Below are 70,991 nucleotides of genomic sequence, written 5' to 3'. Positions count from 1 at the left end.
GAGGTACCTGACGGGATCCGCAGCTTTTCGGGTGATGGTCGAGGATGCCTGCTAGGGATGGGTCCTAGCAGAAGGGCCATGGGGACTGAGGGGCCTTTCTGCTCTTACCCCTGGCTGCGGGGCTCCCTGGAGGCCATGTGCCTTCAGGAGGTAGAGAGATTCCATTCCCACAAGAGCCCTGTGGCTGAGAAAAGCCCCAGAAGCCCCAAGCAGAGGCAAAAATGGAGCTTGGCCACGTGAAGAATTCCTGGGAGGGAAGTGGAGCTCAGAATAAGCCATGTTGTTCTAGCAAAGAATAGGGAGATACCTGAGACAGGGGACAATGGAAGGATTCTAGAGTGACAGGTTCCACCTCCAGTCTGCCCAGCCAGACTTTGGATACTGCTGGCCTCCTGGGGGTTGCAGAGGGGTTGGGGTGCTTAGGCGTTAACTGCTTTACCACCTGAGGTGTGTCACCACCACTAGCCCAGGTAGAGAGAAGTTTCTAAGTGAGCTCTCCATGTCCCCATGGGTCCCCATGCCTCTTGTATATATTCAGGCACTCTCACTGGTAGGAATTCTTCTGTAGGTCTGACTTAATTCATATTTGCTATAACCAAAGCCTGTTACCTCGAGAGGTTAATCCCGGAAACTAGACAAAGGAGCAGCTTCCATCTGTGACCATGGCTCTGAGGCATTTGACAGGATTGATCATAAACTCTTGCTTAAACCCCAGAATTCTGAGGCTGAAGGCTCTGGAGCCAGGCAATCCTGGATTAAAATACTGGCTGTGCTCTTTCTGGCTGGGTGCCCTCAGACAAGTTACACAACCTCTCTGAGCTTTAGTGTCTGGTACACCAACGCTTCAAAGACAAAGATTAGTATTATTTTATTTTAATCATTTATAAAACGTGCTTAGCACATAGTAAACACTATAGCGTTGTATGTTAAATAAAATATTAGGGAAGGAAGGATTGGAATAAAAGAAGAAGAATAGGAGTGAGTCATGTTTTATGCTTTTAAAGATCCCCAAGGAAGAATTCTAAAACCTTCCTTGGACACCTCTTGCAGCAAATCACCATCTCGGTGGTAGTGTTCTCTACTGTCTAGCCTGATTCCCTCCTGCTGCAGCTGAGCCCTAAGTTTGCCCATCTCAATCCTGCCCTCTACCCTGGCCCCTGGGCTCGCTCCCATCACATACCCTTCCCATCCAGCCCCCAAGGGGGAAAGCTCCACTTACTGCTTGGGTCCACGGTCCTGTTCACAGCGCCCATCCCAGGGGCAGGCAGAGAAGTCAGTGCCTGCCACGTGCCACCTGCCCCCGTCCTCTGCCAGGGCTAGCAGGGCCACCCCGGGGCGGGGGCTGTGTTGCCGCAGCTGGCCAGGTGCTCCACCTCGCAACGGGTGGGCTTCAGGGAGAAGCGGGAGGGCCACGTCAAAGCCGGGCCGAAAGGTGTCCACTGTGGGACTGGCCTCGGCCACCATCGCCTGTCCCAGCTGGAAGGTCCGGGGGCAAGGGGCTGGGTGGAGACTGAGGACCAGGTGGTTCCTGCCCCCATCCCACTGCGGGGGCACCGGGTCGCGCTCTCCAGTGGAGGTGTCCGGGCTGAGGAGGAGGAGGAGGCAGGCCTCAGCAGCGCTGAGCGTGTGGTAGCGGGAGCCCTCGACGGAAGCCAGGATCCTGCGGCGAGTCTCAGAGACGGGTCCAGCCGCTGGGTACACGAATACCTTGAGGCCACCACCTCTGCATTTCGAGGTGTCAAAGCAAGCTCCCCAGTTGCAGCTGCCACCACGGAGGGCTTGAGGAGGTCGAGGGCCATCTTCCAGGAGCTCCCCAGGCTTGGCGAAACTCTGCAGGAGCTCTGCGTCCAGCCAGCGGGGCCAGCCTTGGGGGGCTCCTGCCCGGGGGCTGGTGGGCACCGCCAGGCGGAGAAGGGGGAAGAGTCCCAGCAGGACGAGGAGCCAGGAGGCCAACAGTGCCAGCCAGAGGGACTTCCGTCTCCACGACTGCATGTGGCCACCCACAGCCAGGGCTGCAGGAAGCAGGAGGAGCAGGGGCCTGAGTGTAGGCCTCTGGGACTGGGATCCACCTTCTAGGTCAGCACGCTCATCATACAGATGGGAAGACTGCGGCCCATCGAGGGCAGGCCGCCTGTGTAAGATCAAACAGCAAGTCACAGGCCAGGCACCGGGAGGCCAGGTAGGACCCAGCTCTCTGGCCCTGCCTTCCTGCGGTCAGGACTCTGCTTCCTCGGCCTTTGGACAACCAAGCCAGCCTTTGCCCTCCCAGCAGGGCCCCCTTCCCCTGGCGCTGCTCAGGCTGATGCAAGCCCTGTCCAGACTGCAAGGCAGTGTCCTTCTGCCCTCCTGGCTGCACCCCCTGACCTTGGCCTCAACGGAGAGGAGGGCCGTCTGCCAGGCCATGGGGGACCCATGAGGGTTCCCACAGGAGGCGGCTTGGCCGGGGTGCAGGGCTGGGTGGAAGCAGGGCTGGTCTCCCCTATCCTCCCCCTGCCTGAGCAGCCCCTGAGCAGCCTGGCCACACCTGTGTCCACTGGCAGGCACTCCTGGGCTGTGGGCCCTGCAGCTGGTGCTTAAATTAGACCCTGCATCCCATGTGGGCTCTCAGAGTCAGCTGAGGTCAAGGCCTGAGTGCAGCCAGTGGCCCCTACCTGGGGGACTGGGAGGGCTCTGGGTCCTGGTCCTCTCCCACCCTCCCACTGTCCTGGCTCAGGCGGCTCGTCCCCTCCTCCCTCCAACGCTAGTAGCTGGTCCTGCACCCTCTGGCTTGGAGCTATCAGGGTGCAGAGGCCAGGGACCCCGTGCCAAGCCCCTGCCCCATGGTCCCCAAGCCCCGCTGGTGTCTTGCGTCCCCTCTCAGGGCAGCATCTGGCCAGTCTAGATCTCTTTCCTAGCGGCAGCCTGGCTCCTCCCCTGCCAGCCCTGATTCGCTCCTGGCTGGGAGGCAAGGTCTCCACTTAACCCCTTCCAAACCCGTTTTCTGGATTGCTATTAATAATAACCCCCAGGGCCCACACCCCACAGTTGGCCTTGAGCTCTCACAACCTCTGTCTCTGAATTCTCACATCAACCTTCCAAGGCCAAAGTTTATCACTGTTGTGTTTCCTATGGATGAGGAAAGTGAAGCTCAGAGAGGGGATGGTATCTTATAAGGTGACCCAGCTAAGGAGTGACAGGGTGGGGATTTGAACCCAGAGCTCCTGACCTGAGTCCTTAGAGCTTCCCACTGGTCACCACAGATGGGGGATTCGCTCCTGGCTGGTAGGCAGGCTCTCCATTTAACCCCTTCTATCAACAGATGAGATAAGTGAGGTGTCAAGGGGCTGGGGGGCTGGTACTGGGCAAGGTGCTCCCAGCTATTCCCAGGATTGGTCCCTCTTCCTTCAGCTGCCCCGCCCTCACCCTCCACCAGTCCTATCCAGCTCCAGCTCCAGCTTTTTCAGGCCCTTTCGTGGCACCTTACACTCAGGCACACAGGTCAGCCCTCGCCTGGAGCTTTGTGGGAAGGGTCTGTAGGACCGGATGCTTACTCCAGTTCATATGGGGAGTTCCTTCTGAGGGTGAACTGACTCTCCATTAGTCCACACCCCACTGAGGGTTCCCCCCCCCGCTCAGTTCTTGGGTCTGTGCTCTACGACGGAAGTCAGGAATGGGTGATGTCACCCACTGAGGAATCCCTGAAATGATGAGAGAGAGAGACTCTGCCTGCCAGAAGCCCCAGTCTGACGAGGGCAGCCACAGGGAGCCCGGCAGACCTGGAGTGGACTCTGCTTCCACCTCTTACTGGCTGGATGATGTTGGGCCTCTGCCCCCTCTTCTCTAGGAAGGCAATAATAATATCTGCCATGAGACAGTAGCCTGGTCAAAGCTAGGCCTACCCTGTGGGTGTCCCTCACCAAGTGGCAGCCTCCTGCCTTCTTGCCTTCCTCTGATCTCAGAGGGCCGCTGATCTGATGAGGGAGCCACCATGGGAATGTTATTCTCTCAGTGGGCAGCCAGTCTGGGGTGGGGCACAGTTCATACACCCAAGAAAGTCCTAAAAATGGCCAACAGAGGGGGAATCTGACCTCCTTGCACTACAGGGTCAGTCACTAGGTGAGGGGCTGACTTTCCTGCGCACATCGGGTTCTCTCCCGTGAAGAGGGGCCGTTGCACGTGCCGCTCCTGCCTTTCACCTTCCTCTGCTAACTCCTCCTCACCCTACGGGGATCAGCCAGGGCTCCCTTCCTGTAGGATGTTTCCCTAACTATCCTTCGGCTGGGTTACGGAGCTCCTCTAGGTTCTCATGCCGTTTCTTCATCCTCTGTGCCTGTACTCATTCATTCATTCATCCGGCAAATACTTAATGAGCACTAAATATGGGCCAGGTTTTGTGCCAGGCACTGTGGATGCAATATTGAAGAACAATAATAGCTAACCTTCATATTATACGTAGTATGTGCCACGCATGGCTCTGAGTGCCCGTGCATTAGCTTATTTAATCCTCTCTTGTGAGGGCTTTGAGGGAGATACTATTATTATCCCCATTTTCCAGATGAGGAAATGGAGGCCCAGGGAGCTTAGGTAACTTGATTCAATTCCCCCCACACCTCAGCCTGGATTTAGACCCAGGCCACCCGTTCCTTTAACTTCTGCACCATTCCACCTCCTGAGCTAGAGGCACGGCCCCACCCTCCCAGGCTCACTGTCCCAGGGAAAGAGAGACCAGTAACCAAGCAATTACAGGACGAGGGAAGGGGGACTGTGGGAGTGCTTAGAGGGGCTGCCTAACCCAGGGGGCCATAAAAGGCGTCTGAGGCAATGACATCACTGCAGCTGCCTGTGTGGGGACAGACAGGAAATGGCAGAAGTGGAGGCAGGGTCAGCTTTTCTACGGGTCACCCCACAAGTCACGCTTTCACTCATTCCACAGCTACTTAATGTGCCACTACTGTGGGCCAGCCGGGTCCTCAGGGAGTGATCTGGTGGCGCTTCCTTTCCTGAGAGAGAAAATCAGCAATAAACGTAACAGATAAGTAAAATATCTCACTTGATATTTGGCAATGATACTCCGGAGAAGGGGAGGGCCTGCAATGTTAAATGCAACGTTAACTGTTAGAGGCAGGCCTCCCTGAAAAGCTGACCTTTGAGGTGAGGGAGTGAGCGGAGGATGTTTCTAGGGGAAGGTCATTCCGCCAGGGCACAGGTTCTGGGTGGGGAGTCTGCCTGCCCTGTGCAAAGCCTGATCTAACCTTGTTTCCATAGCACCGCTCTGACTCCAGCTGAGAGGCTGACACAGCAGCAGAGACGGAAGCAGAGAGCCCCATTGGACCAGGTGAGTCATGCAGGTGAGCCCTGATGGTGGTTTGGACCATGGGTGAAAGGGGTGAGAAATAGTTATTTTCTGCATATATTTTGAGTCAGGGAAAAACAACAGATTTGCTGACGGATTGGATGTGAGGTTGGGCGTGAGCCACAGGCAAGATGGAGCTCCCGTCAACTGAGATGAACTGAGCGGGAAGCCAATTTTGGGAGGAAGGTCAGGAATTTGGTTCTGAGGCTAGGAGTTGTGTTCCATTCATCTTTTCCTTTTTAAAAATTAATTAATTAATTTTTGGCTGCATTGGGTCTTCGTTACTGCACACGGGCTTTCTCTAGTTGCGGCGAGCAGGGGTTACTCTTTGCTGCGGTGCGCGGCTTCTCACTGTGGTGGCTTCTTGTTGCGGAGCACAGGCTCTAGGCACGCGGGCTTCAGTAGGTGTGGCTCGCGGGCTCTAGAGTGCAGGCTCAGTAGTTGTGGCACACGGGCTTAGTTGCTCTGTGTCATGTGGGATCTTCGCGGACCAGGGCTTGAACCTGTGTCCCCTGCATTGGCAGGCGAATTCTTAACCACTGTGCCACCAGGGAAGCCCCCATTCATACTTTTAATTCCAGCATTCGTATAATAAATGGCCAACAAATGCTTGTTGAATGAGTGAATAAATGGATGATGGACAAAGTTGGGAGGGTAGGAGGCCAAGGCCAGCTGGTGAGGGGCTTGCGAGGACCCTGATACTGTTCCAGCTCTCCCACTGCTGGCCCTGAACACCCTGGCTGGCTCGTGCGCACACCCACACTTGCATCTCTACACAAGGCCTCTCCTACTTTCATGTCTGCAGGGGGCCAGCCGGGGCCTAGGCTTGTCCAAAAGCGAGTCACAGAGTTGCCCTGGGCCTTGGATGGAGGAAGAGGAGGCAGGGCATCCTGGCAGGCAGGACTGCACTGGCCTTATCCTAAAAGTACGTCTCTGGGCTCTGCCAAGGGCTCCAGGGCCTCCATCGGACTCTTTAGGGCTCATCAAAGCCTCCAGGAGTTCCCGTCCCATACTTGGGCTCTGATCAATGGGACAGAAGCCAACACTTTGGGGAGAGGGGAGCGGGAAGGGCAGGAAGGAGAGGACAGCAGTGAATAGGAGGAGGAGGAAGAGAAGGCCTGGCGCCTGATGCAGAGGCTTCTGGGGTGAGGCCGAAGCTTTGCTTCCTGCAGGGCAAGGTTGAAGAAGGCCTTTATGTGGATTTGAGGATAAGGAGGTGCTCTGGACGGCATCCCGGAGCTCTGAGCACTACGGTGTTTGTTTCCTTGCCATGGTGGCGTCACGCTGCCTGAGCGTGGGGTTTCTTCCTGCCTGAAGTGCCAGGTGTCATGCAGGCCAAGGTGCCCAGGTAGAAAATGGGCGCTAGCATCACTGTTTGATCTGAAGTGCTCCCTCTTTTTTTTTTTTTTTTTTTTTTTCGGTACGCGGGCCTCTCACGGTTGTGGCCTCTCCCGTTGCGGAGCACAGGCTCCGGACGCGCAGGCTCAGCGGCCATGGCTCACGGGCGCCGCCGCTCCGCGGCATGTGGGATCTTCCCGGACCGGGGCACGAACCCGTGTCCCCTGCATCGGCAGGCGGACTCTCAACCACTGCGCCACCAGGGAAGCCCCTGAAGTGCTCCCTCTTTGCACCCTGAGTCTGCCTCCCTCCTGGCCTTCCTCCTCTGGGTTGGGCCTGAAATCTCCAGAAGGACTATATCTAGTCTCCCAGGAGGAAGGGGCCTGGAGCCCTGTATAGTGCTGTGGTTAAGAGCACTTAGCAAGCTTGGGTTCCCGTGCAAGCGACTTTACCTCTCTGTGCTTCTGCTTCTTCATCTGTAAATGGTGCTAATAGCTCCTTCCTCAAAGGTTCGCTGGGAAGAGGATTACGTGAGATCGTGAATGTTTGGCATTCAAAACACCATGCCTGGGGGGCTTCCCTGGTGGCGCAGTGGTTGAGAATCCGCCTGCCAATGCAGGGGACATGCGTTCGAGCCCTGGTCCAGGAAGATCCCACATGCCGTGGAGCAACTAAGCCCCTGTGTCACAGCTACTGAGCCAGCATGCCTAGAGCCCGCGAGCCACAACTACTGAAGCCCGCGTGCCTAGAGCCCGTGCTCCGCAACAAGAGAAGCCACCGCAATGAGAAGCCCGTGCACCTCAACGAAGAGTAGCTCCTGCTCGCTGCAACTAGAGGAAGCCTGTGCACAGCAATGAAGACCCAGTGCAGCCAAAAATAAATAAGATAAATTAAAAAACACAATAACAAACAAAAAACACCATGCCTGACCCTCAGGCACCTAACAAATGATGTCCTCTCTCCCACCTCAGGCCCCAGGGCAGTGAGATGACTTGCACAAGGGGCATCAAGCTGTCCATCTGGGTAGATTGGGACCAGGACTTGGGTTTTCCTTCCTGTGCCTGTGTTCTTCCTGCTGCATCCCCATCTCTGTTCTGGAAGAAAGAAGACACTCGGAGCTCCAGGACGCAATCACCGTGGAAACCCATCTGCTTCGTCTTATCTGCTGCTGTTTTTTTCCTCCCTCTCTGAGCCATCTGGGTGTCTCACTACAGAATTAGCAAGAGCGGGGGCTGGAGGCTGCGGGAGACTCTGGGGTTTCAGCTCTCACTTGCTGGAGCACAGATAACTCCAAACTGTGGTGAATCCCCACAGGGCCCTGCAATATCGGTCCAGCTCCAGCTAAAGTGAGTCTGCCCCTCTAGGCACCACCAGCATGCAGAGTGGACAGATGCAGGATGCAGTTGTCTGCCCACAGCGCCAACTCACACCTGGACCCCACCTGGGGGAGGGCCAGAGGAGCAGCCCAGGGGACCCGGGGAGGGGAGTTGGGGAAAGCAGGTCTGGCCTCTGCTTCTCCCCCAGGCACAGCTTGTGACCTTGGACAAGTCACATCCTTTTTTCTGGGCCTTCCATTTCTCACTCTCAGCCTAACATGGTAGCAGGACTAGGCTTTCCAGAGCAAAAAGGTCTGGAATTCTTACTCAGAAGTAATCCTGATATAGGTTGCAGGTCAATCCTTCCCTTTCCCATCCTGTCAAGACTTGACTTTGTCAAGGAAAAGTATACGAACTTGGAAGTGAGGCAATGGGGCGACTGCTTGACCTTCGTCTGTCCATTGGGGCATCTTCTAGCAAGCCCCCGGGGGTCATGTGACTCCCTATGTATTAGGATCCAGGTAGGTGCTAACTTGTAGAAAACAGATAAGATACAAAGGATTTTTGTCCAATAGTGATACAAACGATTTCTGACCAGTAGAGATCACCCGAAGATTACAGTCAGGCACTATAGGGCGTTTGCCAATTGGGAATCTGACTAGCAATCTTATTTCAGCCTTCTCTGTGCTTTGCTGACTATTATCAATGAGTCCTCTGAACCAGCTTTGTCATCCTGAGAGCTTCCTCATGAATGAGTGAAATACAACTTTGACAGGTGCTCACTACGCATTTGTAGAATAATTTTTTTTTTTTAATATTTAGAAGACTAAGAGTTGACAGGTCACTGGGCCTCATTTTCCTCTTCTGTACAATGAGGAATTCGAGGGAGCGGCTTACAGATTTGCTGACCACGTGCCAGGCACTGTTGAGCTCTTTATTTATTTATTTTTGGCTGCGTTGGGTCTTTGTTGCTGCGCGGGGGCTTTCTGTAGTTGCAGCAAACGGGGGCTACTCTTCCTTGCGGTGCGCAGGCTTCTCATTGCAGTAGCTTCTCTTGTTGCAGAGCATGGGCTCTAGGTGCGCGAGCTTCAGTAGTTGTGGCACATGGACTCAGTAGTTGTGGTGCATGGGTTTAGTTGCTCTGAGGCATGTGAGATCTTCCCGGACCAGGGATCGAACCCATGTCCCCTGCATTGGCAGGTGGATTCTTAACCACTGTGCCACCAGGGAAGTCCCTGTTGAGCTCTTTATATCCATGATTTCATTTAAGCCTCACAGCAAAACTGCCAGGGCAGCTATTCACCCCCTGTGAGGTTAATGAGGTTCAGAGAGGTGAAGTGATTGCTCCAAGCCTTCACAGCCAGGGAGTAACAGAACCTGGATTTGAACCAACGCATCACAGGTTGGAGGGGCCCGCTATTTCCTGCTTCACAGGTTTATTGTAGAGCTCCTTGAATGAGACAACACGTGGGAAAGTGCTTGGCAAACTCTACAGGTATGCACACATGTGAATAATTATAGTCAGCCCTAGGCTATCTTCTAACCAGCCACACCTAGACCTGGCCCAGGGGCTGGTCTCACCTCCCCTGGGAAGCAGGCCTCTGCTTCCCGCAGGGTGGGTTTCTGTTATCTGGAGAAAGTCAGAGGAGACTGAGGTGAGCAGGCATCTCTGGTCCAGCCCCTCACAAACAGGACACCTGCCGGAAACCACAGGCCGAGCTCTGAGCTCTGGCTGTTCCTTTGGGGCCTGTATTCCTGGGCCAAGGGTCCAGGGTAGGGGCTAGGGGACAGCAGATTTGGACAGGCCAAGTAAGTCGATTTCTAACCCTAGTTCTGAAGTCATTCTGTGCCATCCTTCTGAATATTTCACCTGAATTAGACCCTCTCTGAAGGCTCCAGAAGCCATGCCCAGTCTCCCCTAGTTTCTGGAGCCTCCCAGAGCTGCCCATACCTGGACACGTCCACCTCAGCCCTGGGTGCCAAGTGGTTAATCATTGGGGCCAGCTTGGCAAATGTTTACCTAGCAGGCAGGCTGCTTGGAACCCCAGGTAATTGACAGCCTGTTTTCCAAAGCCAAGGCAGGAAGATTTATTTGTCCTCTCCTTCCTCCCCAGGGATGCTGCTTGGCGGAGTAAACAGCTTTCAGCTGGCTTTTTTAGGCGATGCTCAGCAGAGGGGTGGGAGCTGGGGGCAGGGATCAGGCCCAGAGGTGGGCCCCGAGGAGGCGCTGAAGGGGCCTCAGACCCATTTTTCTGGAGTCTGGGCCCCACCTCGGGAGCCTGGCTTAGACTGGCATTCCATAGTATGTGATAATTATTGCTGTAATTGATGGAGCCCCTGACATACATCGCCTCATTTAATTCTTACAAGCACCAGAAGAGTGAGGGACTCTTATCTCTGCTTCCAGACTAGGGAAGGGGGATGCAGAGGTGAAATCACTTGTCTAGGGCCACCCAGCTAGTGAGCGATAGAGCTGGGACCAAACTGCAGTCTGTTTGACATCAGATCTGCTGGGCTTTCTACTTTCCCTCAAGGAAGAAAAGGCTATCAATTTGTTGAGGACTTATTATGTGCCAGGCACTATGTTGGACACTTTGTTTCAATCTCTAATCCAGAAGTATCTCCTAGAATCCCTTTACTGTGCCATTAACATCAAAAGAGTGAGATAATACAGTTCATAACTGGGGAAGGAAACACAGGCGTGAACCCCAGAAATAAAATCAGGATGGGCTACGATTGCCCCTTGTAACCTAAAGGCATCCTCATTGGATGTCTATCAGATCCTGCAGCCCTGCCTCCATACAGACCCTGATGTTAGCGGGCTCCCACTCCCCTGCACCCTCCAAAGTCCAGGCCACCATCATTTTGCACCTGGGTCATTGCATTGGCCTCTGGTCTCTGCTTTCCTCTTGTCTCACTAAAACACTGTCCCCTCACAGCAGCCAGAGGATCTGTTAAAATGTAAACCCCATCTCCCCTTGGCTGTAACTCTGTATTAGCCACGTCTTTTTAGTTTCTGTGTTTTGATGTTTCGCACCAGGGCCTTGCTGACCCTGGAGGGACTGCCCCTCCCAGGGTAGCCAATTCCTATAGATAGTAAACAACTCACCCTTGAGCTTGCCTTTCAAATGCAAACTACCCAATCCAGAGCCTATACCCCATCACCTCCTCTACTGGGCTCTCACTCTCAGGGCCACTGCTCCCCTGACTTATGCATCATAGGGTCAGGTACCAGGCAACTGGAGACAGCCTCATGCCCAGAGCCCACTGAAATTATTCATCCAGCCAATTCTAAGACTGCTTGTGGCCTCACGCACTCCTCCCGTGGAAACCACAATCAAGACCCTTGCCTGTGTTTTCCCCTCCCTCCCTCTGCCTCCTGACCAACCCTGGTGCTTCCCCATGTGCCCCCACCCCCACTGCCCCGCCTCAGTGGCATGGTGTGCCTCCTCCTCTTGGGTTCTGTGAGTATAATGAACTGTCTTTCCAATGGCAGTTGTCTCCTGGTCTGTTGGCCTCACTGTACCTAAATAATAATAAAACCTATATTTTGAAACAAACTCCCCCAGTGGCTTCCATCACACAAGAACAAAATCCAGGCTTCTTTGCACAGCTTAGAAGGCCCTCCAAGATCTGGGCCCTGCCTGCCTTCAAGACATTGTCTCCTGCCCCCCTCCCCAGACACTGTGCTCCAGACCCAGCAAAGCCATTTCCACCTTAGGACCTTTCACCTGGCTGTCCCCTCTGCCTGGACCGTTCTTCTCTCAGAGCTCATCATGGGTGGCTCCTTATCGACATGCAGGGCTCAGTTTCCATGCCACCTCCTCAGGGAGGCCTTTTCTGAGCACTCACCATCAGGGAATAGTGATAGCTACTTCTTGGGTGTTTCCTATGTGCCAGGCACCATTTTATGTCCTTTTCATGTATTCACTCTTTGAATCCTCACAACAACCCTATACGGTAGGTATTATTATTATTTCCATTTTGCAAGTGAGGAAACTGAAGCTCAGAGAGTTCAGGGACATGACCAAAGTCTCACAGCTAACAGGCAGGAGAGCTGGGATTCAGATCCAGCAGCCCATTTCCAGAGCCTATACTCTGAACCACTGCACCTTATCTCCTGCTGCAGAGTAAGTTTACAATAACTATTATTATTTCTGTTGTTTTGAATAGAGGCCAGGTTTTACCCACCTGTGTTCTTTAATCAAATTTGAATTCCTTTGGGCGAGCCAATCACTGTCCAGTTTGCCACAGTCCCTCCTGCTCCCTACTGTCTTACACCAATTTACCTGACTTGCTTGGACCCTGAAAGCATTCATGTTTGCAGCCTCTGGGTGCCTCTTATTCGCTCATTCTTTTAACCAACACCCACTGTGGCAGATGCTGTGCTAGGCCCACAGTGATGAATAAGATGGCATCCATGCCCTCAAGGAGCCATGGTCCTGTTCAGAGGAGATGGGCACACAGGTCACTTCACTGCATTATTATGTGTGCTGTTACGGGGATGCCAGTGACTGTTAGGGAAGCGCAGGGGGATTCAGCCAGGAAGGATTTCCCAAAGAAAGTGACATCTCTGCTGGGTTTGAAAGATCAGACAGAGAGCAGACCAGCAAGACGCAGCACAAGCAAAATGGAAAAAGCACAAACAAATGCGTGGAGGTGGCTGAGTGCGTGGCTGTCCAGGGACGAGCTTGTCACCTTGGATGAGAAGGAGGCGTGACTCTGACAGGCTGAAGGAAGTTGGTCCAGACCTTGCAGGTCTTCTGCACTTCTGGAAGGACTGCAGCTTTTGTTGTGGAGCCTGACAGCAGTCCGAGGAGGATTTTAAGCAGGGAATGACATGGCATTGTTGATAAGGGTTCCACCCCACCACACCCCCATTTTCCCCAACCTCCCTTGAGAACTTGGTACCCACCTAGCCAGCTTGTGTTCTGCAGGCTGGTGGGCCTTTACCAGGCATTTGATGGGCTTGTTGATAACAAGACTGAGGGCCTGGAAGAGAAGATTAAGAGTGGGAATTCAGGCCTCCCTTGGCTTCTTGGTGTCCCAGAACTGGCCTAGCCTCCGAGAATCATTTTTGATGAGAGATTCTGAGAAGCAGGCCATTGCCAAGGCCAAGTAAACTCCCAAAGCCATGGAAGGAGCCAGAAAATAGAAAGAGTAATGCCTTCACCAGTTTTCCCCTCCCAGGGGCGGGGGGGCAGAATGTCCAGCCTCTTTGTTTGTAGGAAGCCCCCTCAGCCTGGCCTCCTTCCTCTGTGCTCCATAGTCTCCACCCCTCCCAGCTGAGGCTCTGGTGACTACCTCGGGGTTGGGGTTGGGGGGCATCCCTCAGCTGTTTATTTAGGCCCCTCTCTGAGAGGGGAAATGCTGGAACAACTCTAGAGACCCCGATTCCTATCCTTTCTCTCCAGCCAAGGGTTAAGGCAGTAGAATAGGTAGATCTGCATTTTGGTCCTGGATTTTAAATTTTTGTTTGTTAATTTTTTGGCCATGCTGCGTGGCTTGTGGGATCCTAGCTCCCCAGCCAGGGATCGAACCTGTGCCCCCTGCAGTGGAAGCACGGAGTCCTAACCACTTGACTTCCATGGAATTCCCTTTGTCCTGGCTTTGCCAGTTTTTAACTGTAAAACTTGGGTAGGTCTCCTGGTCTCTGTGAATCTGTTTCCTGACCTGCAAATCAGGAATGGTACTCCCGATGTCTCAGAATCTCTGTGTCAGCTGAACGAGATACGGTTTGCCAAGCACTTGGCACAGACATGATTCTTCCCAGTGCTGGACACTAGCAGCTGGAGGGTGGCAGGGATGGAGTGTCACGGACATTGGATGGACCACAACGGATTCAACACATATTTCGGCAGAGGAGACAGCACTTGCAAAGGCATAGAGGGTGACAGGGCGTGGCACAGTTCGAGAATGTTATGTCCCCAAGCACTTTTCTGTGCTTGGAGCAAGGGGGTGGCTTGAGTTCCCCCAAAAGCAGACCCTGAGACTTGGGTGCTCGTAGTCTATTTGGGAGGTGATTTCAAGAAGCAGAAGTTAGAGCATGGAGAAGACACAGGGAGGGGAGCATTAATGTGCATCTTGCTGCTGTGAGCAGCTGGGTTCAGCTCCCCATGGAAACTCAAGAGACGGTGTGAAATGCACCTCAGAATCATCCTATCTAAGGATGGGGAGTCATCAACTTCCATCATGGCCGAAGGTTGCCCTTGGGGTGGGTAGCACATGCCTCTCCCTTCCTGGTTCATAGATGCCTAAAACAGCCCTCGGGCAAGGAAGCAGACACAAGTGAGACTTTGAGTGCAGAGGCTCTCAGCTGCTGGAAACCACCACACCGGGGGCTCAGAGAAGGGATGAGGGGCTATGAGGCTGGTATCCACATTGTCTGCTACTACCTCTTTGAGCCTCTGTTTTCTTGTCTGAAAAATAGAAAGAATATGACATACTTCCAGGAGGACTAAATGAGGTAAAGGATTTGGAAGTTCCTAATGACATGTCTGATACATAGTAGATAATCAAGAAATGGGAGGTATTAGGGCAGCTGAGCCCTGTGGTAGGTTGGGCTCATCTCAGATGCCAGCTCCTCAGAGAATCCTTCCCTGGCCATCCTACTGAGAGTAGCTCACTCCTTTTATTCTCCATCAAAGCATCTTATTTCCTTTAGAGCACTTAACGGTGTGCAATTATCTTGGTTATATGCTCGCTTATTATCTGTCTCCCCTCAATAGAATGAAAGCACCATGCGGGTAGGGAATCAATCTCTCTATTCACTGCTTGGTTTCCAGTGCTTATTACTGTTATTATAGTAACAATAATAGAGTAGGGCAGTTATCGTTCTTGATCTTTATTAAGCATATACACTCTACCTGCTAGCAGGATGTTAAAAGAGGATTCACCCAGACTCCAACTGGGTCCCAGTGAGATGATAGGAAACAAAAAACAGTGCCTCCCTCTGGGGGGATGAGTGATCGAAAACAGAGAAGAGGCATGAGACAAACTTTTGGGGAGCATTGGAAATGTTCTACATTTCAAACTAGGTGGTGGCTATATCAAATTTTTTTTTTTTTTAAAGGTTGAGCTGGACAGTTAGTGTACTTCACACACTTTGTTGTATGCATATTATAGTGTGATTTTAAAAAGTGTCGTCCACCAACTTCAGCATGTAGTGGGGAGAAAAGGAAATCCAAAGCTGGTCACTCATATGCCAACTTAAAGTAACTTAGCAACAAGGTAAAGGCTGGAGTGGGATGGTAGCCAACCAGAAGAGATCCTTGAACTGTTGGAGGATGGGATCTATAATGAAAGCCTGGAAAATCAACCACTTGCTGAAAACTTAAAGCGTTTGGGTTGTTTATCCCCCAAAAGACTAGATTGGAATGCAATGCAATTGAACTCAAGTATTTTATTTTGCAACAGGAGTCTGGGCCCAAGGTAGATCTTCCTAACAGTGACAAAGGAGGTAAAGGAGGCTGTGACATCCCTGTCCCTGGGAAGTTTAAAACTTAGCTGGCCAGCAAACGTCCCCAGTATGGCCTAGTCTGGGAGTAGGAGACAGAGAAACAAACTCCAGCTGTCCCTCTCAGGACCAGGGACTCTAGTTAGTCCTGGGTAATCTGGGCCAGCTGCAGAGCACTGATTAATTAGCCAGAGAACCATCTCTGATCTGCACTAAGCTTTTTATGTTCTGCCGTCACCACCACCAACCACAGCTTTAATTAAATCTGGGGCTTGATTACCACACGCGGTGCTGCCATCACTCTCTCCTGATGACTTTATCTTGGTTCCTGGAAGGATGGTGGTGGTGACAGTGTCAGGAGGAGAGGAGAGTCTAAAGAAGCCTGAATTATGGGCTTCCCTGGTGGCGCAGTGGTTGAGGTCCGTCTGCTGATGCAGGGGATACGGGTTCGTGCCCCGGTCTGGGAGGATCCCACATGCCGCGGAGCGGCTGGGCCCGTGAGCCATGGCCGCTGAGCCTGTGCGTCCGGAGCCTGTGCTCCGCAACGGGAGAGGCCACGGCAGTGAGAAGCCCCCGTACCGCAAAAAAAAAAAAAAAAAAAAGTGTGGAGGTAACAATGAGAACCTGCTACATCTTGAGACTGGTGAGGAGGTGACCGTAGCTGGGGGCGGGGCAGGGCCGAAGAAAGGCGATTCCCGTCAGAGGACGCCAGGAGCAACACTTCAGAGCACGTCGTGGTGATGGGTGGGGGGGGTGCAGTTTGGGGAGGACCTTGAATGCCAAGCTGAGAAGTTGGGACCTTATTCAGCAGGTAGTAGGAAGCCTTTGAAAGTTTTTTTTTTTTTTTTGCGGTACGCGGGCCTCTCACTGTCGTGGCCTCTCCCGTTGCGGAGCACAGGCTCCGGACGCGCAGGCTCAGCGGCCATGGCTCACGGGCCCAGCCGCTCCGCGGCATGTGGGATCCTCCCAGACAGGGGCACGAACCCGTGGCCCCTGCATCGGCAGGTGGACTGTCAACTGCTGTGCCACCAGCGAAGCCCTTTTGAAAGTTTTTGAGCTGCCAGGATGATCCAGTTTTCTTATGGAAGTTTACAAGACTCCTGAGGATGTGGTCCTGCCTCCCTCCTCAGGTGTGCCTCTCTATCCCATCCTTCACACTCTGTGCTTCAGCCAGAGTGTAAAACATTCTTCATACTCCCCGTACTCCTGGCTAAGTCCTATTCCTTCAGTTCTCATTTTTAACATTTCTCTAAGATCTCCAAGAAACCTTGAAGACACCATCCCATTTCTCCCAAGCCTGGGCAGGTGCTGCCTTTCAAGAAGGCTCCTATAACCCCTCGCGTCTTCCCCATTAGACCTCGTATCACCGTGTAATTCTTCATTTCTCGGACTCCTCCGCTGGATTGTGAATTCTTTCAAGGTTAGCGACAGTAACTTGTTCACCAGTGTGTCCCTAAGAATCAGCATAGTGTCAGCAAAGTGAGGATGGATGGAGCGGCTGGGGCCGGAGGGGCGGGGAGGAATCTCTCAGGTTCCTCTCAGTTCTTGGCCATGAGTTTCTGAAGAAGGACAATGGAATACCACAAGTGTGAACAGGTAAGGTTGGTGGGAAATGCGCCCTTAATTTGAATGATCAGTCTTATACTCTCACTGGAAGCACAATGTGGAGAACACAAAACAAGCTCACGGGCTTCCCTGGTGGCGGAGTGGTTGAGAGTCCGTCTGCTGATGCAGGGAACACGGGTTCGTGCCCTGGTCCGGGAAGATCCCAGAAGATCCCACATGCTGCGGAACGGCTGGGCCCGTGAGCCATGGGCGCTGAGCCTGCGCGGCCGGAGGCTCTGCTCCGCAACGGGAGAGGCCACAACAGTGAGAGACCCGCGTACCGCAAAACAAAAAAACCCAAACAAGCTCAGACCTCCTCCTCACGGCCCTGAGAATAAAGCCAAGTCCAGGTTATCTCCAGGCACGCCCAAGAATTATTTGAGGAACGGTGAGGCGGAGGGTTACTAACCGGGACTATAAGCAGTAACCCTCCGCTCGGGCTTTGTAATCGTGGTGGCGGCTCCTCGACCACCAGGGGGAGTAATCACACCGCATTCCGGGACTTGGGCGGTTTCACACCAAGACGAGGGGCCGTGTAGACCTCTGGGAATCGTAGTCCTGGGGGGCGGGTCGTAATGTGCAATCTTGCGCGGTGCACCTCGGAAGTTATAGTTCCGGACAGAGAGGCGGGAAATGGTTTTAAGCGCTAATTTCGAGTTCTGGAAACTACAACTACCAAAGGGCCACTGGCTCCTGGGCAGTTTCTCGTTTCCGTCGAGTTGACCATTTGGGTTGCTTCTGAGGGGTCAACTTGACTGGGTAAGTTTGATTGGAGAAAGCTTCTATTCTGGACTGAGGGGTCTAAAGACTTGCTCACATTCCAGGTCGGTTTGGGGGGCTTTCTCGTCTTAATCCCAGACTAATCCACATTAGTCCTTTATCTTTTCTGTTTCCTACTGAAACACCTCCAATATCCGCCCTCACCCTTTATTCTCCCACTATCATCTTGCTCTTTCACTCCCGGCGCCCCTGGAATCCCACGGTGAGCTCTCTCGTTCGGAGCCCACAGCCCCACCCCGAGCCCACGGCATCACCTCTCTGAAACGTGGCCTTCTTTGTGCTCCACACTTTTTATGTGCTTCACTCTTACCCTCAGTTTCCTGGTTTTCATACTAGTGCAAGAAGGGTCACCATTCCTTCTTTCACAATCCACGGAAGTGCCCAGGACTGGAAGTCAACCCATAATACGAAATGGAGATGACAGTTGCTCTCTCCGTCTTAGCTTGAGGCAGTGTTGTGGAGCCAATAAGCTAATACGTGTGAAAGTGTTTTATAAACTGTAAAGCCTCCACAAGCGAGAGATTATTTTTACTATAATTATTAATGCTCTGAAAAACTCTTTATCTTGGCTCCTTTTATAGCTCTGTCCCCTTGTTGCTCAAACCTGCCCCTTGAGCACTTGGTGTCTCCATTCTCTGAGAGCAGGATGTTAGTTCCTCACTTCCCCAGAGACCACAGACTAATGAGCTCTGAGACTCCAGAGAGCTTTGTCTGGAAGGAAGCCCCAGAGAAGTGCTTGTCTTGGACTCTGTCCTGAAATAGCCAGTGATGAAAAGTCCACACAGCTGGCAGAAGGGTGGTCCCTGAACACTGGAAACGGGGCCCCAGCGGGAGATGGACAGCTGCAGTGTAAGCCCTATCCGTTCCCTCTGGGCTCTTCTGGGCCTGTTTAGTAGATGCTGGTTTGGGGAGGGGTGTCTCAGACTCGAAAAGGCCAGGAGGAAAGAAACCATTTTGTCAAAGGGTTTAATCCAGAAAACCATAAAAATCCCGGAAAAAAAAAAAGCTTACCTGGGTATGAGGAAAGAGAGACATAGCATTGTTAATTAATTCCTAGCATTTTATGAGCACTTAAAATGTACCAGGTCCTAGGCAATATCACTTTTCTTATTAATTTTCACTTATGAAGTGTCCTCATTTTACTTATAGGGAGCTTAGGCTGAGAGAGGTCACGTAGTTTGTTATGGTTATAGTACCTTCTATATGTCAGGTGCTTTACGTACATTCATTTGATCCTCGTCAGCAGCTTCATGAGTGATTTATTATTTCTACCATGTGGAGAAGTTATCAGAGGCTTAGAATTGAAGGACCTTGCTTAAGGTCACACAGCCAGTTAAGTGATGGAGGTGGAGTTCAGACTGTCACCAAAGCCTTTTTTCCCCCCACTATACCATATAGCCTAATTTTTAGATCAAAAAGACAGAGATTAAAGAATTGAGAGGGTTTAAATCAAAGCCAAATAAAGGAAGCATTTTTGGGGTCCCTACTATGTGGAGAAAGCATGAGGATAGATGGTTTGGACTCTAAAGAAATGTAAAACACAGTCTACCTCTGTAGTATATCTGAAGAGGTAAGGCACACATGTGTAAAAAATTAAGTAGCGTTCATTGGATAAACTGACTGTTGAGACCAGTTATATGCAGGGCACTGCAGTAAGCCTAGTAACTGGCAGGAACATGCTTCTAGGTGGCCATGGGGATTAAACCAAGTGGTATCACAGTCATTATCATTTCATTAATATGAAAATGGTGGACTGGAATACCATATACACTCAGTAAATATTTGCTGCATGCACACGTCTGAATAAAAGAAAAATCCTGGGTACCATCTGGACCAGAGGTTCTTGAACCTTGGGGATCAGAAAGCTTGGGAAGCTTTATAAACTAATTGACCTCTGGCAATGGGGGCCCTAAAACCTATATTCCTGAAAAGTTTTCCAGTTGATTGTGATAATAGATTCAGGAACTTCTGATCTAGATTCTACGTGGACCACTTATTGGAGGCAAGTTACTGATTGAAAACTGCTAGAATACGTACTAATTCAAGAGCTGTCCTGAGGCAGCCTGTGATTGGTTATCAGGTGAGGGAGGCAGACAGTACTCAGAGTTGAGAGGAGGGAAGGTTGGAAGGACTTGGAAAGCTTCACAGAGGACCAGAGATTTCACTGGGCTTTGATGGTTGGGACAGGTTTGGGTGGGTAGAGAGGCCTTTAGGCAGGCACCACCGCAAATTGTTTAGATAAGGTGAGCCAAAGAAGGTAGAGACACCTGGGCTGATTTCCGTGGAGAATTCCATGGCATTTATTAGAAATAACTCTGGATGCTCGGTGTGGATGTTTCTTAGGCAAAATTTGCAAGTCAGATTGGATTTTCCCATCTTCCCATTCTACTTGTACGTCCGTCAGTATGAGCCCAGGGAATGCAGATTCATTTTCATGTTAGCCTCACGCTGGCCAATTAGCTTCTTTAGTTTTTATTTATTTCCAAGTTTAATTTAGTTGATGACCTTCCCAGAAACTTTCCAAGACTGCCAGGGAGTTGTGCTTCCCTTCTGTTTGGCTGTTCTCAAGTGCCCTCATCCTGATTCCTATCTCACATAGTGTTCTCTGTTCTGATTAAGACCAACATCTCTTCCTGTAAGAAGCTACTATCATTCTGGTCACGCAGTGTTGAAACCTGACTCATCTTTGGCTCTTCCCTCTCCCATAACTCCCCAGATCCACTTAGTTGCCAGATCCTGTTGTTTCTACTTTTCACACAATCAACAAATATTTCCTGGATACTTCCTAAGAGCCAGGTACTGCACTAGGTGCTTTAAATGCATTATTTCATTTTATCTCCATAGCAACCTTATGAGGATGGGTAGCATTCCCATTGTACAGATGGGGAATCGGGCTTAGAGTGATCAGGTAACTTGCCCAAGGTAAGAATGCTAGGCAGCGAAGGAGCTGGGCCTCAAACTTGGGTCTTTCAGACTTTAGATCTCCCATGTCCACGACCTCATTTCCAGAGTAGATTCCAGCTCCTTAGCCTAGCACTTGAGGGACTGCTACCCTCCAAATCTGGTCACATCGTCCTTTCTCACCTTGCATCCATCACGAACTTCTCGAGATTTCTCAAGTGTGCTTTCTCACCTCTGTGCCTTTGCTCACACATTCTTCTACTCAAAAGTCAATCTTCCCATCTTCCCCTGCCCTCCACTTCCAAGCTAAAGGAGCTCTCTTTCTTCTTGGAACTCCCACAGTATTTTGTCTGACCCACTTTTGAGGCAGTGAGAACTTGCCGCTGCTTCATTGTCACGTGGGTGCCGCGCCCTGTGCCCCCTCCCAACCCGCCGTGGGTCCTCTGTACATTTGCCCTCAAGCGGAAAAGGTCAGGGTCTGAGACTAAGCCGCACACGTTCAGCTTCCTTTTGGCTGAATAGTCCACTGACTGCCTCAGGGGCTTAGCTTCTTTTTAAAATGAATTAGGTTTATTTTTAAATTTGCTTCAGAGAAACAAAATGAAGAAGTCTGTAGTAGAAAGAATATCACTTATTATCTTCCAAAGTTAAATAGAATGACATTAGTATTATTGCTTGTCTGGGGTTTTCCATTAGATCAGACAATTGGAAGTTGGCAGTGAGGAGATCTATGTGTTATAATAGTTCTGGTGACTTTGAGCAGCTCTCATAACCTCTTAACCTTGATTTCTTTATCAGTAAAGCTCATTTATATACTGGGCTGAGGGTGGTGGTGGTGCAGAGGATGACTGTGAGGAGAAATGATCTCTAAGTTCTCTTCTTGCCCAGGCATGCTTTGACCTGAACTTTCTGATCCATCCCAGAGCATCTTAAAGAAAGCAGAATAATGTAATGACTGAAAATGTGGCTCAGGACTCAGTGTATCTGTTTAGGTGCTTTTGGTTCAAGCAATAGAATCTAAACCCAGTTGGTTTAAATAAAAAAGGGGATTTATTGGCTCTTGTAACTAGGAGGTCTAGGACTGGTTCAGGTTTCAGGTACAATCTAATCCAGAGATTCTTAAAGTCTTCACAAATATGACTGTATTTCTCTATGATTCTCTCAGCTCTGCCATCTTCCACAAGTAGCTTCATCCATAAGGTAGCAGAGTGGCTGCAACAGGCTTCATAGCCGCACATCACTCCAGCTCAAAACAAGAAAGAACTTTTCCACCCTCAACCATCAAACCAAAGTCCTGGGCTTTACTCTGGTTGGACCAACTTATGTCATGAGCCCACTCTTCATCCGGATACTGATGGGGATACCAAGGGATGATTGGCCCAACTCTAGAAGTTAGTGAGGTATCAGCCCCACCCAAATGACAAGGCTTCTGTGTAGGAGGGCAGGATAGAGTGGATATCAAGAAGTTTGATCACATTCTCCACTGTCACAGCCACACTGCCTGTCATCAAATTCTGGCTCTGCTAGCTATATGTTCTTGGGTAAATTACCTAACTTTATTAAGCATCAGTTTCCTTATCTGTAAGATGGGATAACAATACATATCCCAGAGGATAGTTGTAAGGATTTAATTAAATAATATATGTATGTAAAGCACTTGGTGTAGTTCCTGGCACAGAGTAAGCGTGATGCTGCTGTGATGATGTGATTGAAGAGGGACGGAGAGCAGTGGCATTAACCCCAATTTAAGAAGCAGCCAAGTTACAGGAATGTTTTCTAGTCAGAGCATGCACACCTGCCATGTTGAAGGCTCCCGTTTGATTTTCTGCCCACATTATACTCTTCCGTATCTCTACCCCTTTCTGCTCTTACATTGTGTCCTTTCTAGAAATGCTTTCCTTCTCTCCTGCCTCTAAAATCTTCCTTATATTTCAAGGCCTAGCATAAGTGCTTTTATAGTTTCGGTCAGTGATTTTGTATATATGTAACTGAGACTCCCCATGAACAGGGTCAGTGAGGGTTAGGAGCTCAGGTCTGGATTAGACAGACCCGAGTTTGCCACCTAGAAGCAGTGTGACTTGGGGAAGTTATTCAACCTCTTCATGCCTTAGTTTCCTCATCTGTAAAACAGGGTCTAACCCTCAGACAGTTATTGAGAGAATGAAATGACGCAATGTATGTAAAAAGCTTAGTTCAGTGCTGACACAGAGTAAATAATTGATGGTAGTAATTGTTATTCTTAGCTTCATGAGGACAAGGTCTGTGTTATAGTCTATGCAGCAGTTACTGCTGTGCTGGGCACATAATCGGATAAACACTTGTTAGTGGGTTTTGAAGAGTATGGAGGCTCTCTTTCCTTTTCATGACCATCTCCTTACCTCTCCACCACCAACAACAGAAAAAGCAGCCCCTAAACCTTAGTAAAGGCAGTGTAGCAGAGTGGATGATGTGGAAGATTGACTGAGTCACCGGCGGGAAGGAGGGGTGATAAGGAGGGGTGGATAGGGGTGGCAGATGACACGAATAAGCAACAGGAAGCTGAGAGGAAACCAGCAAGAAGCTGTTCTGTGTTCCACCCTCCAGCCCTCAAGTTCAGCCACGGCCCAAGTCGTTGTTCAGTTCAACTGGTGGTGAAATGGGGGTCAACCAGTCCGTGGGCTTTCCACCTGTCACGGGATCCCACCTCGTAGGCTGTGGGGATGTGATGGAGGGTCAGAGTCTCCAGGTAAGTGTCTCCAGCATGTCTCCGCTGCTTCTGTCTGCACGGGACTTATCGTTAGTGAGTCTGACGCTGCAGTTCCAGGTGGGGGGAAACTGAGTTAGAGCTGGTCTCGATTTGGTTGTAGAGCCCCCAGGTCTCTTTTCCCTGACCTTTTTCTTCCTCTTTCCAATTAGAAGCATCTCAATAGACAAGAGATTATGGGTTCTTTTTCTGGCTCAGAGGAAATGGGGCCTCTAGCTTCAAATGTAGCTCTCAAATGTCTTGAGAGCAGATGCCTGATCCTGGAAAGGTTTTGGATCTCATCTTAATCTGAGTGTATGAGAGGAAGAGCAGTGGACCATGTGCCATTGACCTTTGCCTCCCTGACCCGGGTAGGAAGACAGTCTCCTTTTTCTCCTCTCCTGCCTTCGTCTATTTCCCTCTGGTACTTTGGTTCGGGACTTTCCCTTCATCAGTTCCTAGGTTATTCTCTGCTGGCCCTTGAACTCCCCCCTCCCTTGTGAGAGGCACATACTTCCTGGTAACCTCTCACCTACTCCCATGTAAAATCAGTGTGCTGCTGTTGCTTCCCAGGGGAGGATTGTCCTGGGTGACACACCAATGCCACCCCATTCAGCATGAGGGCTAATCCCTCGCTCCTGGGACTCCTCCAGGCCTGGGCTCAGGGCCAGATTTAAATCTTTTGATATCTCAAGCATTGGGAATATTGTAGTACCCCTCAGATGTAATCCAAAATACAGTTGGCTGTTTGAAATGACATAAGCCTTACATGTATGCTAAACATAAAATTGCTTCTTTCTGGATTTTCTGAATACAAAATTCAGGTATATGAATTGAAGGTAAAGTTTCCCTGTTTTGGTGCTTTGCTGGTGCCCCAAGCACCTGCTGAATGTGTCTGTTGGGAAATCTAGCCGTGCTTGGGCTTCTTGCTCTGAGCTGCTGCTCTCTTTTCTTCCTTGCAGGGGAGCTTCTTTCGACTCTTCTACCCCTGCCAAGAGGCAGAAGAGACCACAGAGCAGCCCCTGTGGATTCCCCGCTATGAGTACTGCACTGGCCTGGCTGATTACCTGAAGTTTAATAAGCGCTGGGGAGGTTTGCTGTTCAACATGGTTGTGGGTAAGATTCTCTCCCAGCTGCTTGATTATGTTCCTAGGAGATCCCAAGGCAGACACAGTACATTACAGTTTGCATTGCCCAGCCCTTTTGTAGTGGGGCATCCATTAGCCAGTGTGGTATGGAGAGTTGGAGAGAATTATGTACATAAGAGCTTTGGTTATAGAGTTAGACTGTCTTGGATTCGAATCCAGACTTTATCATTTACTGTGGGGCTTGGGCAAGTTACTTAAAATGTGTCTACTTTTGCAGGGTTATAGTGTGGGACCTGTGTAAAACATGTACTCTAGTGCAGTGCTTGGGATATAGCATGTGTTCCATGGATGGTGGCTCTTACTCATTTATCCAGCACGTATTAATTCCACTCTGTGCCAGCTATAGTGTAGATCAAAGAAACATTCTTAACTGCCAAGGAGCATACTGTCTCCTACAGTTGCCTCTCTAGCTCCTCCCTCTTCTGGGTCAGATGACATTGAATCATCCCCTTTCCCCAAAGGCCCCACTGTTAGGAACTCTACCCACTGCCTTGGCATCTCAGGGACTTCCTCTGTAAGTTGTTCAGTACCTCCCCTTTGGATTTATCTGCCCATTTTCTGTTGTGTTTATGCTCCCTAGGGGAGAAAAGGGGAAAGAATAGGTGATTGATTGTCCTAGGCTGCTCGGGCAAAAGGTGGTTCTCCTGAGAGGAGGGCCACATGTCCTCATCACACCTGTGCCCAGGCTGCCCTTCGCATTCAGCCGGAGAGTCTATAGCCCTTGTCTCTGCTAGGATCTTGTCGCCTGCCTGTTAGCTGGAATGGCCCCTTTAAGACAAAGGACTCTGGATACCCCTTGATCATCTTCTCCCATGGCCTGGGAGCCTTCAGGTAAGAGCTGCTCTGCCCCAGACCTTGTCATATTCCTTGCCTGGTTACAGCTGCTGGGTCTCAGCTTATTCTCAAAGGGCAGGGCAACGCGTATATCCATTTGTCAGTTTTCTTACCTACCATGTGCTTCATCCCAAGGCACTGGGTCCACCTTCTCTTGAAGGCCTTCCCCCAGGCCCCTTTCACCCGGTGGAGCCTTTTATATCCTTGGCTTCTCATGTTCTGGCATTTATATAAATACTTGCTTTTAGCTTTCTTCCTCTATAACAGCCTAGAAGTACTAGAAGGGGCTTGAGCTTTATGGTCAGAGAGTCATTTATTCAACCTACACTGAGGGCACCTCGGCCTGGGGCACTGGCGTAGTGACGAGGAAGACAGACTCGTTCCTGCTCCCGTGGAGCTTGCAGCCTCAGCTGTAAATCTCAGCCGTACCACTGCACTCTGTGAGCTCGGGACTGTGGTAGAACTCTCTGAGCCTACATTTCCTCATCTGTCAAATGGAATGCTGCTCCCACAGTGTGGGTTATGAGGACTCAGACAGGCACCTAACAGGTGCACACGCCTGCCAGTTTTCCTCTCTGTCTCTCTACGTGGAGGATCGTGGGGTGATGAACTGTAAGGTCTCTTTCACCAGATTTCGGGAGACACTGATCCAAGTTTTACAAGTCAGTATCCGTTCAGAATTCTCCCCATGAATTCTGATTTTTACACCTTGGTGTGTTATATACGTAGCTTAATAACTGTAGTGCATGCGTTCTTATTTAAGCTTGTGAATATTCTCTCTGTAAGTTCATTCATCAACGTATAAGTCTAGTTTATGTCCCAGAGTGTTACACAAAGCCATCTATTTTTGCCTTTTCACACCTCCCACCCCCACCCAAACCATTGTCTACACTGTAGCCAGGCAGATCTATTATAAAACCAGATATGATCTTGTCATTCCAGCATCTAGAACAGTGCCTGGAATATTGTAGATGTGCGATAAATATTTGTTGAATGAATGTCACTTCCCTATCTAGATCTTTTTTTTTTTTAAATAAATTTATTTATTTATTTTTGGCTGCATTGGGTCTTCGTTGCTGCGCGCGGGCTTTCTCTAGTTGTGGTGAGCGGGGGCTACTCTTTGTTGTGGTGCATGGGCTTCTCGTTGCAGGGCTTCTCTTGTTGCACAGCACGGGCTCTAGGCACACGGGCTTCAGTAGTTGTGGCACGCGGGCTCAATAGTTGTGGCTCGCAGGCTCTAGAGCACAGGCTCTGTAGTTGTGGCACACGGGCTTAGTTGCTCCGCGGCATGTGGGATCTTCCCGGACCAGGGCTTGAACCTGTGTCCCCTGCATTGGCAGGCAGATTCTTAACGACTTCTGCCACCAGGGAAGTCCGCTATCTAGATTTTTTTGTTTGTTTGTTTTGTGATACGCGGGCCTCTCACTGTTCTGGCCTCTCCCGTTGTGGAGCACAGGCTCCGGACGCGCAGTCTCAGCAGCCATGGCTCACGGGCCCAGCCACTCTGCGGCATGTGGGATCTTCCTGGACCGGGGCATGAACCAGTGTCCGCTGCATCGGAAGGCGGACTCTCAACCACTGCGTCACCAGGGAAGACCCTATCTAGATCTTTTTAATGGCCCTTTGAACTTAATTCAACTCTTGTCATTGGCTTACCTGAATGCAGGTCCAGGACAAAGCTTCCAGCCTTGTTGCTTGCTACTTGCCCTACTCCAGCTCTCCAGACAAACATCCCTAAAGGCACCATGTTACTTTCTGCCTCAGGGATTTCATTTGTGCTGTGCTTTGTGGCTGTTCCCTTTGCCTGGAATACTTGCTGTTCTCCTTCTCTCTTCCTCTTCCTCCTTTTCGTCTTTTGCCTGGCTAATTCCAAATTACCTTCAGGGTCTTAGTTTGGGTGTCACTTTCTTGGGGACACCCATCCTGACCCCTATATTATATTAGGTTAAGTTTTCCCGTGGTGTGCTTTCATAAGTACCTCTCAGTACTTAACGTACTTGTAATGAATTAATTACTTATGTGATTATTCTTTAATGTCTGTCTTTTTAACTAGATTGTAAGCTCCACGAAGGCAGAGACCATGTCTGTCTTCTATCTTTCCCAGTTCCTAGGGCATTACCTGGAAAATAGTAGTTTCCCAATGAATATTTATGTTTTGCTAGGTTCCATACATTCAGCAGGTATCTGCTGAGCACCTGCTCTGTGCCAGCTCCTTGGCATGAAAAGAAGGTGGGACATATAGAGATAAACAAATCAAGGAATTTGCATCCACTAGAGGAGACTGAATATGGATTCACATAACTGTAGCACATGGCAGGAAGTGGAGAGCAGATGTGGAGATGAGGCTAGAAAGGCAGCAAGATGGTTTTCTTTTTTTTAATTAATTAATTTTTATTTTTGGCTGCGTTGGGTATTCATGGCTGCATGCGGGCTTTCTCTAATTGCGGCGAGCGGGCTTCTCATTGCGGTGGCCTCGCTTGTTGCGGAGCACGGGCTCTAGGTGCACGGGCTTCAGTAGTTGTGGCACATGGGCTCAGCAGTTGTGGCTTGCAGGCTCTAGAGCGCAGGCTCAGTAGTTGTGGCACACGGACTTAGTTGCTCCGTGGCATGTGGGATCTTCCCAGACCAGGGCTTGAACCCATGACCCCTGCCTTGGCAGGCAGATTCTTAACCACTGCACCACCAGGGAAGTCCAACATGGTTTTCAATGTTGATTTCTTATTCAGTAAATTTAGTACCTGCTGTGTGCTATGCTGGGGTTGGGTTTGCAGTAGTGAATAAAATAGAGATCCTGCTTTCAGATTGTAGTCTAGTGGGGAAAAGAAGCTAAGAAATATTATTTCCTAAGCTGACAGGTGTTTTATAGAGAGAGCAGGTGAACACATGACTTTAGAGTGGTCTTTTTGGTCTAAGAGTCTGTATTGAGGCTTCAGATCTCAATAAACTGGGGTGAATCAGTTATAAATACTCTTCATTAACCATAGTGAAATTCCAAGAAAAGGGGCAGGGAGGTAAAGGGACATGGTTTCCTCTTGTTGCATCTGCGGTTAATTCAGGACCTGAAATCCTTCTCATGAGTCACAGACCTCTGGCTTCCCATCCCAGGGAGGAGTATATATATTTAAACACTACCTAGCCATTTGTAATGTGCCTCTGTCTCCTTTGGTTCCCACACAGTCCTGTGAGGTACGCGGGGAGGGGGATGCATATTTTACAGATGAGCAAACAGGCTCTGAAAGGTAGACTTGTCCAAAGTTACAGTTTAAACTGGGAAGGGATCAGAAATCTCTGGCTCTCAAGTCCAGTTCTTTGCCTCCCTGAGAGAAGTGAGAAGGTGAAAAGAAACTTAAGACACTGACTTTCCGCATCAATTAGGATCTGAGTAAGTTGTATTTCACAGAAAAACCCCAAACAATAGTGACCTAAATAACATAAAATTTATTTTTTGCTCAGGTAAAGAGAAAGCTAGAGGTAGACAGAGCTGATATGATAGTTCTACAAAGCTGTCGGAAAACTAGACGTGTAGCTTCTATTTCTAAGGGTATCTCATGACCCAGGCTGCTTTAGGTCTAACCGTTACATCCGCAGTCTATGCAATAGGAAGGGAGAACCTCCTGAAAGTTCTATATAACACAACTGCTTACATCCCATTGACTAGAGCTGCTCTGTCCATTATCGGTAGCTTCTAACCACATGTGCATATTGAACATTTGAAATATGGCTGGTCCAAACTGAGATGTGCTATAAGTATAAAACACACATTGGATTGCAAAGACTTCACATGAAAAAAAAAGAGAATGTAATAAAATATTTCATTAATTTAAAAATTTTGATTATATGTTCAAATGATGATGTTTTGGCTATATTGGGTTAAATAATATATATTATTAAAATTAATTCTACCTCTTTCTTTTTACTTTTAAAAATATATCTACTAGAAAGTTTTAAATTACTTAGGAGGATAGCATTATATTTCTATTGCTGGGCTAGAACTTAATCACACAGACAAACCTGGCTGCAGAGAGGCTGGGAAATGTCATATTTTTTTGCATGACAATGTCTTCAGCTGAAAATTAGATTCTATTATTAAGGAGGAAGGGAAAAATAGGTGTTTGGAGTAGGCAATTAGCAGTGTCTGCCATATTTTTTCTGGAAAGTTGGAGGACAGACCAAAAAAACCCATGTGCTAAATCTCATATGCATATTTGCATATTAAAGAAATAGCCCGAGTCCCTGTCCTCAAGGAGCTTACCAACTAAGTTGGGAGACATACAATATATAGACAATAAGAATGCAATTGTTTGAAGTAGCCAAACTATTGGGGTTGGGGGTGGAGGAGATGCGTCAGTGTGTGGGGTTGAAAAACACGGTGGATTGACTTGCACATGCTTCCTGGAGGAGGACCCTGGAGCCTTGGTGAGAGCAGGGGTATGCTGGCTGGAAAAAGCTCCTGGGCCAGGGCTGCTGCAAATGAAGCTTCCTCCATTCCATCTTTTGAGATGGCTACTAGCAGAGCATGGTTGGACTAGGGGCTAAGGGTAGGCCTTTCTTTTGATCACTTCTCTCGGTTCCTTCCTGGATCTTTAGGACACTGTATTCAGCCTTCTGCATGGAGCTGGCCTCCCATGGCTTTGTGGTTGCTGTACCAGAGCACAGGTGAGGGATGACAGTCACAACGAACCATCATGGGTTGGGTGCCTGCAGTGGGCTAAGGTATAGGCTAGTTCCCTATAGATATATTATTTCTAGTCCTCACAGCACTATGCAAGGTAGGGGTTATATTCATTTTAAAGGTGAGGAAACCAAGGTTCAAAGATGTTGAATAACTTGCTGAAAGTGACATAGCTGAATTGGGGTTCAAACCCAGGTCAGTCTCCAAAATCCACATTTTTTTCTACTCTCCTATGTGTGCCCCCAATCTTCTTCCCTCTTAGCTAGAGGATAATCTAGAATGTCTTGGCTGAAATGGGAGGATTTGGTAAAGGGGAGAAATAAGTCCAAGTGTCTTCTGGTTTCTCTCTGGTGGCACATGTATTGCAGGGATGGGTCAGCTGCAGCCACCTGTTTCTGCAAGCGGCCCCCAGAGGCAAACCAGCCCAACAGCGAGTCACTGGAGGAGGAATGGATCCCCCACCGTCAAACTGAGGAAGGGGAGAAGGAATTCCATGTTCGGAATTGCCAGGTAGGCTTATGCCAGTGGGGAGGGAGAGTAACTAAGCCTGTCCTCCCTATAAAACACTCACTGAGAAGACTTTGAACTAACCTCTCTTGAAATCTTAGTCATAGAGGTTCTGAGCTTGTCACATCAGAGAAATGAGGTATTAATCAAGACTCTTACGATTGCAAGTGACAGAAACCCAACTTAAGCTTGTTAGGCAAAAAGGAGAATTGGTTGGCTTATGTAAGCAGACAAGGGAAGGGCAAGACTGCTAGTCCCAAATGCCATTGGGACTTGTTTTTCACTCTTATCTCTGTCCCTCTGCTGGTTGGTCTCATCTGCTGACTGGCTTACCTTATGAGGTTGCACATGTTTGCCCTCACCATCTGAGACAATAGGGCTGTTTTGGGGTTGTCCCCAACTTCTACCCCAAGGCGCAAGATGAAAAATCCTAGATAGAGACTCCGAGGCTGGGGAGAAGTACCAAAATACGAAGTTCCCATCCGAAATACATTGCTAAATTTTTGGGGGGAGGGGCAATCCTCAAAAGTCAGGGTTAACAAGAGAAGTAAGGGCAGGTGAGTACTAGGCAGACAAAAACAATAGACATGTGCTATAAGTGGGCAAGTGGAATCCAGTACTGGATTGGTGATAGGAACACCTTTGTGTCCTTTTGCTGTCAAAGTGCTTTCATATGGCACACTGTATACCCATATTATAGCCCTGTGTACCACGGGTAGGTAGGTAGAGTCTGAACAGCAGGGCTGACTTCGTTGTGCTCTTAGGTGGTGCTTACATGTGTGGCTGTGAGGGAGCTAAGCCTTTCTCAGGGTGTGGGGGCCACAGTGCTGGATGAGATGTGCGTGGGCACGTCATCTCTGCGTTCTTCCTCGGCTCTGTAGGGGAGCGAGATCCCCGCTGGATGGTTGTGCAGTATTCCAGCTCCCACTGGCACTGTCTATTGCAGGTGCATCAGAGGGTAAGCGAGTGCCTGAGGGTGTTAACTGTCCTGCAAGAGGCCGCTGCTGGGCAGACTGTCCTCAACACCGTGCCTGGCGGGTTGGATCTGATGACCTTGAAGGTATGGCAGCAGATGCTATGACCTGGAGCACATTTTATTCATCAAGACTTTCTTGCTTGCAAATAACAGAAGCCTAACTCACTAGCTTAAACCAAAAGAGAATTTATTGGCCCAACTAAGTAGGAAGACCAAAAGCAGATTGTCTTCAGGCCAGTATGGCCTGATCCAGGGTCTCAAACATTGTCCTCAAAGTTCTGGCACTCTCTCCCTTCTCCTGGCTCAACTCCACTCTGTGTATATGGGCCTCATTCTCACCAGACTCTCTCCATTAGGCAAGAAAGGTGGTTGCTGGCATATTCCAAGCCTGCATCTCAACTCAGCTCCAGACCTAAAAGGAAAAGAAACTCTGGTAGCTTTCAGCAATCTGGAAAGGCCATGGCCTGCTTGGGTCACATGCCCCTTCTGGGCCAGTCACTGTGCCAGAGGGATAGGGTATTCTGGTTGGCCTGCCTACGTTATACACCCACTTCCGGGTCAGGGGAACTTGAGCACCAGGACTGACAGCCCCATGGGGCCGCATGGGTGAGGGAGTGATGGTTTGTTCCGCAAAGGAAGAGCTATGGAGCCGCATACAACGCATGTTGTCTACTGCAGGCTCATTCCTGCCTTTAAAGGAATCCCAGGAATCCCCCAGGAGGAGAGAAACTGTCCCCCCCATGGAATTTGGTGCCCATGAAGGCACATTTTCCTCCCCTATCCAGTCCTTTCCTCTGTAATTTCAAAAGTAGCTCAGGCTTTATTTAGAGGACCAAGAAATCACACAAAAGCATGAAGGAAAAAGAAACGGAATTTTTGGATATTTTGATGTTTGTCCTTTCAGTTCTTTTAAGATGCATTTTTTAAAAAACAATAATGTTGGGCTTCCCTGGTGGCGCAGTGGTTGAGAGTCCGCCTGCCGATGCAGGGGACACGGGTTCGTGCCCCGGTCCGGGAAGATCCCACATGCCGCGGAGCGGCTGGGCCCGTGAGCCATGGCCGCTGAGCCTGTGTGTCTGGAGCCTGTGCTCCGCAACGGGAGAGGCCACAAAAGTGAGAGGCCCGCGTACCGCAAAAACAAAAAAACAATAATGTTACTATTTAATACAAGCTGTTTTGTGGCCCTATTCTTCATTTAGCAAAACAGTATGAATGTCACAGTATGAACGTCTTCTTATTCCTGTTAATATTTTTCTATGGCATGATTTTTTTTTTTGGGAGTTAATTAATTAATTTTTGCTGTGTCGGGTCTTCATTTCTGTGGGAGGGCTTTCTCTAGTTGTGGCAAGCGGGGGCCACTCTTCATCATGGTGCGCGGGGCTCTCACTATGGCGGCCTCTCTTGTTGTGGAGCACAGGCTCCAGACGCGCAGGCTCAGCAGGCTCATGGGCCTAGTTGCTCTGCGGCATCCTCCCAGACCAGGGCTCGAACCCGTGTCCCCTGCATTAGCAGGCAGATTCTCAACCACTGTGCCACCAGGGAAGCCCCTATGGCATGATTTTTAATAGCCATGTAATATTCCATTGTATGAGTGAGAATGGTATATACATATATATATATGTAAATATATAATAATTACTCCTTTATGAGGACTTCCTATGATGAGAGCTCTTTTCACAAACATATGCATTGTTATCTCTTTACATAGAAAGAAACCAAGGATCTAAGAGGGTAAGTATCTGCCCAAGGTTACACAGCTAAGCAAGTGGTAGAGTCAAACTTTAATTTGGGGCTTTTTGCCTATGCAGTGTGCCCCAAAGCTTCTTTAGAAAATATCTTTTAAAGGCTCTGGAAGAGTCTTCCAGGAAGAAGCATCAGCCTGAATGGCCAAGATGTAAGGCAGGACCTGAAATCTAGAGAGCTTTGCCCGCTATATGGTGTATGTCATCAGTCCCCACCAGATAGACAGGGCCAGGCACCACAGTTCAGGCCTGTGGGCCTGTGGGCCTGAGACAGACGTCGGGGGATGGCGGGCTATGTGTAGTTAGGTTAGTTAAGAGGCAGCCTTTTGGAGAAACACAGAATGAAAAAAGCTAAGTGAATTTTCATCTGTCAGATTGAGCAAGATCCAAAAATTGATTACTCACCCTGTCAGCAAAGCTGTGGGGAAGTAGCCTCTGCTCCGTTGCCAGTGTGGGTGCAGATTGCCCCATGCAGGGCAGTTTGGCAATAGCTCTCAACAGCACGAATGCACTAGTGTTTGACCCGGCAATGTCCAATTCCGGGAATTTATTTTACACATCCCTGCACACATGTAACATGATGTATGTACAAGGTTATTCATCCCAGTGGTGTTTGTAATAATGAAAGATTGATAGTATCCTAAATGTTCACCCATAAGTGACCACAGCTGGTTTAATAGATTATGGAACAATGGATGTATTATTTTGGATAATACTAATTGCTATAACACGTAAGCCCCAAATCTCAGGGGCTTAACAAAGAGAAATTTATTTCTCTCCCACATGATCCAGGCTCCCTTCTTCTAATCGCTCCACCCTCTTCCACCTGTGAAACCCAACTTCACCATGTACGTTAAGCCAGGAGTGGGAAAGAGCATGGAGGTTTGCATGCAAGAGTTTTTATAGACCATGCCTGTAAATGGAGATAATCACTTTCATATTCTATCGCAAGACCGCTATCGCTCACATCAAGTCACAAGGCCACATCTAACTGCTGGGAAATAGAGTCTAGCTGTGTGTCCAGGAAGAAGAACAGTTTTGGTGATCAGTAGCTGTCTGTACCATGGTGAAATCAAATGTAGCTGTAAAAAAGAATAAGGAAGCTCTTTATATACTAATATTATTATATAAAAAAAGTAAGTTACAGTATCACTTGTGTAAAAGGGGGGAAAGTATATATTCATGTTTACCTGTGTAGGCATAAGTAAGCTCTGTAAAGACGCAAGCAAATTACCTGTCTGGGTAGGGAGTGGGCAACTGTGTGGACAGGGAATAGGGTAGGTAGGAGACTTCTCTATATACTCCTGATTTTAGAGTTATGTAGATATATTAACTTATTAAAAAAGCTGAAGAAACCTTGACCAGTCCAAAGGTCCTGAGCAAAGAGGGGAGAATTTAGATACAAAAACTTGGGATAGAAGTTGGGAAGAGCAAAGGACAACATGGGTTCAGGGCAGAGGCTGGGCAGCAAATCCTGGAGAGACTTTTTTGAGCCCCTTAGGAGGCAGCTGCAGTGGTTTTTTTATATAACCATGTCCTGAAGGCTTCTGGGGACAACCAGAAATAGATGCTTGCAGAGCACGTTAGAGCGAGCAGGCTCACTTTGCTAGATAAAAGTCAGGACAGATGTCAGAGGAAGTAGAACCTGAATTGGTTTTGGTACAAGCAGTCCTTGCTTCAGAGCAAAGTGGAGGGGCAGTAGGAACGCCCCCATTCTGTACTTGACTTGGAGCACGTGTCATCCATCCCTCTGGTTGGATTGGTTATAAGGCAAGGATCTAAATAAAGTGAATTCTTATTCTTTTTTTTTTTTTGGCCGCACCGTGCGGCTTGCGGGATTTTAGTTTCCTGACCAGGAATCGAGCCCTGGCCGCCACAGTGAAAGCACTGAGTCCTGATCACTGAACCTCCAGGGAATTCCTGACAGTTCTTATTCTTAACGTGCTCTTATACTGATAGGTCACATAATTTCTGTTTATTCATAGATATTTGAATATCTACCTCGTCCAGATATTATAGGTGGCAAGATTATTAAAATAAAGATGAAAAATGTGGTTTTCAGAATTCGTGCCTACAGAAGGCTGTTCAGTCCAGGGATGGCCTGACCCGTTGCTCTCCAGTGGGCAAGAGGTGCTTAATACCGTGGTTTTGGAGGTCTCGCCCACTGTATTGTGTTTCTGCATCATTGTCTCACTGTTTCTTCCTCTTGCCCTTGAAGAGTTCCTAAAAATGCACCCCTGTGTTTCTGACCTTTCTCAGGGCAGCATTGACGTGAGCCGCGTGGCTGTAATGGGACATTCATTTGGAGGGGCCACAGCTATTCTGGCTTTGGCCAAGGAAACCCGATTTCGGTGAGTTTCCCAGTGATGCTGCTGTTAGCTCCACACACCATACATTCATTCAGCATGTATTTTGTGCTAGGTACTGTTTTGGGAGGTGGGGATTCAGTGGTGAAGAAGAAAGCAACGTCTCTGATTTCATGGAATTATGTGACTGTGGGAGGAGACTAGCAAACAAGTAATCAAATCCCTGGCACCCAAGTGCAACGAAGAAAGTAAAATAGGCTGATAAGCTGGAGTATGTGGACGCTTCCTGGAGAAAGTGACATAAGCTAGACTCAAAGGCAAAGAAGCCAGCCACATAAAGGTCTAGGAGAAGATCATTCTAGGCCGAGGGAACAGCTAAAGTCCCTGAGGTGGAAAGAAGCTTGCTGTTTCAGTGTGGGAGGACCATAGTGAGCAAGGGGGAAGCGATTCAAGGTGTGATCAGTGAGATAAACAGGGGCCCGGTCATGGGGCCTTCTGGCCAGAGTAAGGAAGTTAGATTTTATTCTGAGTATGACAGGAAACCACTGAAAGACTTTAAGTATAGAAAAATCTTATTTACATTTAAAAACCACTATGCGAAGAGTGGGTTGTAGCAGGATAAGACTGGAAACAAGGAGGCTAAGTAGAGGGAGGCTATTTCAGAGTCAAGGTGAGAGATGAGGGATTTGCTTTAGGATGGAGGTAGTGGGATGGAGAGAAGTGAAGGGAGTCAGGATGGGTTTTAGAATTTTCAGGACTTAGTGATGTTTGAGGTGAAGGAAAGAGAGGAATCAAGGTTTTTCATCTGTGTGCCCATCATTTGAGTGGAAGATCATTGTCCTTTATTGAGATGGAGGAGACTGGAGGAGCATTGGGGGTGGGGGATAGTAGGATGCTAATCTTAGGGCCTTGGTTTTGCCCTTGGTGACAGAGATTTCTGCTGGACAAACTGGCCATGACTTTGAGTTGTGGCAACAAGGAGGCTTTCCCTGACGTTCCTGCCACGTATGCTATGGGCTTACTTAGCAGCTTGTGCAATCGGGACACTAAATTGTATTTTGCTACCTTGTGTGGTTCTATCTCCACTGCTATTCTGGGAGCTCCAGGAGAGCAACAACTGTGTCATTTATCTCTAAATCCACAGCACAAGGCTAAGCACATAGTAGGTACTTGATGAGGTGAATGAATGAATGAGTAAATGAATGAAGTGCCATTCTGTGCGACTCAAGTCAGCTGCCTGAGAGTAGCTCCAAGAGAAGGAGGAGGTCTGATCCTTGTTTTCAGAGAGTTTAAAAATCTAGAGGATTTTTGGCGACAGGTAAAATGATCTCTATCCAAGATCCTAACTGAAGGGTATGGGCCCTGGTTCCCCTTCCTGGCTTTCTGAGCTTTTTACCCCACCGAAGGGAGAACTACCCTAATTATTTTTGCTTGAGTTTCTACGTGGCAGTTCCATGTGTCTGGTCCTGTTCCAGGTGTGCTGTGGCTCTGGATGCTTGGATGTTTCCTCTGGAACATGACTTTTACCCCACGGCCCGAGGCCCTATATTTTTCATCAATGCTGAGAAATTCCAGACAATGGAGAGTGTCAACTTGATGAAGAAGATTTGTGCCCAGCATGATCAGTCCAGGATCATCACTGTCCTGTGAGTAAACTCCAAGATCCTGATCCCCAGTGGCCTCTCCATTTTCTGCTCAGCTGTGGCTCCCGTAATTTCCTCTAAATTATCCAGAAGTTCTACCCATTGATAGAATACATAAATACCTCCTGAATTTCAAAATCTTAATTCCTTTGGAATTTCATATCTGTCCTTCTTTAACACTTAGCTCTACCTACAGTGATTTATTCACTAGCTTATATGACTTTATGACAGGGTGTTATGGGATTATGTGTTAGAGAGGAAGAGGTGTGGGTCTGGGTGGACTCCAGGAATCTCTAATCTCATCTGGGAATTTTATTGAGTCTTTTGAAGAGTATGGATATAGTAGACCTTTGACACTCACAAGATGGATTTTTAGAGACCTTCATGAATACCTAAATTCAGGTATCTTCCATGAACCATCTATTCTCTGCCTGAGAGAAACCATATTCTCTTCACTCCGTCATCAACACTATCAGATGGTTTGATTTTAGGAGGCATTTTTCACAGAGAGAAGATTTTGAGTGACTTTAAGAAATGAACTTTAGGGCTTCCCTGGTGGTGCAGTGGTTAAGAATCCACCTGCCAATGCAGGGGACACGGGTTCAAGCCCTGGTCCAGGAAGATCCCACATGCTGCGGAGCGACTAAGCCCGTGCACCACACCTACTGAGCCTGCACCTAGAGCCTGTGGGCCACAACTACTGAGCCCGTGTGCCACAACTACTGAAGCCCACACGCCTAGAGCCCGTGCTCCACAACAAAAGAAGCCACCGCAATGAGAAGCCTGCACACTGCAGCAAAGAGTAGCCCCTGTTGGCCACAACCAGAGAAAAGCCCACATACAGCAACGAAGACCCAACGCAGCCAAAAATAAAATAAATAAATTTATTAAAAAAAAGAATGAACTTTACATAGGAAGTGGCTTAGAGCTACAGATGCAGGACTAAAGTCTCACTGACAAGTCTCTGACTTGGTCCTGCCCTGTACTTGAGCCAAATAGCCCACATGATTCAAGGATCCCAGGTCCTATTTCAGCGAAATGACAAGTAAGTACATGTCATGGCCCTATGGGCTCATTCAGGTGGTTGAAATGCCAGATCCAAAGCCAGGACTGCTAGGGGTCTGCTCAGTAGGCCATGGCTTCTTCCCTTGCCCATCTTGGCCCAGGCTGTCTTCCTTGGGGCCAGCCCCTCTCCTTTCATGTTGATTTCATGACAGCAGCAGACTGCTTGACAGTTTCCCTAAGCCATTCAGATCCAGGATAACTGTGACCTCTGGAGGGGAGGGAGAGCATTTGGGAAGGGGTACACAAAAACTGCGGATTTAGCTCTGTTTTTTTTATTTTAATAAATTTATTTATTTATTTATGGCTGCGTTGAGTCTTCGTTGCTGCACGAGGGCTTTCTCTAGTTGTGGAGAGTGGGGACTACTCTTCGTTGCAGTGCACGTGCTTCGCATTGCGGTGGCTTCTCTTGTTGTGGAGCACAGGCTCTAGGCATGCGGACTTCAGTAGTTGTGGCACGTGGGCTCAGTAGTTATGGCTCACAGGCTCTGGAGCGCAGGGTCAGTAGTTGTGGCTCATGGGCTTAGTTGCTCCGCGGCATGTGGGATCTTCCCAGACCAGGGATCGAACCCATGTCCCCTGCATTGGCAGGTGGATTCTTAACCGCTGCGCCACCAGGGAAGTCCCTGGATTTAACTCATGGTGATATATTATTTCTTAAACTGAGTGCTGGATACTCAAGTATCCATTATATTTTTCTTTATACTTTCGCATGTACCTTAGATAATCCCTTTTAAAGTCAGTTTTTCTGCATGATATCAAATAGAGTTTAACATTTAAATCTTCCTTCCCTCATTGAATTGACTAGTAAATTTAGTTATGAGTAATTTAGCTAGAAATGAACCTAGTGAGAATTTCACCTTCAAATTAAGTGCATTTGATGTCAAAGGACTTAAATTCTGATCCAGAAACACTCTTTTACAAGCACTTGCCGTAACTTTTCTGATTACTTAAAGGCAAGTTATTTCTTTTTCCTGTTTACTTTGTGTACAGTTCTGAGCTAAAGATGGAGCTGATAAGTTTTGTGAATGCTCAGAAGTCACTGGGTAAAAGCCATGGGGTGATAGTTTATAATAACGTGGGAATGGCAGGTGCTGCAGACCTCGCCTCAATGCCCCATCCGCTCTCCAGCCGACTCCGCCTTTTCCCTGCATAGTCCGGCCTTATGGTCTAGGAGTTGAAGCAGCTTTGAAGCCAGGTATACCTCCTTTCAAATCCTAGCTCCATCCCTTACTAGCTGTGTGAACTTGGGCAGATCATTTCTCTCCTCTGGTCTGTCAAAGAGGAAAATATTTCCCTTGCAAGATTGTTGTGAAAATTAAGTGAGATAATGCATGTAAAGCACCTTGCACATTGTAGGTGCTTAAATATTTATGTGCCCTAGCCTCCAGAGCCCTACCAGTTACTTGTTTTTCTTTTCTTTTAGTGGTTCTGTTCATTGGAGTCAAACTGACTTTGCTTTTATGGCTGGTAACTGGATTGCTAAATTCTTCTCCACTCAAACCCATGGGAGCTTGGACCCCTATAAAGGTCAGGAGACTGTGGTGCAGGCCATGTTGGCCTTCCTGCAGAAGCACCTTGGTAAGGAGAGAACTGGGGCTCGTGGGACAGCTGGTGGGGGGGTCTCTTAGATTTCTCTGCACAGTGGTCTATACTGACATGTCTCGGATCAGGGAGATTTATGGCAAAATGTGAATGAAGGAGAGAGTTCCATAGAATTCTAGAAAGAACACTTAGCCGAAAGTTTGGAGATCCTGATTCTGTCTCTACCACCTGAATGACCTTGGCCTAGTCATTTAACTTTTCTGAGCCTTGGTTTCCTCATTGTAAATGGAACATTCACCTCTCTCTACTCCACTACCTTTGTTCTAACTCATTAGCACTCACCTTATCTGTGTTGTGGAGGAAGTGATGACGATAGAAGATGGGCTAAATTGTGGAAGTGCTATTTACAAAAAGAAAAAGCATAGAAGGATGATGACTAATGTCATAAATCACAGGCCAGCAAATGGCCAGACCTGTAGAGGTCTTTGGTCCAGCCTCCCACCCAGAGAAGACATCCTCTCACATCTTCCCTGCTGTGTGGTCACGCAGCCTGGAGAGTGCGCTGCTCTGAGGGTCAGCCCTCTCCGTCACAGGAAACTTCAATAGTTTTAAGAATTGATATTCTAGTTAGGCTTTTTTTGGTTACAAGGACTGGAGATCCACTAATTTACCTCAAGAAGGAAGGAGAGTTTGTTTATGACAGTACACCTGGCCAGGCAGGGAAGGGAAAAGTTACGGGAACCGAGGTAGCTTGTAAGACTGACTTCTCTCTGTCTCTCTCTTGGGCTCAGTCTCTCTGTCTCTTCCTCTCATGACATCTCTGTTTCTCTTTGCTCCGGTCTGCATTTTTCCTCTTTCCACTCTGTACTTTTACTCTTGCTGAGAGCATCTGCGTATTCACTGTTTCTGCTTCCTTATCACTTCGGTTGGCTTGAACCCCTTGCGGCTTGTCCTCTCCCCTCGTGGCATCCTTTCATCTTCCGCTCCCTCTGTTCACCGCCATACTTCTGGGATTTCTTAGACCACATTGCCAAGAGAAACAACTGGGTTGTACCAGCTCATCTTTACGGGCCAAAACACGTTGTAGGCCACTGCCCAACACGGGCCCAGAGCTCTCTTGATCAGAGGTCCCTTTCTGATCCAGTCAGAATGGAGTAGGCTACCATTATCTGTGCAAGGCTGATCCCTCAGCAGGTGCTAGGCAGTAAGGCAGCTTCCTTCAGAAAGGAAGTTAGGTTTGACCTAACTCTAACCTAAGACCAAGATCTGATTCTTTGTAACTCCTCCCCACTTGCCCTGGGTATCCCCTCAAGAGCTACCCCGAGAAGCCTCAGACCCCTGTACATGGCAGCTCTTTAGATATTTGAAGTCACCTATGGTGTCCTCTCTGAGTTTTCTGTTCGTTAAGCTAAATGTGCCTGGTACCTCCACCTGTTCTCTGTGCAGTTTCCCGTGGGGCCTTTATTTCCCCCTTTGGATGTGCTGTTTGTTGGTGTGCCTGTTAATGTGTGCTGCCCTGACTTGAACACGACATGCCAGATGCGGTGTGGCCAGTGCCTGGTACAGCAGGACTGTCACCTCTGAGCTCTGGACCCTAGACTTCTAGTTGGATGGCCTGAGTGTATTAACCTTTCCACCAAGTGCCAAACAAATCTGATTTGGATTGACTTTGCTTTTAAAATGTATCTGTCCTATTTCGAATGTATTGACTTTTTGAACCTAAATTTACATTTTAATATTTATGCCTATTCATTTCATCTTGCTCATTGTGAGCCATTGTGCCAGCATGGGTTTAGAGCCTTTAGGGTTAATAGAGACCTTACAGCATCATTCTTTTTTTTTTTTTTTTTGCGGTACGCGGGCCTCTCACTGCTGTGGCCTCTCCCATTGCGGTGCACAGGCTCCGGATGCGCAGGCTCAGCGGCCGTGGCTCACGGGCCCAGCCGCTCCACGGCATGTGGGATCTTCCCGGACCGGGGCGCGAACCCGTGTCCCCTGCATCGGCAGGCGGACTCTCAACCACTGCGCCGCCAGGGAGGCCCTAGAGCATCATTCTTATCACTTGGTAGGAGAGGAATGGATCCATGTCTCAAGACTTTAACAGGGCCTGATTACACGGTGCTCAGCCCACTTTCCCTGTTTCCTCTTAGGCATCATATCATTAGGGAAGAGCTAAAGATGAGAGGGGAGCCCACCATGGCATGATTGCTCTCCCCTGAGTAGCAATGTCCATTGAGCTAAGATACTCACTATTGGAGACCAGCAGAAGGTTAGGAGAGTCTTAGATTGTAGGAAGATTGTTGAGGACGTGCTTTATGCCAGGCCTTCTGCTAAGTACTTTAGTTACATTAGCATGTCTAATCCTGCAGATGGCCCTTTCTGATGGGTGCTTTTATTATTAACTCCATTTTACAGACGAGGATACTAAAGCTTAGAAAATTTAAGTAATTCATCCAAGGTTATCTGGTTAGTAAGTGGCAAAGCCCGAATGCCCCCTAGGCTGTCTGATTCGAAAGCCCAGGTGCTTCATTGCTGCACTGTTCTGGTAGTGGCTCTGCTGACCCAGGGATGCACTGAGTCTTCGGGAGACACAGAGGACAGGCCCTAACTCTGATGGAACGGAAAAGACAGCTAGGAAAGGAGGCTCCCTAGACAAAACGATGCTTGTCTTTAATGTTAGAGATGAGTAACGCTCACTAGGCAGGGAGGGGCCGAGGGTCTTCTAGACAGAGGCACAAAGACAGGTGTGGGCTTGGTCAGTTTTGAGAAGCTGTGTTTAGTGTATCTGGAGTTCAGGATAGTGAATTGTTGGAAGAGAAAGGTAGAGAAGTGGGCAGAAACCAGATCTAGAAGCCCATGTATTTGCTGAAATAAATTTGAATTTAAAAAAAAATTTATTTAATTTATTTTAAATTTATTTTTGGCTGCATTGGGTCTTTGTTGCTGCGTGTGGGCTTCCTCTAGTTGTGCCGAGCGGGAGCTACTCTTCGTTGCGGTGCACGTGCTTCTCATTGCGGTGGCTTTTCTTGTTGTGGAGCACGGGCTCTAGGTGCACAGGCTTCAGTAGTTGTGACTCACGGGCTCTAGAGCGCAGGCTCAGTAGTTGTGGTGCACAGGCTTAGTTGCTCCGCAGCATGTGGGACCTTCCCGGACCAGGGATCGAACCCATGTCCCTACATTGGCAGGCGGATTCTTAACCACTGAACCACCAGGGAAGTCCCATAAGTTTGAATTGGGCTGTGAGTGTCCTTGGTGGGTTCTAAGCAAGGGATTGTCATGATTAGACTTGTGTTTGTAGTCTGGGTGCATCACGGAGGATGGGTGAAATGGGGCAGGTTGAGAGCTGCCCAGCAAAGAGCCCAGCTAGGAGGCTCTTGCAGTATCCAAGTGATTAAGAGATAGGACAGTGAAAAAAGGCAAAGGCTCTCAGCTTGGGGTAATTAGTTTTGCTAAGAGAGAAAAGCTTTTTGGTGGCCATTTCCCACAGTACATTGTCACGTGGGAAACTAAAATAGGTTGTAGGTGGCTCAGGTGAACTTCTCACCACTTTTAGAAAATACCTGTGATCCTAAAAAATACCTCTGAGAGCACATGTTCCGCTGACACAGGGATTGTATTACCTTCTGTTAAGAATTGGTGTTTCTTTCATACGAACTACATGCAGCTCCTGTCTCCAGCTACTCATCCTCCCTCCCACTCTCCTGGAAGACATTTCACGCCTTCCTCTTTCTCTCCAAAGTTCTAACACCTCCCCCATCCTGTCAATCAGCTGCTTACCTTTGTCTCCCACTTCACTAAGAAAATGGAGGCAGTCAGTACCTCCTCAAATCCCAACGCTGCATCTACCTACCCTCTCGCACATACTCAGCTTTCCGTCTGGTTCCTAGGTTTCTGCTCCAGTCGCCTAACTGGGCCAAGCCCTCCCCCTGCACGGTGGATGTCACCCTCTCTGGTCTGCTCAGGATGATTGTGCCAGCAATTCTTTCCTCTTTACCTTAGATCATCAAATTTTCCCCTCTGCTGGTTTATTTCATGCTGAAATTCCTCTTGAAAAGAATCTGTCTTGACCCACACTTTGCCCCCCAGTTACCACTCTGTTTCCCTGTTCCTCATGATAGCGAACTCCTCACAAGAATGTCTTCACTTTCTCTGATTCTTCTCTTCCCATTCTCTTTTTTTAATAAATTTTGGCTTGGAGATTTTTTTTTTTTTTTAAGAAGATGTTTGGGGTAGGAGTTTATTAATTAATTAATTAATTTTTGCTGTGTTGGGTCTTCGTTTCTGTGCGAGGGCTTTCTCTAGTTGTGGCAGGCGGGGGCCACTCTTCATCGCGGTGCGCGGGCCTCTCACTGCCGCAGCCTCTCTTGTTGCGGAGCACAGGCTCCAGACGCACAGGCTCAGTGGTTGCGGCTTACTGGCCTAATTGCTCCGTGGCATGTGGAATCTTCCCAGACCAGGGCTCGAACCTGTGTCCCCTGCATTAGCAGGCAGATTCCCAACCACTGCGCCACCAGGGAAGATCCCTATTCTCTCTTGAACCTACTCTATTCAGCCTTTTGCATCCCAGTCCTCCATGAAAACTGCCTTTGTCAAGGTCACCGGTGACCTTCACAGCACTAAATCCAGCGATCACTTCTCCTCATTCCTCATCTCACTGGAACCTCAGCAGCTGCTGACAGAGTTGGTGACGCCCCTCCTCTGTGAAGCCCTGTCTTTACTTCCAAGACGTCCCCCTGTGACTTCCTCCCCTCTCAGTGTCTGCTCCTCCTCCATCTGCTTTGCTGCTTCCAGGACTCAGGGCTTGGACCGCTTCTCTACCTGTATCTCCTCATGTCATCTAGTCTCATGGCTTTAAATGCCATATCTGTGCTGACAACTCTCCAGTTTATGTCTCCAGTTTGATCTCGCCCATGAACATCAGATTTATATAACCCACTACTCAACATCTCGACTTCTTAGGGACATCACACACAAGAACGGCTTTCAACTGCAGTCTTTCCCTCCTCAGTTAATAGTAACTCCATCCTTCTAGTTACTCAAACCAAAGTCCCCATTCTTTTCTCTTACACCTCCCATCTAATCCCTCAGAGAATCCTATAGGCTCTGCCTTCAAAATACAAATGGAAAGTAATCACTTGGGGCTTTCCTGGTGGCACAGTGGTTAAGAATCCGCCTGCCAATGCAGGGGACATGGGTTCGAGCCCCGGTCCGCGAAGATCCCACATGCCGCAGAGCAACTAAGCCCGCACGCCACAACTACTGAGCCTGTGATCTAGAGCCCGTGAACCACAACTACTGAGCCTGTGCTCTTGCACCCACGAGCCACAGCTACTGAGCCCACATGCCACAACTACTGAAGCCTGCATGCTTCGCAACAAGAGAAGCCAGCGCACCACAACGAAGCGTAGCCCCCACTCGCCACAGCTAGAGAAAGCCCGTGCGCAGCAATGAAGACCCAATGCAGCCAAAAATAAATAAATGAATAAATAAATTTATTTTTAAAAAAAGAAAGTAATCACTGGTCACCACCCCAACTACCATTCTGTCCAACTCTTCTCTCACTTAAATCACTCTAAGAGTTTCCTAACTCATCTCCCTACCGCCACCCTACACAGTCCTTTCTCAATGAAGCAGCCAGAGTGATTGTTTCAGAAAGGAAGCCAGATCTTGTCACTCCGCTGTTCAGGATCCTCCAGTGGCTCCCATTTCTCTGAGAGACAAAGCCAACACCCAGCGTCCCTCCTGCGGCTGCTCCCCGGGCCTACTTCACTGTCGCTGCACAAGCCTCCACACCCCAGGCACACTCCCGCTTCACACCTTTGCACTGCTGTTCCTGCTGCCTCAAATGTTCTTCCCGTGTAGTCTCATGGCTCACTCCCACCTCCACATTTTGCTCAAAGCTCACCTTCCTAGTGAGACTCATGTTGACAACCCTCTTTAAAATATTGTACTGGGACTTCCCTGGTGGCGCAGTGGTTAATAATCTGCCTGCCAATGAAAGGGACACAGGTTCGAGCCCTGGTCCGGGAAGGTCCCACATGCCGCGGAGCAACTAAACCCGTGTGCCACAACTACTGAGCCCGCGTGCTGCAACTCCTGAAGCCCACACACCTAGAGCCCATGCTCTGCAACAAGAGAAGCCATTGCAATGAGAAGCCCACTCACCACAACGAAGAGTAGCCCCCGCTCGCCGCAACTAGAGAAAGCCCGTGCGCAGCAATGAAGACCCAACGCAGCCAAAAATAAATAAATAAATAAATTTATTAAAAAACACAAAAAACAACCCAAAAAACCATTGTACTGTCCCTTCCTCCTGTCACCCCCATCTCCCGGCCACCAGCACTGCTTCTGTCTGGCTTTCATTTTTGCCACAGCGCTGCTCACCTTTTCATATCCTATGTAGTTTGTTTTGTTTGTTGTTATCTCTGCCTCCTAGATTGTGAGCTCTGAGAGGATGAGGGTTTCTATTTGTCTGTGGCTGTATTTTTGGCACCAAGAACAAACCGTGGCACATAGTGGTGTGCTCGGTAATTTTTGTATTAATGAATATGTCGCTCTGTTTGCCGAGGACCTGTTCCATGCCAGGTTCTTGGCAGGGCCCTGGGGATCTGAAGCTGAAGGAGAGTGGTCGCTGCCTTCTGTCCCAGGTTTTTTGTTTGTTTTGAACAAAAACACCATTTGCCTGCTCAGCTGTGTCCTACTCCCTCAGCCTGCGGCCTTGGACCCTTTCTGACTGTTCTCGCCAAGTCATTAGATCCATCTGCCCGTGGTCCCAGGGCCCTCTGTTGAACTGTACCCGGTGTTCTGCTGCTTCATGATGTTGCTGTCCTATGCCCTTCACTGACGTGGCCCCGCTTCCACACTCACTGGTTGGCGTGTGAAGGATCTGTTCTTGCTCAGCAATATCCATGGGCTTGGAAGTGAGCTTTCCACTTTCTCACCCTTTCTGACCGGGGTTTGAATTCTGTCTCTACCACTCACCATCTGTAATGGCTTTGGACAAATCAGGTAGCTTCACCGAGGCTCAGTTTCCTCAACTGTGAAATAGGGCCAGTATGGTACTTAACACATAGGGATATTATGAAAATTAAATGAAACAATGCATGTTTAGCAAAGTTCCTGGAATGAGTTATCCTTCAATAAGTGCTACCTTCTGTTATTATTATCGTTACTGAGTTGTTATGGGTCAAGCAAGTCATTTATGAAGCACATGTATGAATAGTAGTTGTCATTATTTCTTCCACCATCACAGCCACCGTAACCAGTCCTTTTAGTATCCCAGGTGCTCCTCTCTCTAGTGTGACCCACTAAATCCATGGTAGCTACTCTTTGATCTAACCTTACAACCGTTTACCTAACCTGGATTTTTTCTCATTCAGACCTGAACGAGGACTATGACCAATGGAACAACCTCATTGAAGGCATCGGACCATCACTAACCCCAGGGGCCCCACACCATCTGTCCAGCCTGTAGGCACAACGGGTCATTTGTGAAAGGTCACTGAGCTGAGTTCCCATTGGGGGCCTGCCCAGGGACACCCATGTCCTCCTATCAGGAGGTGGTCATCGTGAGCCTTCTGCACAGATTGAGAGGATGTAATCACACTGCTGATTGGATAACCGGGTACTTGGATCTTGGACTTGTTGATCGTAAACTCATGTTGGGACTTGGGTCACTCACTGATTGGCAAACTGACTTTCTGGGGACTGAGCCCTGATGGTGTGGGGAGCAAGCAGTGGGACGGGGCAAGGGAGGATCCAAGCCCCAGGCTGAGCACTGTGAACGCTGTTAACCCAGCCAGCTGACTCCCTCATCTTGGGCCAGTGTGGCTTCTGCAGTGGAAGAAATGGAGCCAAAGGATGGAGGGAAAAGTCCCACTGCCTGGACCTCTAGCCCAACCTGCTGCTATTTCTTCCTCCCCCTCCCCCTTCTCCCTCCCCAGTGTTGCTTGGTGAGTTCTAAACACTTTAGGTAGCTTTCTAGGATATGGACCACCATCAGATTTTCTGTTTATTTTCAAGCCTTCTCACTGCATGAAACATAGTCTCAGGCATTTAGTCAGGATGAAGTTATACTTGTGAGCCCGTGGAAGGGGCACACAGCGTTGTCCTGATAGCATAAGGAGAGAGGCTGAAGGGCAACGGGTACCTCAGAAGCTCTGAATGTCTTAGAGTCTTGCTGAAAATGTAGCTTGACAGGAAACAACAGACGTAGGTTGGGGTGGAGAAGGGAGAATAGCATTGTTAAGTAGCCATTTGATCAGGCCCTCACCACGACGGTGAGGGAGTTTGGTCGGTTCGAATTCAGGAAGCCTTCCCTAGAGAGAAGTCTTAGGACTTGCCTCTTACCTCAGATATCGTGAGCCTCCAACTTGCGCAGAATCAGGGTGCTGTAGTTGTCTTCTGGCTCTGAGGCCTTAGTCTCAAATTTAAGTCAAGATATAGGTTGAATTTCCATTCTGTTCCATTTTTAATATGAATGATATTAATACTCATGTTTGCCTAATGATATGTTTGCCTAGAATATTTTCTGTATTTAAACTGCATTACAGCAAGATGGGGAGCCATCTGGAAGTAACTTTTCCTTCTGTCTTTCTTTGATTGCTTACCGCTTGTACCCATGTGGAAAAAAACTTTGAAAGGAAAGGAAGTCTTCCTAGTGATCTAGTTCAAAGCCGTCTGGGAACATCAACCTGAAACACCCCTCTCCACTACTCTAGACCTCTCACCTTGGTCCAAGTAGGGCACCCCAGAGGAAGCAAGAGGAAATGCGCCTCTATGCAACAGGGCCAAGGTCAGTGTCACCAAAGCAAGCTGGGACTGTCTCCCATCTCTCAACAGCTATTCTTTCTCAGAGGTGAAACACCAGATCCATTGAGGCTGTGGACCTACCTGGGGAGGATCTGTGGATTCCAGTGAGACACAGCATAAGGAGAATATCGTTAAAGCCCTGGCTCTAGAGTTCTATAGCGTGGTTTTGAGTCCAGGCTTCACCACTGCTAGCTGGGTAAATTTGAGCAAATTATGTTCTCTTTTTAGTCTCAGTTCCTGCATTTCTAAAATGAGGATCTGCATTCTGAATAGTTAGGAGGATTAAGTGAAAAGATGTATAACCCATGGATTATTTAAAAGTATGTTTCCTACTTTCCAAACATGTGAGATTTTCCTAGTTACCCAATGGCTGTTGTTTTCTAGCTTAACTGCTTTTGGTCAGAGAAAATGACCCACGTGGTTTTCATTCTGAGACTTGCTTGTTGCCTCGGTGTGAGGTCAATTTTGTAAATGTTCCATGTATACGTAATAAGGCTGTACATTCTCAAGTTGCTGCCTCGCTGTTTTTACTCAAGAACACATTATGGATTTCCTTCTATGAGAGCACATACAGATATATTGTAGGGCCTTTTAACCCCTAGACAGGGACCAGAGCCCCTCAGCAATCACAGAACCAGTAGAAGCCATCCCTTGTGCCTGGGGCTGGTTCTGCAGACGCTGAGAAGTCAGTTCTGACAGCATTAGAGCGTGAGACCCAACTTCTGCCTTAGACCCATAAATAATGCAGGTATATTTTGTAAAGACCTGGACCCTTCCTAGAGAAAGAAGTTGTTCGGAAACTGGATCCATCTCCTCTATTCAGTTCATGTTCTGGTAATGACTCATTTATCTGATGTCATTGGAGTAGGTGAATTTTCCTCACTGAAAATTATCCTTTAAGTCACACAACATTATATTGACTATAATATTGAAGGGTAATTTACCAGAAACATAATGCTCACATTTCTTAATGTGATCTGACCTCATTTAACTTTTTAGAATGTTTCAGTCAGGATAGATTCAATTATACAGTAGTAACAAGCAATTCCAGAAAGCAATAAAAGTTTATTTCTTGCCTGTGCTTCTTGTCCTCTGTGGGTCAGCTCGAGACTCTCCTCTGCATCATTTTTTGTTGTTGTTGTTGTGGTACATGGGCCTCTCACTGCTGTGGCCTCTCCCGCTGCAGAGCACAGGCTCTGGATGCGCAGGCCCAGCGGCCACGGCCCACGGGCCCAGCCTCTCCGCGGCATGTGGGATCCTCCCGGACCGGGGCACGAACCCGTGTCCCCTGCATCGGCAGGCGGACTCTCAACCACCGCGCCACCAGGGAAGCCCATCCTCTGCATCATTTTTATCCTCACTTGGGGAACCAGGCTGGCAGAGCTGCCATTATCTGGAAATGTTGCCATTGGCCATGGTGGAACAGGAAGAGAACACGGTGAAGCACCCACTTAGCCCTTAAAGCTCCTGCCCAGAAATGACCCTCATTATTTCCATTCACATTTCATTGGCCAGAGCTAATCATCTGGCCGTACCTAACATTCCATACCATCCCCAGAGAACAAAAACACCTGTGACCAGGTCTAATGCCAGCGCAGTGGCGCCCTCTGATCTGTGAAGATATGGAGAGCCGTTTGCACCTACACTACGTGGCTCCCAGCTGCTGGCCTCTTAGTTCTTTTCATTGCTTTTCATAGTTTGTGTTGTCTCCCTTGTGGTCAGCCTGCCAGCCATTACTCTTCACTGCCTTGACTGTGCCACCCCCCAGCAGCTCTCCCTGTTCACTTCAAATTTATAACTTCTGATCAGCCATGTTATTTACAACTGTCTCAAGTAAAACTAAATAGTCACTGAGAGAGGGCTTTAGGGACATTCCTGCAACTAGAATGCACTGCCTTTAGTGCTTAGACTTTGTAATCCTTCCTTTGACTGCTCAGAGGGGGTATCACAGGCCTTTGGTCTTTTGTCCGGTTTTTTGTTAGCTTCCAGGGAATCAGAGGGCACCAGTTAAATGGCCTTTTAAATAAGCAAGGTAATCCTGCATATTAATTGACATGTGCTGATAAATTGCATTCTAGTGAATCCTTTCCAAAAGCAAAGAAGATGTCTCGGGTTTCTTTTGCATCTTCTTGTTCCCCATCCTGTTACAGGACCGTACCTGTGGAGGCATCCTAATGGTATAGGTATATTGTGAAGTTTCTGTGTACAGAGTGGTGTGTCAGTCAGGAAGGATGGTAAGTAAATACAGGATGGGATGAAATTCCTCATCCCTCCCACTTCCTGGACGTGTCAGGCTAAGACTGATGGGGTTCTTGTTATGCTCTCAGCACTCCCCAAACCCCTTGCCAGCATGTGTCCTGATACAGCTCCCCTGCTTGCCCTTCTTCAAGAAGACTACTGGGCTCTTGAAATGTCAATTGATGGATTCCAACTCTATGTCTTGGCCTTGTGGGGACCTTCGTCTGCCCCCTTTTTCTTCTGGGGCACCACTTACCCCTGGGCCTGCAAAGTGACAGACAGACAGGAGAGGCCCATACTCTGTACTTGGGATGTAGGAAGTCAGTAGGAAGCTCACTTCTGTCCCATCACAGCCAGATGCAGAGGCGAAATGTCCCTGGCCATAGCTGCATGGAAAACGGTATTATCATCATCGTAATAGCCAACATTTATTGGGCCCTTACTGTGTGTCCCAGACTGTGCTCAGAGCTTTACCTGCACCATCTCATTTGCTGTTCACAGTAAGCCCATGAGGTCAGGTGGTATTAGCCTCATTTTATGTATGAGGAAACAGCCATAGAGAAGTGATTTGATCAAGCTCTCACCAGAAGGAATTTGGCAAAACTGGAATTTAGGCATCAAAATCCAAGCTCTTAATCACTGGGCCATACGGCCTAATAGATACACTTGGTTTTGCACCTTCCCCATCTCTTTAAACTGTCAGGTTCTGGACTTCCCTGGTGGTGCAGTGGTTAAGAATCTGCCTGCCAATGCAAGGGACACGGGTTGGAGCCCTGGTCCGGGAAGATCCCACATGCCGCGGAGCAACTAAGCCCGTGTGCCACAATTACTGAGCCTGCGCTCTAGAGCCGGCAAGCCACAACTACTGAGCCTGCACGCCACCACTACTGAAGCCCGCACACCTAGAGCCCATGTTCCGCAACAAAAGAAGCCATCGCAATGAGAAGTCCGCGCACCGCAACGAAGAGTAGCCCCCGCTTGCCACAACTAGAGAAAGCCTGCATGCAGCAACGAAGACCCAACGCAACCAAAAATAAATATAAATAAATAAATAAATTTACAGAAAAAATAAACTGTCAAGTTCTGAGGAGTGTAATTTCATGAGATTGAACCAAGAAGGTCAAACTCTCCAGCAATTTCTATATGACTTGTACTGAGATTCAGCAATATCCTTAGTGCTACTGAGAGGTGGGTTTTGGGGAGAGAACTGAGCTTTGCCGAGGACTGTGGGCCAGGTGCTCTGCTGATTTGCCAGATGAGGAAAACAGTTCAGGGACGAAGAACATGGTCAGAAATCAGACAACTCCACCGCTATTAGCCCTGTGACTCTATGCTAATTTGTTCACTTTTATGAGCTTCAACTTCCTCATGTGTAAAATGGGAATTCTGGTAGTATTTACCTCTTAGGGTTGTTGTAATAATTGAATGAAATAATGCATGTTAAGCGCTTAGCACAGTGTGTATATTAAGGGCTTAATAAACATTAGCCATCACTAGTATTGTTCTTTTTTTTTTTTCTCACGGGCCCAGCTGCTCCGCGGCATGTGGGATCTTCCCAGACTGGGGCACAAACTCGTGTCCCCTGCATCGGCAGGCGGACTCAACCACTGCGCCACCGGGGAAGCCCCACTAGTATTGTTTTATTTGGTCCTCCTTACAAACCCATAAGGTTAGGTATAATCTGCCCTTGTGCTGAATGGCCCCAAATGGTCTCAGTCTAATTCTTATTCCAGCTTCTCCAGTTTCAGTGAGCTTCCTCACATGAAGCTTGCTAACTGCCACTCGGCTACTACTGTCGTGGGAAGGTGGAGCTAGATGGAGATAGACAGTTTTTCCATTCTTTTCGCTCTGATCTCCCTGCTCCTCACATCAAAAAATCAAAATCCACACCACAGTTCTAGCTGTGCAAGTTCTCTTCACCACCAGGGAGAGGCTACACTCCTAAGTTCTGGTTTGGGTTTTAATTTCACACCCTATCATCCAAACACACACATCTAAGCACCAGATGTAAACTGAAGGTCCTGAAATGTTGAGTGGGAGATTCAGAGAAGGTCTGTGTAAAAGTTGGCCAAAGGGACGAAGACCTGGGGATAGGGAGTTTGTTGTAGAGGCTAGTTTATGAATTTTTGTCTGCTGCCTTTGAGTCTGAGGTCAGGGGGTTAAAGTGCCCCGTGACCTCCTCAGGAGAAACTCCCAGGCCTGAGAATGGCCTGTGAATGACCTCTGCACAGCTCTCTCCCTCGCTGCCATATCCGATTCCTGTGAAGTCCTCTTGTTTCTTCCCTCGCCATGGTGCTCACGCCCAGCCCATCCTTTCCATTTCACTTGAGTTTCGTCCCTCCATCAACTCACCCTGGAATAATTTTTACAGCCTCCTGGACTCGAACCTCTCTTTGCCCTTGCATTCTGCCGCCAGATCTGCCTGACACACCATTTTTTTTTTTTTTTTTTTTTTTTTGCGGTACGCGGGCCTCTCACTGTTGTGGCCTCTCCCGTTGCGGAGCACAGGCTCCGGACGCGCAGGCTCAGCGGCCATGGCTCACGGGCCCAGCCGCTCTGCGGCATGTGGGATCCTCCCGGACCAGGGCACGAACCCGTGTCCCCTGCATCGGCAGGCGGACTCGCAACCACTGCGCCACCAGGGAAGCCCGACACACCATTTTCATAACAAAATACCAGCCTGGAAGTGTGGTCTAACAGAAAGATGACCAAACTAATTGTCTGGAGCCCCGGGTTCTTGTCTTGACTCTCTCCCTGTCCCTCACTCTGTGACCTGTGTGTATGCTTTCCTTTCATGACTTCAGCTTCCCTATCTGCCAGCTGGGATGTGGGGTGGTGGTCGAGTCTCCGTCACCGAGTTGTCAAGAATCTACAAGATTCCCTTTCCTCTGTAGAACTGCATCTGTGCCCCTTGCTGTCTGTTCTCGCCTCACCTCTCCTGTCCTCTGCTTCTTTACCATGCATTCTTCTTTTTCCCCTTAATATGCCCACCCATCCCCCAGACAAATATGCATGCCCTTTCTCGTGATGTTTTTGTGCTTGCGGGGCCTCCCAGCCTCCTTTCTGTGCATCCAAACACCACGATTCGTTTAGGCCCATTTCGAGTTCCACCTCGTCCACGAGAGCCTTCTTGATTAGATTCAGCTAACATTTGATCTCTTGGCCTCCTGCTCCCCAAGAGACATAGATTCTGTGCCATATTTAGTATTTCACTTTATTACATTATTCCAGGAGCAGGACCCATCTGTTGGATGGGAAAAGCATCCTCTTGTTGACTGACATGGGGAGCAGAGATTGCTGTCCCCTCCCCACATGCCCTATCAGCAGGCTTCTTGTTCCCCAGCCAGACTTGGGAGCAGCTGGTGTTCGTCCAGCCCTCAGATGTCTCCAGCTGCTCCTGCTTCCTTTTTTTTTTTTTTTTGGTTTTCCCAGATCCCAGCTGTGGGGCCCAGGGCAGAGCCAGTGACAGAGCGGCCAAGGGCAGGTGGAGTAAACTGAGATCCATGGACATGTAGCATTTGAGAGTTAAAAAGAGGGCAAAACTGAGCACAAATCCCACCAGTGTTGAATGAAGGAAAGCAGTTTGCCAGCTTATTTTTCCCATCTTGCTTTCATCTAAAAAAAGAAGCTGCTCAGAAATACAGTCCTCAGCCTGCTAAACCAGATGGTCCCTAGATGCTCAGCCTGCCAAGTGTGCATGTATAATTATTCATTTTCATGGAATCACACCCAGGTCTGAATTCAGACACTGACACTTTCTTTTGCCATTTGATCTAGAGCCAGTGAACCCTTCTGAGCCTTTCTTTCTTTTTCTGTAAAATGGGGTCACTAGGGTCTGCCTTGCCCACCTCGGGATTTTTTGGGGGGAGAGGGTTTCAATATAAAATGTAAGAGCACTTTGTAATTTACAAAGCACTAGACAAGTATATGTTGCTGTTAATAAAAGGGCCATATTTTGTTTTTGCCATAGCGTGCTACTACTTAGTGAGCACTTGTTCTGTGCCAGATACTGTGCTAAGTGTTTTACCTACCTTGTGGCATTTAACCCTAACAACATTCCTGGAAAGAAGTGCATGTTGTCCATACAACAGATCAGGAGAGTGAGGTTCACAAAGATTTGCTAGTCCAGCCATAGTCACTGGGCATGTACGTAAGTGCTGGAGCCAGGAACCTAAACTTTTGGGTTCCAAAAGCAGTGCTCTTAATTCCTGTTCATTCCTATCTAACAAAAAGAAAGCAGTTCTTTACCCTATGGAAGCTAAAATACCCCACAGTTTGATCTCCAGTAAATGTCCTAAGCAGTTGGGTCATGCAAAGAGTCATTCCTGTTGAAGACCTGACTGGATCCTAACAGTATACCTTGGGTTGCTTTTCTAGCAGTAGAGGTAGCCTGGTTCCATCCATCCATCCACTCATATAAAGTTAACAGTTCAGACAACATATCTATTAGTACTGTACTCTATAAACAACGGAGCCAACCAGCTGGCAGAAAAAAAATTTTAAGTCTCTAACCCACATATTGTAGATTCACGATTTCCAGCTCTAGATGCACATCAGAATCACTTTGGAACTATATAAAAATACAGATGCCCTGGCCGTGTCTCCAGAGACTCAGAGAAGCTCATTCAGAAGGAATAATGTGGGGACCAAGTGTGTGTGTGTGTGTGTGTGTGTGTGTGTGTGTGTGTGTGTGTGTGTGAGATAAACTCTAGGGGTATTTCTGATATGCAAGGGTTTTGAAAACGCTTGCTATGGTTGAACACTATTACCCTATTTTACCTTCTTTTATGGATCAGGAGTAATTGCTAGCTGGAAATAAAGAATCATTAAATTTTAGAACTGGAAGAGCCCTTACATCTTTTGGTCCAAGAGGAAACCAAATCTCAGAAAAATTCATCAGGTAGTTGCCAGACTTTAAAATCCAGATCTTTTGACTTCCAGTCTAGTGCTTTAGATACATCCATGGGTAAAGGGTTTTGTCGAAGTATTAAGAAAATCCTCAGGACCCATTCACCATGACATCCATGATTTCCAGCCACCATACCTTGGAGTTTTTGTAGGGAAGGAGCCTGGACTAGACTCAAATGGCCGTTCTCATATGTGTTCATTCATTCTATAAGTGCTTACCGAGCCTGCATTATGGCTGGCCCTGTCCTCCTGGAACTGGATCTAGAGGGCAAGAAAGGCAAGTCATAGGAGGGCCCCGTGTGATGAGTGCTATAATAGGGAGCGTATCAAGCTCAGAAGTGGCACACAGTGTTCGATTCAACTTCAGCAGAGGAGAGGCTAAAAAGTCTTCACAGAGTATCATATACTTGAACTTGTCATTTGTATTAGTTAGCTATTGCTGTATAATAAATTACCCCCAAATTTAGCAGCTTAGAACGCAAACATTATCTCACACTTTATGGCTCAGGAATTCTAGAATGGCTTAGCTGAGTGGTTCTGGCTTAAGATCTCTCATGAGGTTGCAGTCAAGATGTCAGCTGGGATTTCTGTCGTCTGAAGGCTTGACTAGGATTGGAGGATCCACTTCCAAGCTGGCTCACTCACATGGCTGTTGGCAGGAGGCCTCAGTTCCTTACCACGTGGAGCTCTCCATAGGGCCGCTGAAGACACGGCAGCTGGCTTCTCCCAAAGCAAGTGATCCAAGAGAGGATAAGGTGGAAGCTGCAATGTCTTTTATGACCTATCCTTGGAAGTCATACTCCATCATATCCACACAGGTCAGGCCTATTCAGTGTGGGAGGGGACCACACAAGGGCATGAATACAACAAGGTGGGGATTATTGGGGGCCATCTTGGAGGCTGGCTGCCTTGTTGTTGAAGACGAATGGAGTTTTCCAGATAGATGAGGGAGAAGAAAGGCCTTCCAGGCAGAGGAAATAACATGTAAAGGCACAGAAATGTAAACATTAGAGCAGAGCATGGTCAGGACATCGTAATTGGCTTGGAGAAAACAGGTGAGAAATAGGGATATAGGGGCGCTTACTGAAGAAATCAGAGAAGGCCTTCTATGCCAAGCGAAGGAGTTAGGCCTTTATCAGGTAGACCAGTGGTTTTCAAACGTTTCTGCATATTGGAATCACGTGAGGAAATTTTAAAACTTCCAATGCCAAAGCTGCACCTGTATCAATTAAATAAGAATCTCTGGGAGTGGACCCGGACACCAGCAGTTTTTAAAGTTTCTCACTTGATTCCAATATGCAGCCAAGGTTGAGAAGCAGTGCAACCTCTGCTCACCTAGGAGAAGAACTATTAGAACCAGAAAGGCCCTGTCATCAGTACTCACCCCCTCATTCAGGTATTACACGTTTCATCATCTCTACCAACAAGTAAGCAGAAATAGCTAAACTTTAGCAGCCCCGAGTAAGTTCTCAGCATCCTAAATTGCCTGTTATTTATAAACTTCCAAACCTAATGTTGATGCCAATGTTCTTAGATTAACATAAGCACTCTAGAGGGTTTTTTTTCTCCCCACTTAACACTGTGCCATATATGCATTTCTGCGTGGTCCTCACATCCAACAGTCTGAGGCAGTAGCGTGTAAAGGTTAGGGGCACGGCCCTCCGAGTCAGAAGGACCTCTGGGTCTGAGTCCTGAGGACATCACTTATCAACCTGTTGGGTGATTTAGCCTCTCCAGGCTTCAGTCAATGCATCTGAAAGATGGTGATAACGCCTACCTCAAAAGATACTTGATGTTAAGTGAGATCATGTGTGTCAAGACCTCTGCCTCGTGCCTGGCATGTAGTTAGTGTTTAATAAATGTTTGTTATTATTCAGCATTCCAAATGGCATTTTAACACTCTGTTGCATCAACTCTCCCCCGCCTCCCCTCCCCCTCCCTGAGTCTGCTTGGCAGTTCTCTCCGTTGCCAGGGTATTTGAGCCATTTCTAGTTGTTTTTAGCTATAATATTATACATTTCTTTGTAGAAATTGGTGGGGTGTTTTTTTTTTAAGTTATTTCCCTAACTTATTAGGTGTGGAATCTGAAGATTGGAGAGGTAAAGTAACTTGTCAAACAAAGGTCATACTGCTTTTTAGTGGCAGAGCTAGGACTAGGGACCAGGTCCCAGACACCCTGAGTCTTAACCGTTTGTTCTTTCTACCCTGCCACCCAGCCCCCAGACTCACAGGAGACTTGAAGCGTGGCCCTTCTTGCCTTCTATTCTCCAGGCTGAATGAGTCAGATGTCCCATTGTATCCTCTGACACCTCCTGTCCCACCCTCTCATCATCTTAGAGGTCCCTCATCATCCCAGTATAATCGGAGCAGCGTCTCTTCTCGTCCCCTGGGGAGTGGGAGCAGACGACGACTAATGCTTTGGAGACCCGGACTCATCTCTCGGCCCTTCTGGATCTCTGTTGGTTGATGTTGTGCCGTCAGACAGGGATGGGGGTCCTGTCTGATTCAGACATACCCCTCCCTCCTACCTGGACTGCTGTCTGACTTTATCAAACCCAGCTTCTCAGAACAGTAGAGTTTAAAGGGACCAGAGAGACCATTCTCTATCCCAGCCCCTGTTATTTTAGAAAGTGAAGAAACTGAGGCTCAGTGATACAGGTTGATCAGTAGCAGATCTGGGACTGGGACCCGAGCCTCCTGACTTCCAGTGTGGTGTTGGGGAGAGGGCACTGGAGCCAGGCAGGCCGGGGTGTGAGTCCCAGCTGTGTGAACTTGGGCAAGTGAGTTAAATGATGCTCAAGTTCCTTTTCTGTAAAACGGCGATACCCAGCTCGAGGATGTTACGAGGGTTAAATGAGACAATGAATGCAGAGAATGGAGCTCTGTGCTCAGTAAATGGTAGTTATTAGGTACAGCACTGTAGTTATTAGGTATTAGGATTTAGAGCTTGGGCTTTGGAATCAGAGAAACTATTCAAATCCTGGACACCCATTTATCAGCTACGTGGTCTTGGACGACTTGGTTTAAGGAGATCTTGCTTTAACAAGAGCTAGTACTTACTGAATTTCCTTTTTCCAGGCGTTATGCCAAGTGCCTTAGAGATCTCATGTAACTTTCCCAACAATTTTTTGAGATAGGTAACATCGATATTCTGATTTTATGAATGAAGATACTGAGGCATGAATCAATTTATTTTCTGATTAATCTCTAGTTTGAATTCTTTTCTGCAAAACACACCCCTCTTCTCTCCCTCATTGCCTAAGAAGTTTCCCCTGCCTTTGAGCTTTGGAACAGGCTATAGTCTCTCTCTCTCTCTCTCTTTTTTAAAATTTTATTTACTTTAGGCTGCATTGGGGCTTCGTTGCTCTAGTTGCGGCAAGTGGGGGCTACTCTTTGCTGCGGCGTGCAGGCTTCACATTGTTGCGGAGCAAGGCTCTAGGCACGTGGGCTTCAGTAGTTGCAGCACGCAGCTTGGTAGTTGCGGCACGTGGGCTCTAGGGTGCACGGGCTTCAGTAGTTGTGGCACACGGGCTTAGTTGCTCCCTGGCATGTGGGATCTTCCCAGACCAGGGATCAAACCTGTGTCACCGGCTTGGCAGGCGGATTCGTAACCACTGTGCCTCCAGGGAAGTCCCCAGGCTATAGTCTCTTAAATGACCCCTCACCCCCTTCTCTTCACCGAGTTCTCTTCCTCTACTCTTTCCAGCATTGCTGCTAACTCTCCTCCTCTAAGAATCCTACTTTGTAGGCCTCATACCAGCTGCCCCAGCATCTTCTCTCTCCTGTCTGCTGTCAGCTGTGGATCTATTCCTCAGGTTTGTTAGTTTTACTTTTCTTGGTATGTATCTCCTATCCAGGTCCTCGTGGTGCACCCTGGTTCCCCCTTAACACAAAGCACTTCCCATGGGACAAGTGTCCCTGGCCAATGTAATGCAACCAACATCATACCTGCTTCTGTCACTGCTGGACCAGGTGCTGGGTGCTGTCCTGACCCTTGAAGCCAGGCTGACAAATCACATACTGCTTACCCCTGCTCCACAAAAGCGAGACTCAGATTTCACACCCAAAATGTGCAAGTCTGAAAACATGAGTGCTGGCAAAAATGTGGAGCATTGGACCACTCATACCCTTCTGGTGGGACAACCACCCTGGAAATATGGAGTCGAAGATGCTCATATCCTCCAATCAGCAAGTGGCATATGTCTAAAGAAATCCTTGCTCACACATACCCGTGTACAAGGAAGCACATACAAAAATGGTTCTTGCAGCATATAAATGTTTCTTCATAACAAAAGCTATTGCTTCCCAGAAAGCTCCAGCTAGAGTTTTTAAAAATAATGAAAATACTGAATTTTTAAAAAATCACACTTCATTAAATGTTTTATTGTGGTAAAATATATATAACATAAAATTTACCATTTAACCATTTTTAAGTGTACAGTTTTGTGATATTAAGTACATTCAGGTTGTTGTGCAACCCCAAAATCACATTTTCTAATGTGCATATGTTTAAATATCTAGATGGTAGAACCTAGTCAATTAGGAAATACGTTCGTGATTAACAAAACATTAAATAGCCCCTATTTTCAGTCATCTTAGCCTCTAACTGCCTCTTTTTTCCTGTTGACATATAGATATGTGTTGTTATTTTTTTCCTCTCTAATCCTTGTGCTTCTATTTTTTCCAACTTTAAATTATGAAAAAATTCAAACAGAGAAAAGCTAAAATAAAAATACAAGGAACACCTTTAAATCCACCACCTGGATTTAATAATATGGAGGCTCTTCTCATTCTTCTTCAGTTTATGAAACGCCACCTTCATAAGTCTCTAAGGTTAGTTTCTCTCTTTCCTGTCTCCCATTCAGGTCCATTTCGTGCTGGGATTCCTTTTCCATTTTGCTAGAGTATGCATACTTTTTTGAAATGAAGCATGAGAGCGAAACTTGTAGGACCTCAATCTTGTGTATGCTCATTTGGCTGGGGAAAGAATTCTAGGTTCAAATTCATTGTTTCTCTCAGAACTTTGAAGAACTCACTTTTTTGTCTTCCAGCATACAGTATTGTAGGTAAGAGATCTGATGCCAATCTAAGTCTTGGTCCTTTATTTCCAGAAACTTTGGAGGCTGACCTTTATCCTCAAAGGTCAGAAACTTCACCAATATATGCCTAGTTATGCATCTCTTTTTGATCGAAAGACATTTATGAATAAAGGAATTGGTTGATTGGTATACACAGATAGCTGGTTTAGGTTTCCTCTGAAGCATGTAAGTTTTCCTTTCACAGAGGATCTCTCTCCTGAGTGGGAGGTCTGACCGTGGGCTCTGACAAGCGGACAGGGCCTGTCAATAAGAGGCTTCTCTTTAGGCAGTCTTGGGATCTCCATAAGTGCCAAGATAAAGAGTGGAATAATGTGTTAGGGGTCTGTTCGTTGCAACTGACAGAAAACAGATTTGATCCAGTTTAAGCAAAGAGAATTTATTGGCTTAGGAAGTTTGAAGTGGGGTTGCTGACTGCATGGTGGCAACATGGCTGCCAGCAGCCCCAGATTCCCTTCATCCTTACAGTCCATGATCCTGGAGGAAGACCCTGAAGATGTTCTCTCCAGGGATCATATTGTTAGACCCCATGGAAGTAGGCTGACTCTGCTTGGATTCCGTACCCTCCTCTTGGACCAGTCACTGTGGACAGGAGTTAGGTACTGAAATTGGCCAGGCCTGAGCCGTGGCCCACCTCTGATGCCTGGGGCAGGCATGGCACTGTGACTGACTGTTTCCAGAACCATGGGATGGCAAAAGGGCGGGCAGCCTCCCAAAGGGCAGAATTCCAGGCAGACGGACCACCCATATCCTCACAGGGATTCTAGGATATTTCATTCCCAGATGGAGTTGTTTCTCTCTCTTCTGGGACCTCTGGCTTTTTCACTTGGGAATCCTCCCTAAGATCTCTCACTTTGTTTAGAAAGTACTTCCAATACCTTTAGCAGATTTTAAAGCAGCCATTCAACCACGGATGCATTGAAGTAGCACTATTCATCTGAGGAAATTTACCCTAAAAACCAAATCATTAAATTTGTATATATTTTTTACTGTCAAGTGACACATGTTAAGCAGACATCCTCAATTCCACTCTGAGCCCCAGGTAACGCCAGCTCTCACCTTTGGAAATCAAGGACGGAGAGGGGCTCAGAGACATGGTGGAAGTCAGGAATGGAGTCAAGGTTAATGATGGAATGAAAGTCAGGGGTAGGGTGAGCATCAGATGGAAAGTAAGGGTTGGATATGTCTTTTATAAGCGACTTGATAGTATTTAAATGGTAATTTTATATTTTGACTCAATTCTATCAAAATGTCTCCCATGTCAAAATGTCCGCCATATCAAATTGGCTTAGCCAACACTGCCCTGCTTTGAAGCACAGTTAGACTGAAACTCAGATGGCTGACTCTCAGGCCAATACTCTTATCAGATAGGGCACGGTCTCCTGGCAGATTAGGTTTAGGCCGGGGCAGGACAGATTCCAGGCCCAGACTCTGCCCTCATTTGTCTCCCACAGGTCACTGCCTGAGCAGTTGGCCTGAGCAGACGCTCCACCCATCCTTTGCCTCACTCCCCACACCCCCTTCCTCTCCCTCCTGGGTTGCAGATCTGGAAGGTGAGTGTGGAACAGGCAAGGGTGAGCTAGCTGGCTGCTTCCACTCCCAGCTCCCATCCCCAGCCCCTGCCACTCAGTCTCTCTAGCCTCCTTGTCTTTGATAAATAAAGCTGAGGCCCAGAGGATGCCCTCACTTTCCTGCTGCACCCAGTTTAAGCTTGGGAGCTGCAGAGCCTGTAAGACTTCCTCTAAACTTCTTTGGGTGGCTGGGAAAAGAGGCCACAGCCCCTGGATCCTGGGGCTGGAGCCCAGGTGTAAACAGAACAATTGCCTGCCCAGAGAGCAGTCCCTCTTCACTTTAGGGTTTTAGCCTTGAATCGCTATTTTTATTTAGTTATGTTTTTTGTTTTGATTTCCCTTTGTTTTTTCTCCCCTATTTTCCCACACCTCCCCCTGCCCAGCAACCCCATTCTTGATTAAAAGATGCTGTCTTAGTCAGTTCAGGCTGCCATAACAAAGTACTACAGGGTGAGAGGCTTAAACAACAGACATTTATTTCTCACAGTTGTGGAGGCTGGAAGTCCAAGATGAAGGTGCTAGCTGATTTGCTTCTGGGTGAGGGCCCTTCCTGGCTTGCAGACAGCTGCCTTCTCTCTGTGTCCTCACATGGCAGAGAGAGAGAGCGATCTCTCTCTCTTCCTATAAACTCATTAATTCTACCGTGAGGACTCCACACTCATGATCCCGTCTATACCTGATTACCCTCCCAAAGGCACCACTTCCAAATCCTATCACATTGGGAGTTAGGGCTTCAACATTCGGGGGGAAGATACAAGCACTCAGTCCATAATAGACGCTTATTATAGAAAATTTTGAAAAATACACAAAAATAAAACAGAGGAAAAGCACAACATACTCTACCATCAAAAGATAGTGTTAGAAACTTCTAGCATATTTCCTTCAAGTATTCCTCAACACTTACATTATTTTTTATTTTATTTATTTACTTATTTATTTGCGGCACGCGGGCCGCTCACTGTTGTGGCCTCTCCCATTGTGGAGCACAGGCTCCGGATGCGCAGGCTCAGCGGCCATGGCTCACGGGCCCAGCCACTCTGCGGCATGTGGGATCTTCCCGGACTGGGACACGAACCCGTGTCCCCTGCATCGGCAGGCGGACTCTCAACCACTGCGCCACCAGGAAAGCCCGATTTTTTATTTTTTAAAACTATTTATTGGCTTCCTTGGTGGTGTAGTGGTTAAGAGTCCGCCTGCTGATGCAGGGGACATGGGTTTGAGCCCTGGTCTGGGAAGATCTCACATGCCGCGGAGCAACTAAGCCTGTGCGCCACAACTACTGAGCCCACGTGCCACAACTACTGAAGCTCGTGCACCTAGAGCCTGTGCTCCGCAATGAGAAGCCACTGCAATGAGAAGCACATGCACCGCAGCGAAGAGTAGTCCCCGCTTGCTGCAACTAGAGAACGCCCGCGTGCAGCAATGAATACCCAACGCAACCAAAAATAAATATATAAAATAAAAAATAAATTTATATTTTAAAAATATTTATTTAATTTATTTTATGTATTTATTTTGGCTGCACTGGGTCTTAGTTGTGGCATGCTGGATCTTTAGTTGAGGCACGCAAGATCTTTTAGTTGTGGCATGTGGACTTCTTAGCTGTGGCATGTGGACTCCTTAATTGTGGCATGCATGTGGGATCTAGTTCCCTGACTAGGGATCGAAACTGGGCCCCCTGTATTGGGAGTGCACACTCTTACTCACTAGACCAGCAGTCCCCAACCTTTTTGGCACCAGGGACCAGTTCTGTGGAAGACAATTTTTCCATGGATGCGTGGTGGGGTGGGGTGGTTCAGGCAGTAATGTGAGCAATAGGGAGTGACGGGCAGTGATGGGGAGCGACAGGGAGCAATGGGGAGCGATGGGGAGTGATGGGGAGCGGCAGATGAAGCTTCGCTAGCTTGACCACCGCTCACCTCCTGCTGTGCGGCCCGGTTCCTAACGGGCCTCGGACCTGTACCAGTTGGAGGCCTGGGGGTTGGGGACCCCTGCACTAGACCACCAGGGAAGTCCCAACACTTACTTTAAGATATATATATTATACATAAAACTTTGTGTCTTATAAACATTTTCCCATACTAAACAATCTTTACATTTTATAATATTTATGTATTCACCATTTTAAATGAGTGAATAATGTTTTACTCTATAACTGTACTATAATTTATGTAAGCAATCTCCTAATGCTGGATGCTGAAGTTGTTTTTACTGTAAAAATTAACGTCATTTCTTGTGATGGAACTATTCTATGTCTTGACTATGGTGGTGATCCCACAAATCTACATGTGATGAAATTGCATAGAACTAAATAAACACAAATGAGTGCACACAAAATAGTGAAATCTGTCGATTGTTTGAATGGTAATTCCTTGATTATGATTATACAACATATTATTGCAATAGACTGAATGTTTTTGTCTCCTCAGAATTCATATGTTGAACCTAATCCCCGTTGTGATGGTGTTTGGAGGTGGGGCCTTTTGGAGATGATTAGGAGGATATTCAGGAGGGAAAAGCCCTCATGAATGGGATTAGTGCCCTTATAAGAAGGACACCAGAGAGTTCCTCCTCCCCTTCTACTATGTGAGGACACAGTGAGAAGACAGCCATCTATGAACCAGGAAAGGGGCTCTCATTAGACATGTAATCTGCTGGTGCCTTGGTCTTACACTTCCCAGTCTCCAGAACTCTGAGAAATAAGGGTTTGTTTTTTAACCACCAAGTCTGTGGTATTCTTGTTCTAGCAGCCCAAACAGACTAAGACAGTTACCACTGGGTTAAACTGGGGAAGGGTATATGGAATGTCTCAATATTATTCTGTAAAACTGAATGTTAATCTAAGAATTAACTCAAAATAAAAAGTTTTTGAAAATCCACTATGGTCGACATCTTTTGTATGTACATGTGTACATCTCAACTCCTAATTATTTCCTTAGGGTAGATTCCTAAGAGAGAAATTACTCAAAAGAAAATTAAGTAGAAATAAGAGCTCTCAATCACAGCACATTGAGGTTTATTGGCTATCACCCAAGAAGCTTCCTGGGCATGGAAAACTGATCTGTATGTCAGCAGAGGAGGAGGGATTAGCCATACTCACAGACTGTTCTACAAACCCTGAATGCCAGTGTACTAATTTACAATGAGAAATGTAAGTGGAGGGGACTAGACTCTCCTTTCTCTCCCCGTAGACCCTCCACTGGCAGAGCCATGTTATAATCAGAAGATTGATTGGTGATATGGGTGCAGTCAGAGCCAGGGGAATTAGGTGACATGATCAAAATGTTCAAGATATCAGGCCAAGGCCTGCTACACACGTCTCCATAGTAGGACTAAACCACTGCCACCAGTGACACACAAATGGGTTCCTGGGCCAGGGCACCCTTCACTTAGTATGTAGTGCTCGAGTGGGGACATCCTATGTTTGCCTCTGTAACTCTCCACTTCTGTGCTCCCAAGGTTTACTAAGCCCTGTTCTATACACTACATTGTCTCTTTAGTTGTGTGAATATATTCTAGCGAGTTATAGTCAAATCTTGTTGGCCTGGGAAACCATCTGTTTCTTTAAGGCACTTGTCCTTAACCCCTGGCTCAGTGGCCCTCTGGAAGGCTCCAATCCCCTCTGAAATTGTATGCAAAATTTTGAGTGTATGGTCAAATATGCATTTTTCTGGAGAGAGAGTTTGTTGTGTTTATCGGATTTTCAGAAAAGGATATTAATTTAAGAGTGAATGTCATGTGGTCACCAGGTTCCAGGCCTGGTAGTGAGGGTTTTACATACATTATCTCATTTAATCCCCCCTGAGGTTAAGAAACTTCCCCAAGTTATCAGTTGGGGCAAGTTAAAGAACTACTGCTTTAAAGTGACTTTGTGGGAATTCCCTGACAGTCTGGTGGTTAGGACTCGGCGCTTTCACTGCTGGGGCCTGGGTTGGATTCCTGGTTGGGGAACTAAGATCCCGCGAGTCTCGTGGCATGGCCAAAAAAATAAATAAATAAAAGTGACTTCATAAATCTCTTCTCTGGTACAGTCAGTGTCTGTGCTGCAGGGAAGTCTTATCTGCACGCCCCCCCTCCTTATCTTCCTAAATGAAAAAAAAGTTATTGGCAACAAGCATACATACGATCCATACCAAACAAAGCTGTGGAATGGCTTTGTTGGTTCTTCCTAGAGACTGAGCTCTGTTGTCCGCCCAGCAGCTCTAGTTACCTGTTTTATTTTCTTATACACAGATCCCTGTGTGCACTCAAATTAACTCGTGAACCAGCACCTCGTATCTGCATCTCACCCACTTTGACAGCTTGGATGCCAATTTCTCCTATAAATGCCTTTTCTTCCAAAAAGCAGGCCTGCTGCCTGTTTATTCTGTCAGGGTCTAGAACCTTCAGGTTTTCTAAAGGACCATTGGGTTGCTTTTTATCAAAAGTGGAATGCATTTCTGCCCACTTTCCAATAGAAAGTCAGGCAAGAGGTTATTCAACATTCACTTATTCACTGAATGATTCACTCATTTTCCAGACACTGTTCCTAGCCGCTAGGGATATGGATAAAAATCTTTGCCTTCCTAGAGTGGAGGTTGTGTGGGAAGGAAACAGACAGTAAGCAAATAAACAAGTAAAGATACAGTAGGCCAGATGCTTTTAAGTGCTGAGAAGAGAAAGAAAATAGGGGGACTTCCCTGGTGGTCCGAAGTGGTTAAGACCTCGCCTCCCAATGCAGGGGGTTGCGGGTTCAATCTTGCTCAGGGAGCTAAGGTCCCACATGCCTTGTGGCCAAAAAACCCAAGAAAACATAAAACAGAAGCAATATTATAACAGGTTCAATAAAGACTTAAAAAAAAAAGTCCACATCAAAAAAAAAAAAAATACCTTGAAAGAAAGAAAGAAAATAGGGACAGGGCATAGAGAGCCCCAGGAAGGAGGCAGTGCATGGTTTACTCTGGGTGGTCAGAGAAGGCCTCACTGAGAAGTGGCAATTGAGCAAAGATCTCTGTGGTGTAGCAGAGAAAATGTGGGTTTAGGGGGTCAGACAGGCCTAAGTTCAGATCTTGGCTCTGTCCTTTTTATTGTGTGACCTTGGGCTATACACTTACCCTGAGCTTTAGTTTGTCCATTTACAGCAATGCAAGTAAAAGTACCTACTTTATCACGATGTTGGAATGAAATAATATATATAAAGGATCTGGCACCAAAACTATACATGGGAACCATTGCTAGATGACAATGAGAGTCCATTCAGTCCAGGATTCTCTTATTTTTGGAGGGTCTCACTTGGGTCTGAAGGACCAAGGAGTGGGGCTGAGTCTCCTTCCCTTCCTGAGTTCTGCACCAAGATGGGGTATAAATTTTCTCCAGGGATGATTTAGGTGAAAGTCACTCTGCAGCAATATGAACACTCCTCTCTGAAAAGAGAAGCTCTTCATTTGTAAGAAAGACTCCTCATATTTCTCTCTTCTCTCTCTCTCTGAGAAGGGTGTGGTCTCCAATCTAGTTCACTGATTGCAAAAACCTGGGTTGATTCAACACACTTGATCTCCTTTCATCTCTCTACCACTTGCTTAAAATAAGAACTCATTGCTATTCTGCCCACGGCTGCATCTAAATCATAACTAGGTTGGGTGTTGAATACATTTTTCTCTCTTCTGTTAAATACCATTTTCATCTGTGCTGAGCCCACAAGCCCTGAGACGACAGTGTCTGCTTTAGCGGCCCACACGTGGGCCTGAGGGAATACACGGGTGTTGAAGGACCCCTCCCTAGCTCAGAGTGAGACCCCCTCCTAAGACCTGTTTTTCTCCCACCGAAAATCCTCCTTTACCTGCAGCTAGCCAAAGCCACCTTCCAAGCTGTCACCAGTTCCTCCTGCTGTCACCATCTTTCATTCCTTGGTGAGGGTAAGAGGGCTTTGTGAGCCTTTGAGTCTCTAGTTTCTCCTGCAAAGGCTTGAATCTAAGCACCCGCTGGACTCAAGTCTCCCCTTTTTTTGACTCTTGTTATAGGAGATAGAAAATTAGCAAAATGAGAAATTCAAGGAACTCCAAAAAGCAGTTTCATAAACATGAATTAAAAGAGACACGACTTCTAAAAAGAATGATGTCATACTCTAAATTCAGCCTGAAACTCATGCTTTTTCATCTCTGATCTTCTCTCTTCCGAGCTTTAACTCTCCCACATACTTCCTCTCCTCCTCCTTCCCATGAAAAGGGTCAGCATTATTGTCATCATTTTAGCAGACAATCACATCAGCCCCACTGGGGAGAGAGTCAGTGACTTGGTCCAGATTAGGATGTGAGGCTTCCCTGAGGACCGACAGGATCCTGAAGTGTCCCTTGACTGCCTCATCATTTTAATCACCGTGAATTTTTCCTTTTCAGTCAGCCTCCATGCACTTGTATTAAGAAATCCTTGCCCCACCATTGCAGACATCAGGTATAAGGAAAGGAAAAAGGGTAAGTGGCCCATTCTGCTTTGAGAGAACTGAAGGTAACTGGGAAAGCCAAGGGTAAGGGCCCCAGAGACAGTCAGGAATACAGGAGAGAGGATCAGAGGCAGCCTCTGCCTCTCAGCTGGAGAAGTGGCACTATGAAGGAAAGGGTTCCAGCAGTGGAGGTGGATGGCACTGAGCCAACTACAAAAATGGCAAGAAAAGACTCTGAAGCTAGTCATCCTCTATGCAATCCTGATTCTGCTATTTCCTAGCTGTGTTGTCCTAGACAAGTTACTCTGCCTTTCTGAGCCTCAGTTTCCACATCTGTAAAATGGGAATGATAATATTTCTACCTTGTAGAGTTGTTGTAAGGAATACATGAGATGATACATAAGAAAGTGCCTAGCATAGTATACAATAAACGGTAGCTATAATTATTAAATGTCTACCGTGTGCTAGGCACTGTGCCAGTTACTGGAAATACTTGAATAAAGCAGATTCCTCACCTCTGAGGAATTTATTTTGTGGATAGGACAGGCAAGTAAATATTTACCAAACAGTACAATAGGAATGGCACTGTCTATAGCTTTGGAATAGATCTCCCTGTCTCTAGGTGAAGTTAATTGTATGGGAACAAAGACTGAACTCATGACCTTAATAATGGGAACATAAAAAAAAAAATAATAGCAGATAGCCACTGGCTATTTCCAGGGAGAGGGTATAAAATGTCACGGTAGTCAGCCATTTCATTTTATGCGCTGCAAGGCCTTATAATATTTGAATAACTGAAGAGGTGAGTGTGGCTTTTCTGGAGCCTTAATAAAAGTAATTGTCCCTAAGGCCCTGTGCCTACCAACCCCTACCCCAATGAAGACCAGCAGGGTCGGGACTGGTATGTTACTGACCTCCCACCCACCTCTTAGAGGGGAAAATAAGGACTCAAAATGGCCAAAGGGTAATCTGGGAAGAGGCTGCTGGCCGGAATCTGGTGAATCTATTACCTACCAGTAAGTAGATCATTTTTATGAGGTCAAGGAATTTAGGAAAATGCCTTTTTGCAGGTTTAGATTGAAGTGAAACCCTTTACCCTGCCCTTTCCCCAGCTGGCTATAGGGCAGTGACAGGAAAGGCAGGAATGATATGACAGAGGGCAGCTTGTGCCAGTGACTTCTGCTTAAACATAGAGCTCCGAGGCCATGTCCTGGCACAGGTCTGAACTTGAGGCCTTGTCCACCTTGCCTTGTATTTGCCATGTCACTTTTGTCTTTCCCCTCATATGCGTATGATACTTTAACAGAGAATAAATTCTTTTATGCCCTGGATGGCCACAGATTCTATAATCGCCCTGTGAAGCAGACACATGCCACTTCTTAGGAACTGAGGCTCAGAGAAAGTAAATGACATACCCAAGATCAAAGAGCTAGAAAGTGGAAACCCCAAGACTGGAGCCCAGCTCTGCTGGCTCTGGGCCCAGTGCTTCCACAGTTTCAGATGCCTTCTTCCTTGGGCTGTGGATTTGGGCTTTTGCTAAGAAGGAAAGGTTCCCCGCAAAGGACCAAAGGATCCTTAGCCTCAAGCTCTCTTCCTTTTCCTGACATCCCTTTTCATGTGGGACATGAGGAAGCCAGTGGTAGCAGTGGAATGAGCCCCAGCTCCAGAATCAGGAGGTCAGAACTCTCCTATGACTCTGTGCCATCTCTCCTGTGACCTTGAGCAGGTCACGGTACCTCTCAGCATCTTGGAGTCCTTGTCTACCAAAGGGAGTCATATTCCTCTCCCTGCCTACCTCTTGGGTATGATGAGAATCAAAGTGACAAACAATGTCAGAAATGCTTTGAGAGCCTTAAAAACATGCTAACAAATGCAAGGCATGATTCTGAACATCTTCACACAAAAATGAGGGCTGGCGGCCCTCAGATTGTTTCTTTCATTCATTCACTCAATGCTGGAAAAGTGTTTATTCAATACTTCCCCTGTGCTAGATACTGTGTTAAGTACTGGGGACCCAAGAAAATCCCCAGGCTATGAGGAATTCAAAGGGAGGAGAGACAGATC

The 70,991-nt window shown here is 47.7% G+C and overlaps 2 protein-coding genes across 2 annotated transcripts in view; one reads left to right on the top strand and one right to left on the bottom strand.

The window, feature by feature from the left end:
• The window catches only part of EXTL1 (exostosin like glycosyltransferase 1), an 11,885-nt gene extending 9,893 nt beyond the window's left edge, over window positions 1–1,992 (bottom strand). The window contains exon 1 of the mRNA XM_065888280.1: window positions 1,220–1,992. Coding sequence (XP_065744352.1) covers window positions 1,220–1,992 — 773 coding nt within the window. The remainder of the gene's footprint in view (window positions 1–1,219) is intronic.
• A 15,751-nt stretch (window positions 1,993–17,743) lies between these two features.
• On the top strand, window positions 17,744–48,388 carry PAFAH2 (platelet activating factor acetylhydrolase 2). The gene is made up of 11 exons (XM_065881203.1): window positions 17,744–17,806; window positions 23,312–23,453; window positions 24,413–24,566; window positions 25,333–25,429; window positions 30,020–30,088; window positions 30,473–30,614; window positions 31,558–31,671; window positions 35,589–35,680; window positions 37,111–37,281; window positions 39,767–39,921; window positions 47,265–48,388. Exons 2-11 carry the CDS (start codon window positions 23,364–23,366, stop codon window positions 47,357–47,359), a joined length of 1,179 nt encoding a protein of 392 aa, XP_065737275.1. The 5' UTR covers window positions 17,744–17,806; window positions 23,312–23,363; the 3' UTR covers window positions 47,360–48,388.
• The last annotated feature ends 22,603 nt before the right edge of the window (window positions 48,389–70,991 follow it).

The sequence above is a fragment of the Phocoena phocoena genome, chromosome 1 (assembly GCF_963924675.1).
Source record: "Phocoena phocoena chromosome 1, mPhoPho1.1, whole genome shotgun sequence".
Taxonomy (NCBI): domain Eukaryota; kingdom Metazoa; phylum Chordata; class Mammalia; order Artiodactyla; family Phocoenidae; genus Phocoena; species Phocoena phocoena.
Note: the sequence above shows the minus strand (reverse complement) of the source record. Positions and strands in the feature narration are given on the sequence as shown.

Coding starts and splice junctions, on each gene's coding strand:
- PAFAH2 (XM_065881203.1), top strand. CDS start 23,364: ATGGGGGTCAACCAGTCCGTGGGCTTTCCACCTGTCACGGGATCCCAC. Junction 25,430..30,019: donor CATGGCCTGGGAGCCTTCAG/GTAAGAGCTGCT, acceptor CTGGATCTTTAG/GACACTGTATTCAGCCTTCT. Junction 30,615..31,557: donor TCCATGTTCGGAATTGCCAG/GTAGGCTTATGC, acceptor TGTCTATTGCAG/GTGCATCAGAGGGTAAGCGA.